The sequence below is a fragment of the Humulus lupulus genome, chromosome 7 (genome assembly GCF_963169125.1).
Source record: "Humulus lupulus chromosome 7, drHumLupu1.1, whole genome shotgun sequence".
NCBI classification, from domain to species: Eukaryota; Viridiplantae; Streptophyta; class Magnoliopsida; order Rosales; family Cannabaceae; genus Humulus; species Humulus lupulus.
In genome coordinates, this window is record NC_084799.1 from 183,986,124 (window position 1) to 184,058,212 (window position 72,089).

The 72,089-nt window shown below is 39.0% G+C and overlaps 2 protein-coding genes across 12 annotated transcripts; both read left to right on the forward strand.

Moving 5' to 3' along the window:
* Positions 1-10,514: 10,514 nt before the first annotated feature.
* Positions 10,515-11,417, forward strand: LOC133788919 (NDR1/HIN1-like protein 1). Its single transcript, XM_062226581.1, has one exon. The coding sequence runs from the start codon at positions 10,651-10,653 to the stop codon at positions 11,293-11,295; it is 645 nt and encodes a 214-aa protein (XP_062082565.1). The 5' UTR covers positions 10,515-10,650; the 3' UTR covers positions 11,296-11,417.
* Positions 11,418-11,628: 211 nt separating this feature from the next.
* Positions 11,629-20,060, forward strand: LOC133788917 (ubiquitin-like-specific protease 1). 11 transcript variants are annotated; one of them, XM_062226576.1, is made up of 11 exons: positions 11,629-12,325; positions 12,702-12,767; positions 16,783-17,070; positions 17,164-17,276; positions 17,360-17,843; positions 17,938-18,329; positions 18,603-18,946; positions 19,126-19,299; positions 19,384-19,488; positions 19,584-19,749; positions 19,822-20,060. In XM_062226576.1, exons 7-11 carry the CDS (start codon positions 18,627-18,629, stop codon positions 19,912-19,914), a joined length of 858 nt encoding a protein of 285 aa, XP_062082560.1. In that variant the 5' UTR covers positions 11,629-12,325; positions 12,702-12,767; positions 16,783-17,070; positions 17,164-17,276; positions 17,360-17,843; positions 17,938-18,329; positions 18,603-18,626; the 3' UTR covers positions 19,915-20,060. The 11 variants fall into 10 exon arrangements, 5 of the variants coding, with proteins under 5 accessions (XP_062082560.1, XP_062082559.1, XP_062082561.1 ...); XM_062226575.1 differs by having other exon boundaries at positions 12,705-12,767; XM_062226577.1 differs by having other exon boundaries at positions 12,705-12,767; positions 17,938-18,319.
* The last annotated feature ends 52,029 nt before the right edge of the window (positions 20,061-72,089 follow it).

The window sequence follows — 72,089 nt, forward strand, 5'->3', positions numbered from 1 at the left end:
CCGAACTGTGGAACACTTATGACACTCATTTGGCTGGAATGTATGGCGAGTACTAGGTTCCAGGAGCAATGGCATTTGGGAACAATGGAGCGGGGAAAGAGATTGGTCCTCTAAATGCCCTAATCTTGGCATCCTCCTAGTTGATGTACTCTTAGGCTCAACATATAAAGTCATCAAGCCTGTGGCATCCTTTTGCTGGAGGTCATCCCATAGTGGAGAACCTGCTCAAATGCTAGCTTGTAGTGCCATCAGCTATTGGCCATCATCGACTCTCTTGGTCCTAACTGCTTCTTCCTTAAAGTGTTTGATGTAGACTTTAAGGGTCTTAAGTGGTCCCTTCTATATGTTGGCCAAAGCATTGACCTCAAAATTCACCTTCCAAGCAGCTTTGAATTGTCTTCAAAGGAGGAGGAGAGTTGGTGCCAGGAATGATTGGATCCTGGCTTGTGCTTCTTGAACCACTCATCTGCTGGTCTCGTCAAAGTTAACGGGAAGACGTGGCATTTAGCCTCATCAGAGACGCGATGAACCGACATCAATCTGTTAAACTTCGAAAGATGGTCAGTGGGATCCTTTCCTCCGCTGTACGGTGAGATGTCTGACATCTTGAAGTCTCGAGGCAAATGGACTTCCACAATGTGAGAAGCACAAGGCTCCCCATCTTCATCCTCCGAGTCGGAGTCGTAGCCTTGTCTCCAGACCATTCTAAGCATTATTCTCTTCAAACTCTCCAACTTTTTCTCGGAGAGTGTCACAGTCTTGGTTGGCACTCTATGTCGGGTACTCTCTCCTCCGAGTATTAAGGTCATCTTGAAGGTCTGGCTGATTTCTTCTCCCGAGATAGTCCTCGGGAGCTGTCATACCCCTACGAGCATTCAAGTCATCTTGCAAGTCATATTGTGCTTGGTGGCAACCACCGTCCTTGGGTTATCCTACTTCTCTTTCCCCCCTCGAAGTCAACATACTCGTTTGGCAGAGACATTTCTCCTGTTGGCCTCGGTTGGCAAAGACATTTCTCATATTGGTCCCATTGGCTAGGGTTTCTTTGAGGTTGGCGAGGTGCTGGTGGGACACCACCTCTAGGCCTAATGCGGTCTGTCACAACGCGCCTAGGCAGAATACCATGGGCTTCGCGGACGCTAGGGGCCTTGCAGTGTCCTCGAGCCCCACACCCTTGGCTATTATTGGCCCGTCTCGGGGCTTGAATGGACTCAGAAGGCCAAAGAGTTCTCTTCTGCCTCTGTGTGGGATCTTCATCAACCTTGCATTTACCACGATCTTGTGGTGCATGTGGGGTTGCTCCAGCTGGGTGCTCAGGTGGCACGCTAGCTGGCGGATCTTGTGCCATGGAAATGGAGTGCTCGGAAGGCACACCAATTGGTTCGACAGGTGGACTCCAACTTATTGTGCAGGTGGCACGCTAGCTGGCTACCTAGGCAGTATCTCACCATGAGGGTCCACTTGCAGCCATTGGGGGGCCACAATAACCCTCATGGCTTCTGAATAATTTAGGATTCTAAAAAAAAAGGTTCAAACTGTCAATTGAACAATTGCTTTTTTTTCTTATACACGTGCAACTAACCATTTTGAACTCTAATTTTCGGCATTCTAAATTATTTAGAATATTTTGAAATTTGATGTGTTGCCTACTTTAACTGCAATATACATTATCATATAAAAAAAATTGAGTTATAATTTCTATATATACCGAAAACAGAAATGCCATTATCGATAAAAGCTAAATTGGCACCCCTACTATAGAATTTCCCAAAACTTAAGAATTACAATGACGAATTGGGATTTTTTTTTCCCATTTTTACTAGATAATAAATTATATTTTGAAAGGTAATTAAAAAAAAGTATGTAACGTATTAATATTTTTTTGATTAATATTATGGATTATTTATTCAAAAAAGCATCTGACAACTATTTAATTTCTTAAAAACTCAACTCATAACTTAATTGTTGAGTGTCTTTTTTGCTATCAACTATATAAATAAGAACTTAAAGAAATCCAAGAAAGAGACACAGGTTTTATATGGTTTAGGTTATAAAACAACCCTAGTTCACGAGGCTTTAGTAATAGTGTTCTTGAAGCTTGATATGTCAAGCTTAAATGGAGGTTTCTCAGGCAGCCTATATATTGCTCTTGGAACAAAAAGTAGGATCAAAAGTCCAAAAGCTAAAAGTCATTTACAATGGAAGTCGTCGCCCTATTTGTAGTGGATGGGGACAATTAATTCCCTTAATGGGATTTATTACAAACATTCCCAATCATTTGGGAGTTTAATGCTAATTAACACCTCCGAGTGAACTAATTAAGGTGGTAAGTATCGCACAGGGTCCAATTCGTAGGTTGCAGCCCACTACTTTACGGGAGACATGCCCCTGACATTGTTAGAACGCAGCAGCACACTTCCCATGTCACGCAACACATTGGGACATGCCAATTGTCAAGTGTACGGGTTCGACACCGCTACTCGAGGAGCCAAAAGCTATCAGACGGTCGCTTGTGGTACAAAGTTGTCGTAATTCACACCTGGAGGACTAACTAACCAAGAGGACGAGAGGACCGCGATATAGGTCCTTTGGACGTGGCCTAACTTGAAGACATCCACGCCTGGAAATGGATCACAACGTGCTGGGAGGAGTTTACATTCCAAGGAGCTCTAGGCGAGCTCCACAGGACTTCATTAGCTCCCGAGGAGCCTAACTACTTCTCTAATGACTGCCACATGTCCAATGATGAAATCACGGGCAACATTAATAAATAATTTAAACAAAAGGCAAAGCGTGTTTTATTATTATTATTATTCAAATTTGCATCCGAGAAAGTCGGTTCGAGAAACATGGTAACATAATTAAATTGATTCTTAGTTCAATTCCTCAAACTTATAATATGTTTTGATATAAATAGCTCTTATATTTAGTCTTATTAACTGATTGAATGAAACAAAGAATTTTGGACATAACTCTGTACCTAATCACTTAATTCAACATTCTAACTTTTTTTTCTTTTGAAAATAAAAAAAAATCAGCAATCATTAACAAAAATAATATATAAAATCTCATTATTTTTTAAATTTAAAAAAGAATAAATAGCGATTAAAATACTCAATAATTTTCAAAATTTTCCCTTTTATATCCAAACTTTTTTTGACAAAAAAATACATTAAGTTATACCAAAATGTAGCAATTGAATCTCAAAAAAAAAATTCACGGAAAAAATACCCTAAGTTGCCAAAATATAGCATTTAAAACTCAAATAATCAAAAAAAAAATCACTACAAGAAATGTGAATATTAGGGGCGGATGCATTAGAGGCGGACCTGAATCCGCCTCTAATAAGAGGGATATTAGCGGCGGACCCAGCAATTCGCCGCTAATAAAGTTTTTTAATTTTTTTAATTTTAAAAAAAGAAACATTAGTGGCAGAGGGTTTGCCACTAATAAAGAAGAGGGAAAGTGCGGGAATTTTCTCGGGCTTCTATTTGAATCCACACATTATTAGCGGCGGACTGTCAGCCACTAATACATAATAGCGGTGGGTCCCACACATTATTAGCGGTGGACTGCCCGTCGCTAATAATGTGTAATTATGACCATTTTTTTAATACCAGTGGATACCCATTATTAACGGCGGATCCCCGTCGCTAATAACCCCTATAAAAAAGATCCCAACACCCAATCCATCAGTTTTCCCATTTCTCCTCTCTTTCTATCTATCTTCTCCACCCATTGTTCCGCCCCGAGCCATTGTTCTCCACCTCAGCCACCATCCTCTGCCCACCCTCTTGAACCCAAGCCCCTCCACATCCAAGACACCCCACACCCAAGCCACACCCCCACGGCATGTGTATTAAAATTTTCATTATATTGTTTAATTTTTGTATAAATTTCTAACACATTCTATTTTTGTGTCCAAGGTCCACCGCCATCGCTCAACTGCCACTGCCACTGCTGCCCTCCGCTTCCATTTTTGTGTCGAAAGTATGTTTTTATGTGTATATTATTGTGTATTTGTTAGAAAATTTTAATTATGTGTTAGTAATTTTATATATGTTTGAGTTTTTAAATTTTAAAATAAAAAAATTAAAAGAATAGAAATTAGTTAGTTATAAATATTTCATGTTTTATTATAAATGTTCTGGGATTTTCTGAGTGCGGGATTTTAAAACTTTTGAAATGGTCGTACTAAACTGTTATGCTGCCAAATTTTTTGTGAAATTTAATTAAGTAAACTAGTTTTAGTTAATTAGTATTGTAATGAATATTATATGAGTTAGTTAATTAGTATTTTTATAATTAATTGAACATTATTAAAAAAAATTAATTAGTAGTTCATTAGAAATTAATTTATTTTCTCTATCCCGGTATGCGTATGATTAATGGTTGTTGGCGACGACCATCAATTATAGGGATATCAGCACAAAAATGATAGGTTTAAAATATTATTAATAAAATAATGGATGAAAAAGAATAAGTAATTATTAAAAAAATAAATTAGTCAAAAAGTTGAATAATAATTCATTTGTAAAATTATTATTATTACAAATTAAAAAAAAAATTATGAATAAATAATAAATTATTTTAAAAAAAATTATTATTTGTTTATTAAAGAACATTATCTAATATTAAATATTTATAAATTAGTTGAATATAGAAATTGATAATTTTATTTAATAAAAGTTTGAAAAATTAATAATAAATAATAAATTATTTTAAGAAAAAATTTTAATTTGCTGATTAAATAACATTTTCTAATATTTAATAATAATAAATTATTTGAAGAAATTGATAATTTTATTAAATAAAATTTTTAAAAATTTATAATAATTAATTAAATAAATAATAAATTATTTTAAGAATATTTATTAATTTATTTATTAAATAAAATTATCTCAAATGTCAGACGTCACATCCTAGGTGTAACGTCCCAAAATTACATAATAAGGCTTAGGGCCTTGATTGGGGGGCCAAGATGGAAATATATGGATATGCTTATTTGTTATATTTAATTGTAATTATGTGGATTATGTGATAATATGACTAGTTATACATGTTTAGAGATATTAAATATGCATGTGGGCCCGTTTCTTATTAGAAGGACAATCTTGGTAATTTGGCCCATTGTGAGCATAATTGTATATTTATGTGATATATGTGTGAGACCACATTATTATGTGGGTTTATTTGAGCTACATGGCACGAGACGATCCTAGGGAGCAAGTTAGCAGAAAAGTCACAACGGGACCCAATACCCGACTCTAGGCGAGTCGAGGGGTATTTTAGGTATTATGCATTTAATTAGGTAATGGAAATGAATAATTGGAGATATATTTGAAGTTAGCGAGCTTAGGATGGAATACTGGGGAATTTTACCATTTTGCCCTTGGGAACATTTTCGATACCCCGAGCCTCGGCATTAGCTTAAGTCATTTAACCCTAGGAAAGTAAAGACAAAAACACAAAACACTTCTCCAAACCGACCTACACTCTCTCACCTCACTCTCTTCCTCTCTAAGCTTTTCATAAGCTAATGTTTAAATATTTGAGAAGAATTTTGGCTAGAAACACAAGAATTGAAGGGTTGGGATTGGGATTTTAAGAGCTTGGGGTTAAGGGATCATCATTCACAGCTAAGGTAACAATCTAACCCTTGTGTTTAATTGATTTAACTAAGAATTTGTAGCTGTTTTGAAGTGTTCTTGAACTTTAAGCTTGAAGAATTGGCTTAGTGTTTTGATGAGTTTTAAGACTAGATTTTTGTTGGGTTTTGTTGCTCAGAAGATGTTCGAACTATTATGGTAATTGAACTATGGTTTTGTGGTGAATTTGGATTAGTTTGGATTGAAATTAACTGCTGAAAAGTGTGAATATTATTGGTTCGAGAGGCCAAGTCACGACCTTGTTCTTGAGGGGTCGCGACTCAACTTGAACCCAGGGCCTTAGGAGGCCTCTATCTGGGAGGCACGCCGCGACCCTATAGGGCAAGTTGCGGCCTGCGTCTCTTGACAAAAGGGGGAGGCTCTCTGATAGGAGGGGCGTATCGCGACCCTCAAGGCTAGGTCGTGGCCTGCCTGGGCATTTTTTGCCTTAGGAAGCTTTTTAAAATGGGAACCTTTTCCCTAGGGCTCGGGATCGATTCCACTACCTGGTTTAGTGGAACCCGAGGCCCCAGAGGCTAGGACTCGGTCCGGAAACCTTTATTTGCTCATTATTGATGGAATCCTATATTATGGTTGTGACTGGGTTCTCGCTTGGGGCTCGAAACCGGGATCGTGCTTGAGGGTCGTTCTTATTTACGCTTTACATGGACCTGAGGTAAGAAAACTGCACCCAACACATGTTATATGTGATTGGGGCTTGGCCCGACTGTTATCAATTATCATGACTAGGGATTGGGCCCCAAGGACATTTATATCTAAGCTAATGCTTCACATGTTGGTCAACACTTGCTTAAGTGTTCCATGATTGTTGTATAAATTATGTGATTGGGGCATGAGGCCCCGTTAAATAAGTATGATTGGTATCGTAAAAATAGTTATTTGATGGTGTTATGTGATTAACATGCATGCGTGCTTATTTGTTGAGATATGCCTATCCATATCTATTTCTGTATTAAGGTATGTATTCTTGGATTAGGGCTTGACTTATTAGTCAATGACGGCAATAGTGCGCTGCGCACTGGCTGAAAGGCTTAGGCCTAAACCATCAACGTATTATTATGTTGGTCGACCCTATGGTCGATGAAACATTAAAGCGCCAGGTACGCTAGACTAGCTCTACGGCTAATTACTCAAGGCTAAGGGCAAAGGCCCCAAGTGACTCTATGGTCACGTAGCTTGGGCATAGGGCCCCGGGACTGACTCTATGGTCAAATGTTTAGGGAAGCGGCCCCAAATTGGTCCAATGACCATTTGTTTGTAACTAAATAATTGTATGTGTAGGTTATTACTGATGGGCGTGCTAGATAAGTATCTTGAAGTTTATATTATCTTTTTATGCACATGTTGAGTTTTCTTGCTGAGCCTTGGCTCACGGGTGCTTTATGGTGTAGGTAAAGGAAAGGGAAAGCTTGATCAGCCATGAGTTTGAGAGCTTCAGTGGCGACATGTACATATTCGGTTGCTCGACCACAACGACGAAGGATATCTCAAAGGAACTAGGGTTATAGCCCTGTTTTTTCCGCTTAGGTCGGCTAAATGTAATTTTTGATGTATATATACATTTTCAAAAGTTTAGTTGTAATATTTTGGGATCCCATATCTGTATGGAACTTCTTAAATAAAAGTCAACATTTATTTTTACCAAAATTTTTAACCCTAACCATTGACATTAACCTTAGTTGCACATTTTAAACCAAATGACTTGGTTAGCAAGTCTGACACAATTTAAAGTATACAGTGTAATGGTCCTGGATTAGGAGAACGTTACACTAGGCATCGTGACTTTGGGGATTCATTGCAGCAGCAACAACAACCGCAGTAGCACGTATGGTCAGTTTGTGAGTTCGTCGCATCAGTAGCAGCAGAGGTATGGTCAGTTAGAGAGTTTATTGGATCAGTCTCCATCGGCACAGCCACAGACTCGACAATTTGTGGACTCGTTTGGATCATCTTCGCAACAATCTCCACAAGTTTATTACATTTCACCACTAGCACCACAGTTTGCTTCACCACCATTGTCGCGCTCAAATATTGGTGAAGATATTGACGTGAATGTTAATGAATATTTCTCGCCTGGTTGGCCTGATCCAACAATAATAATTTGTTTACGTTTTTTTAATTAAATTGAGACAATTGATATTTTATAATGTTTATTTTATGATTAGTTTATATGTAATTAAATTAATACAATTGATATTTTTATTATGTTAATTTTATGATTAGTATATATGTAATTTTGTTTGATGAATATTAATTGTGTTATTAATAATTAATTTTAATTTATGTTCAATTTTATTATCTTTAAATAATTATTATATATTTATTTATTATTAAATAAAGTCAAACGAATTATTTTATTTTAATATTTTTTTGAAAATAAATTATTAATTAATTACCGACGGATTAATAGGGGCGGGACCCGCTGATATTAAATTAGTCAAACACGATGTTGACTACTTTGTATAATGGCAGAGTCTGCCTCTAATAATTCGCCGATATTAATATATTAGAGCACTCCCAATAGATGCTCTACTCCATCCTTTAAAATACCTCCAAAAAACACACATTTTTCTATTTTACCTATAAGTTTTACATTATATCATACATCAGCATCTCTATATATTTCTCTACATCATTTAAATATTATATCTTTATACATATTTTATTAATTAAAGTAAAATAAAATAATTGAAAAAGAAAATAGAAATAGTAAATATATATACTAAATGGGAGAGAGAAAGCTTATAAAGAAAAATAATAATATTAAAATATTATATTAAGGAAATGTAAATGTAAATGTAGATTAATTGGAGTTTGTGCATACCCGTTATAAATATATGTATAAAGGAGCTGATGGAAGATGTTTTTGTGAGTTTTAGCTAAATATTATAGAGAAAGTGTATTACAAAATACACTACCAAAATATTTTTTTTTATATTACCTCAAACTTTTACATTATACCATATATCACCTTCTCTATTTTTTCTCTACATCATTTAAATATTATATTTTTTTAAGAAATAAAATAATTAAATATAATAGTATTACACTAATATATATATAAAAGTTTATAAAAAAATAATAAAATATTTATAACTTGATGAATAGTGTTTCACTACATATAGAGAAATATTATTCATTTCACTCATTGGAAGACTATTTAACAATTTATTCTATATATTATAAAGAATTAGACATTTTACCTCCTCCATTGAGAGTGCTCGTACCGACGGCGTGTCAGTCCGCCGGTAATAACTATAATTACCAACTATTTAATACCGGCGGATTATGACCAGCGAGGTTCCGCCGGTAATAACCATTACCAGCAGAATCCAATATTATTAGGCTCCACCGGTAATAACGTGTTTTGTTGTTGTGAATTAAAATTGAAAAAAATGATTATCCAAAATTAATTTTTAATTATTTGGGTTATTAAATGTTATATTTTAGAAAATTTTGAGATTTTTCTCGTAAAAAAATCTATTTTGGATATTAAAACACTACATTTTAACAACTTTAACTATTTTTCCCGTAAAAAAAAATTATGCATAAAAGTGTAATATTTTAAAAATATTCAATATTTTAGTTGCTAATTACTATTTAAAATATTGATAGGGAAAACAATTATTACATCAGAATTAGATAAAAAGAAGTTTATTTTTTTAATCTAAATATGGAAAGTATGAGTTGGATTATTTTTTGCAACAAGGATTCCTTCAAATATTAAATCATAAATTTCTACTTATGCATAAATATATACTTTCAGGTTCTAGCTAATTAAGTTATAACTCAAGACAAATTATGTTACTGGTTCAAAAATATCAAAATTAAAATATGTGGAAGTCAATACTCATTGATACCGTAGGACACCCTAGATGCCATATATCAATGCTGATATATTGCATCAATGATAAAGCTTGAAGGAAAGAACTTTATCACACTTCAAGTATGCGTAAGAAAAGTTTCGAAACACCTCACTCGATCAACAAAAGAGAAACATTTTATAAACACTATAGACTATAACCAAGATGATCAAAGAAGAGAATTACTAGTAAAGTAAGCAAAATATTGAAGCTAAAAATATATTCATAAAGCTAATATATTTTAATTGATTAAAATAATAAAAAAGAAAAGGAAAAAATAAAGAAGACGGACCCAAGTTTCTGAAGTGAGTGTCTGATGAGTTAGCCAGGACATTAGCATGGCAACATTTGCATATTCTTGTCCAAAGAAGAGAACTTGAATCTTCAGAGGTCCCACCATTTTGTCTATTTCCATAATCATCATCCTTTTTCCCTCAAAAGATAAGGTTTTCCACCGTACCAGATCCCGAATTTCCACCACCCAAACTCACCTCATTTTACCTCCATTCCAAGTTTCCTTTTTTATTTTCTATTCTGTCATTAAATAAAATTACACTCTATATACTATCAATTTCAACATTTTTTTTAAAAGTGACAACTAATAAATGAATAAAATTGTTTAACTTTATTGCATTTATGTAATGAGTATTTTCTTATTTCATGAAACGTAAGTGGAAGTAGACATCAGTGCTACACGTAATGCAAACATTTTGTTTTTTTTTTTAATTTATAAAACAAATATTTTGTTTAAATCATTCATAAATATAAATAAAGCGTTTTCTTAGCTAGGTTTCACATTTTTATTAATTTTAGATACGCTAATGTCTTTAGACATATTCTAAAATAAAAGCAACGAATATACATACAATACGAAATAAATTTAAATATATGTACATATATATATATATATATTAATAATACGCATTTATTATTCTATAGTACATACACACACACTTATATATATACATTTTTATCAAAGTCTTATCTTCTAACTTCACTATTTCTATAAATCCATACATTTCTTGTTTGAGCATTCCCATATTGATAGATTAAATCTACCAAAGTTGATATACACGCACCATCCCAAGCTAACCACTACACTAGCCATCACCGCCATTATGAGCGTAAAAGACTGCGGCAACCACCATGACGGGCGGAAAAAACTCATCCGCCGCCTCATCATGGCCATCGCCGGCCTAATAATCCTCCTCTCTCTCGTCGTCTTTCTCGTTTGGGCCATACTACACCCGGAAAAACCCGGTTTTATCCTCCAAGACGTGACCATCTACAACTTTACCACCACTACCGTCCCGCCCTATATCCTAACCACCGTTACTCAGCTTACCATATCCTCCAAAAACCCTAACGACCGAATCGGAATCTACTACCAAAAGCTTGACGTCTGCGTCACCTACCGAGCACAGCAGATAACGGTGGCGACACTCCTCCCACCAAGTTACCAAGGCCACCACGACGTCGCCGTTTGGTCGCCGTTAGTTTACGGAAACGCCGTCCCAATCTCGCCGTTTCTTCAACAGGTGCTCAGCCAGGATCTTAACGTTGGGTCAATGCTTGTTAACGTTAAGATTGGCGGAAGAGTGAAGTGGAAGGTGGGGACCTGGGTCTCCGGCCGGTACCGGTTGGACGTCAACTGTCCGGCTTATCTCCGATTCGGGAACCCCACCGGAGTCTACCCTGTGGGTCCCGCCGTCAAGCTTCAGTTGCTGCAGCGATGCCACGTGGAAACTGCTCTTGGTTCTTGAATCTCTCTAAGTTAATTAATTATTATAATTTTTCTTTGATTAATTCATGTTTGTTTATTTTCTTTTCTTTTTAAGAAAATAAGAGAGTAATAAATATACAGATTATTTTCTTGTTGATTTTATTTAGCTATGGAAGATTAGATCATTTTAATAAATTGTGTTATATATTATATGGCTACTGTTTCTGTCACGAGTACTGACTTTAATTATGTGTGTCAGTATAAATAATTGTGTGATTAAATATTGGTTGGTTCCGTACTAGAAATATAGGTTTTTACTTCGGTTTTTATAGTGAGCATACAAAAAAAGCGAAGTAAAAATCTTTTCAAACTCTTTTACTTCACTTTTCAAATTGGCGCTCTGAAAAAAATTACTTACTACTTCGTTTTTTTTAAAAATCGAAGTGAAAAATTCATAGTGGAGAGGGCCGTGTTTGTTTGCACAAACCCTTATATTATGTTTAGAGATAGTAAAAATGCAAAAAACTGGCAAAACCAAACGCAACCCTTGTGCACTTTTAACTTCGGTTTTTAGGTAAAAACCGAAGTAGAAAGTGCACCTTCCACTTCGGTTTTTACCTAAAAACCGAAGTTAAAAGTGCACAAGGCATATGACTTATGGACCTTTAACTTCGGTTTTTTGGTAAAAACTGAAGTGGAAAGTCCACTTTCTACTTCGGTTTTTACCAAAAACCGAAGTTAAAAGTGCTTTATAATCCCTTCCCTAGACCCGAACGGTCATCTTCTCAAACCTTCTCTACCCTCTGTGCAAAAAAAACCCCCCAAAACCTCCATTAACCACCGTGAGCCAACACCCATTTTGATTCTCCAAACCTTTTTTTTTTTTTTCTTTATTTCTTGCAACATTTCTACCCTATAAACCGAAATATAGTCCAAAAATCTTTTTTTTTTTTTTTTTAGAGAAAAAAAAGCATTTGCCCGTAGGTATTTTCTGCATTTGAAAGTGGTGTTTCTTGCTGGATTTTGACCGGATTTTTGTCATTGCAAGGGGATTTTGAGCTTCAAAACAGGTATAGATTACTAAAATGTGGTTTTGATGATAATTTTTTAATTTTCTATGTTTTTTTTTATTTTTTTTATTATTCCGAATTTAAAATTAATATAATTAATATTTTATTAATTTTTATAATTATTTGTTTATTTTGTTAGTTTAAATAATGTGATAAAAATTAGGTTTATTATAAATATATATATATATATATATGCATATTAGTTAATTTTAGAAATTTTGACAATAGATAATTTTTTTTTTTAAATATTTGAAAAAAAATAAATAGCTTGAAGATGATCAAAGTGTTGTTCATTAGTTTCATTAACTAGTTTGATTTTTTTTATTTATTGGTTTGATAATTAATTATGTAGTTTACTAATTATGTAATGTTTTAGTAGGGTCGTTGATTGAGTGGTGAACTTTGTTGTTCATTTCGGGTGCATTGAAGATTAATATTGAAGGTTAGTTATTTTTTTATTTATATTACTATAAGATTTATGTATAAAGATAAGACTAATGTAATCATGCATATTAGATTTAGTGAAAGTTATGTTTGAAATTAGTGAAGTAGGCTCTGGGAAATTTGCGTGCTGTGGTGATATAAGGATGGATTGATTTATACTTGATTATTTTGTTTGTTTGTGTTGTTGTTATAGGAAATTTTGAAATTGCGGTATGCTATAGAAACAGAGGATACTCTGCCGAATTTTTAAAAAAAATTATAAGACTAGAACATAATAATGATAGATTCATCTATGCTTGATTATTGTGTTTGTTTTAAATGGTTTTATAGGTAATTTTTAAATTACGGTATGCTATAGAAACAGAGGATACTCTGCCGAATTTTTAAAAAAATTTATAAGACTAGAACCGAATAATGATGGATTCATATATGCTTGATTATTGTGTTTGTTTGTATTGATTTTATAGGTAATTATGAAATTACGGTATGCTATAGAAACAGAGGATACTCTGTCGATTTTTTTAAAAAATTTATAAGACTAGAACCTAATATAAGTTTTTTTCTAACTTATTAGGAATTGAATATTGTTATTAGTATGGATAAATCATGGATGCTTGAGAGGAGAGAAACATCACAATTTCAAGATGGATTCAACAAACTTTTAGAGTTTTGCCTAAAGAATTGTAGTGATCCACAAAAAATTCGTTGTCCTTGTATCGATTGTGGTAATGGAGTAAAGGGGAATATTACCATGATAAAGGATCATGTATTTTGTTGGGGATTTGATATGAGTTATAGTAAATGGTATTGGCATGGAGAATTATTAAATGATGACCCATATCCATTAGGTAGGCGAGATGTAGATGATTTTGAGAGTAATGATTTTGATGATCATCCTATAGAATTGCTTGATGAAGCACAAGAAGAGTTTTTTCATAATCCAGAAAAATTTGATAGTATGGTTAGAGATGCAGACAGACAGTTGTTCAGTGGTTGCAATAAACTAAGATTACCCACAATGGTTAAATTTTATAACATAAAAGCAAAAAATGGAGTTAGTGATAAGTGTTTCAGTCAATTTTTAGTTGCTTTCAAGGAGATTTTGCCGCTAGAAAATTGTTTTCCGGAGTCTACATATGAAGTAAAGAAAACATTAAGTTTGATAGGGTTGAAGTATGAGAAGATTCATGCATGTCCGAATGATTGTATTTTATATCGTAAGGAGTATGCAGACATGGACGCTTGCCCAGAATGTGGTTTATCACGGTACAAACCTAACAAAAGTAAAGAGATTAGGAAACTTATTCCTCAGAAAGTGCTATGGTACTTACCTTTGATTTCGCGGCTAAAGCGATTATATCGAAGTGCAGAACACTCTAAGAACTTAATATGGCACGAGACTGGACGAGTGAAAGATGGTAAACTCCGGCATCCTGCAGATTCACAGGCCTGGAAGAAGGTAGATTATATCAATCCAGAATTCAAAAATGAACCAAGACATCTTTGTCTTGGTTTAGCTGCTGATGGAGTAAACCCGCATAGATCTCTTAGTAGTAGGCATAGTTCATGGCCTGTCTTCCTGGTTATGTACAATCTTCCTCCTTGGTTGGTGATGAAAAGGAAGTTCATGATGCTTTCATTAATGATTTCAGGCTCAAAACAACCAAGACATGATATCGATGTTTACTTGGCACCATTAATTGATGATTTGAAAGCGTTGTATTTAATGGTGTTGAGGCATATGATGGTTTTAAAAAAGAAGTGTTTAATTTGAAAGCAGTGTTGTTATGGACTGTTAATGATTTTCCAGCATATGGTAACCTATCAGGTTTAAGCACAAAAGGTTACCAAGCTTGTCCAATTTGTTGCACCAACACAAGGGCCCGTCGCTTGTCAAATGGACGCAAAATGTGTTATATGGGTCATAGACGATATTTGCATTTAAGTCATCCTGACAGAAATAAAAAAAAAACATTTGACGGTACTGTGGAACGAGACATTGCTCCTTTGCCATTGTCAGGTGAGCAAATTCTTAAGGAAGTAGAAAAAGTTGACTTTAGGTATGGGAAGAAGAATAAAAACAAAAAAGTCAATGGATGTTTTCAAAGAAAATCAATTTTCTTTCAACTTCCTTACTGGAAAGATTTACTCGTTAGACATTGCTTGGATGTCATGCACATAGAAAAAAATGTATGTGAAAGTATAATCGGTACATTACTTGATATCCCAGGTAAAACCAAAGATGGTTTGTCTAGTCGTTTAGATCTTGTTGAAATGGGTATAAGACACCGCTTGGCACCTGAAGAAAAAGGGGCTCGCACATATTTGCCTCCTGCTTGTTTTACATTGTCTAAAGAAGAGAAGCAAGTCGTATGTCAATCATTGGCAGGGATGAAAGTGCCTGATGGTTACTCATCGAATGTTCGAAACTTGGTGTCTATGGAAGATTTGAAGTTAATTGGAATGAAATCACATGATTGTCATATATTAATGCAACAATTACTTCCAATTGCCATTCGGTCAGTTTTACCAAAAAGAGTTAGAGATAGTGTGACAAGTGTGTGCATCTTCTTTAATCAACTATGCGGAAAAGAATTGGAAATGAAGAAGTTGAATGCATTGCATGATGAAATAGTTGAAACTTTATGCAAGCTTGAAAAATATTTTCCACCATCATTTTTTGACATCATGATACATTTGATGGTCCATTTAGTAAGAGAAGCCAAGTTGTGTGGGCCAGTTTGGGCGAGATGGATGTATCCATTTGAAAGGAATATGAAGGTGTTGAAAGGATATGTACGTAATCACCATCGCCCTGAAGCTTGTATGGTTGAGTGTTATTTAGCTGAAGAAGCTGTGGAATTTTGTTCAGAGTACATGGTTGGAATCGACACAATCGGAATTAGCAAACCACGGAATAACTCGGATGGAGTTGATAGAAGATTACGAGGGAAAGGAACAGTAGTGACCATATCTCGTGCAGAACTAGATCAAGCTCATTTAGTTGTGTTGGAAAACAATCCCGAAGTTCAACCATATATAACGTAAGTTATAGATTTAATAAACATTATGCTCATTTTTATGTATAATTGAAGTTTTAATATGTTGTACTTTGTATTGTAGTGAGCACATGGAGTTATTACAATCAATGATTCCCAACAAGGTTAAAAATAAACAGAAATGGATTATAGATGAGCATAATAAAACATTTAGTCGATGGTTGAAAAATATTATTCTAGCAAGGTTGGGAGAAGAAAACCATGGAGTGTCGACAGAGTTAAAACACATATCATTTGGACCAAGTGTTCATGTAATAAAGCACAATGCTTACATTGCTGGAGGAAAAATATTTCACACAAAGTCACGAGATGATGCTCGAATGGTTCAAAATAGTGGAGTAAGTATTGTGGCAGAAGCAGTGCATTTCGTTAGTGCAAAAGACAATAATCCAGTTGCTGGTACTATGGCATATTATGGGGTTGTTGAAGAAATATGGGAGCTTGATTATTCCTTATTTCAAATTCCTCTGCTCAAGTGTTCTTGGGTGGACAACAATGTTGGGGTTAGAATTGATGAACTTGGATTCACTTTGGTTGATTTAAGTAAGAAAGGTCACAAGAATGATCCTTTCATCATGGCTACCCAAGCAAAACAAGTGTTTTACATAACTGATCCTGTTGATGATAAATGGTCAGTTGTTTTACGAACCCCGAAAAGGCAGTTTATAGAAGATGAAAAAGACGAAGAAAACGATGATTTGTTCCATGACAATTTTATTGTTGGACAACCAATACATGAGCAAGTTGAGAAAATCCATGATTTCCATGAAGATGATGATGATGATGGGGAATACATTAGAAATGATATTAGAGACGGAATATGGGTAGATTGTGGATCAACCAAGAAAAGAAAAAAGAAAAGAAAATGTGTCCAGTGAGTAATGTATTCATTTTTATGTTAAATATGTATTTATTTATGTCATAATTGTAACGTTAATTCTTGTTTATGTGCAGATGACAATTTCTGAAGGGGAGAACACACCAAATAGGCGAGGCCCAACAAAGAAGAACAATATCAATAATAAAAAAGCTAAGGGAATAAAGAGAAATATTCAGTTTAATGATAAAGTTCAACCTATAGGGAAAGCATATAGTGAGATGCAATCGTACCTTGGATGTTGTATGTTGTAGAAAACTGAACTAGGTGTGGCAGATGTAGAACGGTACCAAGTATGGATAAGAGCACGAGAAAAGAGGAAGGTTCTTGTCACAGATTTGGACAAACAAATTGAAGCAAGAATTGTAAGTGGTTTCAAGCAAGTATTTTAAAGTAATTTAGGAATGATAAAATTCTTATAAGTCACTAATATAAGTGACCACTGGTTTGTTCCACAGAATGAGCTGAAAGAAAAAGTTAGTAGTGGAGAAATCATTGCAAAGGGTCGGAATGACATATTAACGCAAGCTTTAGGGACACCTAAGCACCCAGGGCGTGTTAGAGCACTTGGGTATGATATTATTTTTTATTTGTTGCATTTAACTTAATTCTATAATATTTTAGTTTTAAAATAAATTTGGTTGATTATTGTAGATAGTTTGCGAAGATTTCGTCCGTCTTTGGAAGAAAACCAAAAATAGCAACAGAAATGGCTGATGTTGTTAGTAAGAAAGATGCAGAAATTGCGAGGCTCAGAGCAGAACTTAAAGCTTTAGAGGAGGAAAAAGCTAAACAAGCAGGTGGGATAGATGATATGGATGAACACGACAATGATGACGAGCAGAGCGACGAAGAATACCACACACCATACATGCGGGATGACACACCGTACATGCAGGATGTGTTACTTTGTTCGGATAATATTCATAATGTGGTGGCAGAGGGTGTTATCATTGATGGGGTGGGTCCACTGACTATTCATGGTGTTCAACTGACAGACGAATACGCGAGGGTGCGAGTCACCAAAATGTTACAAGAGGATGCTAAAATCCCATGTTCTGTTGGGGAGATACACTATGTTCGAGATACTTATGACACATTCCTTCCTTGGCCAAAAGATTTAATTATGACTGACCAGGTATAAACGAATTCTTTAATTTGTTGAAGCTGCTGGATGCTTTGGAAAATTCAAAGCTGCTGCTCTCTATAACAGTTTAATTCCTCAACCTCAGGTGTGCCCCTACTATAAAGCTGTTTGGCACTCATTGAATGTTCCTAAGCACTGATTCATGCTGTGGCAAATAGTGAATTCCCAGCTTCTTACCAGGGACAATTTGGTTCGTTTTCATCTTGATTTGATCACTTTGGATTGCCCTGTCTGTGGTATCAGCCCAGAATCTCATGATCATCTGTTCTACAGATGCAGTTTATCTTCTCAAATTGTTGACCAGATTTTTGATTGGTTAGGAGTGGCTGCTTGGCCTAAAGATTTCAGAGGTTGGGTTAACTGGATGAGCATGAGGATGACCGGTTTGGTGCACTGCATCAGGGTCACTGTCCTGGCAGCTGTCAACTACTATATTTGGCTTAATAGGAATCAATGCCTGTTTGAAGGTTGTTCCAGGTTGAGTTTACATATTGTAAATGATATTAAAACTGTAGTGAAGTATAGATTTCATACTGTTATACATAGGAACCATAGTAGACTTGAGAGAAATTTGGTGATGAGATTGATTTTGTAATCAGTTTGTCAGATTTGTTGAGCTCCTTTTTAGAAGTTTGGAGTTTGTAGGTTGGATTTGTTCAGTTGATTAATGAAGTCTTCATTCTTCTTGATAAAAAAAAAAATATTTGTTGGTCCAGTATTTTAATATTATTTTTACTTGATGTTGCGTAGGGTCCTCTAAGAAAGAAACCTCCTATGTCAAAAAGTTCATCCAAGGATATGTCAAAACCTCCTATGACTAGCCCGCATCTGTCATCAGCTGGGTCTCACGTCAATCCAGAAAACACTCTGACCGAAGGCCAACCATTTGCCGATCACATCATGAATCGCATCCATGTTAGCCTTCAATTTATGGTGAGAGAATTTTGCAGAGTTAAGGGAATAAACTCAGTCGCCTCCATTCCAGTGGACCCAACATTCATGAATCGCGAGTCAATATTCCTAACTTCAGAGGATGTGGAACAAGTTTCTACCTTGCATATGATTGGAGGCTCAGCAATGATATTCGGATTAAGGTATCCCTTAAACTAATTCTTTGGAATGATAGGAATTTAGAATCAGTTATGACTACTGCTCTGTGATCTGTTGAAAATTTTCATAGACATTGAATGTTTACAGGTTTGGGAAGTCCTATTTATAGGGGAAACTCTGCCGAAAATTTTCAAAATATTTAACACTAAAGAAAATTTTGCAGATGCATTTGGGAGTCCCTATTTCCAAATCAGCGTGTCTATTACAAGTTTTATGACATTGAACGTCTTAGCATTAATAATGTTAACGATGTAGAGCGATCAACCATTGACTTGGCGAATTGGTTGATGACCATGGATAGAGTTGGTCAACTTTACTTTATACCTTGGAACATACGGTAAGAAATAGTTTAATTTTCTTATTTGATTAGTCATATATTAAAAATTTAATTATTTTACTTAACATACGCTTCTTATTTTAGGGAACATTGGATGTTGGTGATTGCTATGCCAAAAGGAAAAATCGTGTTCTTAGATCCATTGAAATCACACAAACATCCAGAAGAAATTGATTCAATGATAATGAGGTAAGTTTTAAATTTTTTAAAATATTTCTTAATATGCAACAAATATTACATGTTACTACATTTTAATAACGTTTGTTAATTTTCTTTTTAAATAGTGCATATTATAGAGCTTCTTCCAATGCATTACTCGGCAATCCCACAAAGATATTCAATGTTACATGTCCAAGACAACCACAAAGTCATGAATGTGGTTTTTATGTCTTGAAGTACATTAGAGATCTTGTACGGGCATCAAATGCAATGACTACCCTAAAAGAAAAAGTAAGTTCATTTTTTATAATTTATTTGCTATCGATAATCTATGAAATTAATTTATATTTATTAATTTTACAGTTTGGTGGGAAGACGCAATATTGTGAGATTGCAGACCTCTTGCCAATCCAACACGAATGGTTAGGCAAATTGATGACATACATTTATCAGTAAGCCTATTTTTGTTTAGTTGTAAGTTTTGTCTTTTGTAAATGTATTAATGTTAAGGCTAGTTATCTTACTTAAGTACTTGTATTTTATATGCTTATGTACAACATTTTTAATTAATAAAAGTTATCATATTTTCATTCAAAAAAAATTCTTAACCAATTTCAATTGTAAAAATATATATAATTGTAATATCATATAATTAAATTGTTGAAAAATAATTAGGCCAAAAAAAAAAATTAATTAGATCAATTAAATAAAATTAGGCCAAAATATATATATATATATATAAAAATAGAAACCATCCATTTAAAAATAATTAGAAACATATATTAAATAAAAAAGGCAGGCACTTTCTACTTCAGTTTTTAGGTAAAACCGAAGTAAAATGTGCACTTTCTACTTCGGTTTTACCTAAGAACCGAAGTAAAAAGTGCCCTTTTACTTCGGTTCTTAGATAAAACCGAAGTAGAAAGTACACCTTTTACTTCGGTTTTACCTAAAAACCGAAGTAGAAAGTGCCCAGGATGCTAGCGTATATACACTTTCTACTTCGGTTATTATGTAAAAACCGAAGCTGAAAGTGGGGATTCTACTTCGGTTTTTAGCTAGTTTTTACTTCGCTCCGAACTACTGCGGTTGCGAATTTTAGCGAAAACTGAAGTAAATCAAGCTTAAAAACCGAAGTAAAAACCCATTTTCCTTGTTGTGGTTGTATGTGTAATAATATGTTTTAATTTTTCCCAAAATTAGTTTTTTATTTATAAGACGGAATCGATCAGTTATGTGTTGATTTTGATTTCTTTTTTGGACGATGATAGTGTGGGGACATGAGTTTTACGCTTATTTGTAGGGTTATTGGTTTTTGTCTCCGGAGAATATGTAACTCAAATTTTATATGTGAACAACTTACTTTTTTTTTTTTAATTTTGAATAATTTAGGACATCAAAACAAGATTTTTAAAAGAGTATTATTATTTAACAACACCACATAAAGTGACATTTTATAATTAGTTAGCAATATTTAATAATATTTATTAAATTCAAATAGTTACAACTCGATATTAAATTACACAAATAACGATATACTATTTACTTATAGCATTGGACACCTTGAATTCGATTGCAGATTTCTTTTACCATGGAAGTAAATACTAACTAATTTATTTATATACTTTCAATTTTGGGTTGACATGCCAACGTGACAATATTGCAACAAGACTAGGTAAGTAGAAAATGTAAATTATGACATTAAATAATGATAATGACTTTCTAATACGAAAATGAGAGTTAGGCTTTCGAAAAGTAAAGAGTTGACCAAATTGGTCTATATCCGTGTCTTGGGGGACCATATTTTTGTTGGGACTTGGGAGAATATACATTAGTAACGTCACGTACTTAATTTCTTAACTATTAAAATAATATATATATTTTTTTTCCCTTGAGTGACCCGTAGTATTCTCTCTGCATGGTCCAAGGTGACCTTTGGTTTTCTTGGGTCTGAATCTTTCTGGTGTAGTTCATACAACAATGGGTAATCATGGTGAAGAGCTTGACAACATCATATCTATGGAAAATAGTCTTGCCGTGGACTCTGGGGAAAAGGAAGATGAAAGGGCCTTTCTGGCTTTGGAAGAAGAAGAGGAGGACTGGGGGGGAGGCTCAGTGGTAAATGTCGACATTATTTCTCAGTCCGTCATTGGGAGAGTCTTTGCAAAAAGGAGATGTGGAAGGAAGTTTTTGCAAACCATATTTAGTAGAAGATGGAGAGTGGAGTCGAACTGGAGGGTGAAGATTCTTAAACATGACCACTGTAGTACGTACGTGGGGTTCACTTTCGACTGCCAGGCTGATGCACAATGGGTAAGCAAAGAGGAGATATGGAGATATAATGGTGAATTCATGCTCGTTGCTGACTGGCCGAGCTCTGGGATATGGGAGGAGGCTGCCTTAAATGGGGTTCCATGTTGGGTCTGATGCTATGGATTCCCATTAAAGGCGCTGAATAGAGATAATGTTCTGAGGATTGGTAAGATGGCAGGGGATGTGTTGGAGTGTCCATGGTATTGTTCTGAAAGAATTTTTCTGAATGGATATGCCAGGATTAAAATACGTTTTCCTGTTGGTGTAAGTATTTTCTGTGGAAAGTTTATCCCAATAAATGGGAAAAAAGAATGGATTTACTTTCGATTTGAGGACTTGCCCCTGATATGTTTTGCTTGCGGGAGATGGGGACATGATGAAAAAGAATGCAAGAATGAGATTATCTATGTCAAAAATAGGATGGGTGCTTCGGTAAAATATTATGGGCACTGGCTTAAAAATGAACATGTGCTACAAAACTGTTTTGATAGCAAAATTTTCGAAAAAAGAGACAAGCATGTCACTGGGTTGATGGCAGGGGACAATTGTGGTCAAGTGGTGAGGAAGACTGGGGTTAATGTGCCTACCAGGGATCAAAATAATAACCAAGCAAGAGGGGGGTCTGATGCTGTCAATGGAGCGATTGGGGTGTCTGTGGAGTCTTCCCAACAGGTTATTAATGGTGATGGGGGCTCGGGCAAAGATGTTGATACGCAGGCTGAAGGTGCTTTTATCCAACACAGCCGCAAGGGTGAAAATGGGAGTGAAGGTAGAAATGCCAAAGGTGATGAGGTAATGTCTGACATTTTTTCTGAAACTTTAGTTGGCTGTCATGTTTCCAACAAGCAGAATGTGAAGGCTGGTTTTAGCATTATGGATGAAGCGTGTCAAATTAGTGGTAAGGAGAAGGTGATGACCAGTGTGAAAGGTGACAAAATTGAGGAAAGATCTAACAAGAAAAGACAAGATGGGGAATTTTATAATAATAGTGTGCCTGATTTGAGTGAGGTGAATGCCGCAATAAAGAAACGAAAACAGGCTGAGAGTGGAGTGGTGGGGCATACGCTTTTGTCCTCTAGTGGGACAACCTTTGTTAAAGAATTAGAAAATGTTGATGATAGGGCCAAGGGCACTCATGGGATAAATAACACTTTGCATTCGGCTTTTCTGGAGTTCTCTCCAGGAAGTAAGGAGGGTACTGAAACCAAGGTGGGAGGAAAGCAATATAACAGGAAGATAATCTCTATAAAAGGGCGTGCAAGAGATGCTACAAAAAAGGGGAAGAAAAATGCTCTCACAGGTGGAGTTTGGTGGATTCGGTGGAGAAGGAGAAGGGTATCTTTGGAGGTGGAGTTGAAGAGAGGAGTGGGTCTTTGGGGGGTGAGTCTTCTGAGCAATCGGATAAGTCATCTTCTTTATTATCTTCGATATTGGCGGGTCTTGTTGATCAAGACCGCCGGGAACAATGAAAATCATTAGCTGGAATGTCTAAGGAATTGGGAATACCTAGACATTCAATGCTCTTAAGTCCCTAGTTAGGGACCATTGTCCTGATGTTATGTTTTTGATGGAATCTAAGTTATCGAGATCTCAAGCAAAAAATTTAGTGGGAAGTATGAACTGGGTTAATTGGTGGGCGGTGGACCGGTGTGGCATGAGTGGTGGTCTTCTTCTTCTATGGAGGGAGGAGGTGAATCTAAAAGTTATTTCTTGGTCCAAGGGGCACATTCCGGCTTAGATTTCTGGAAAGGGTATGGTTCGGTGGCTCTTCTCTGGTTTTTATGGTAATCCTGATCACTCTAAGCGCTCTTTCTCCTGGGATCTCCTTAGAAGGATTAGGGGCATCGCTCGAGGGGCGTGGATGTGCATTGGTGATTTTAATGAAATCTGTTTCAATTTGGAAAAAGTGGGAGGCAATCAAAGGAATGGGATGGCTATGGAGAAATTCAGGGAGGCCTTAGATGAGTGTGGCCTTATTGATTTTGGAAATGTTGGCAATGAGATGACTTGGTGTGGTAGGGGTATTCTTGAGAGACTGGATCGAGCTTTATGCTGCAAGGATTGGTTTGATCTTTTCCCTTGTGCTAAGGTGGAGATTCTTAATTGGTTATGCTCTGACCATAGGCCTATCTTGGTTACTTTCTATGGTAGGGAGTCTGAGGATAAATGTGGCTTGGTTAGGAGGAATACGAGATTCCACTTCGAGGAGGCCTGGTGTGAAGATGATCAGTGCAAATCTGTGGTTTCTGGGTGTTGGGAGAGAAGTGGTCGGTGCTTTGATTCTCTTGGAATAAAGAACAAGATATTGAGGTGCGGTTTGTCTCTGAATTCCTGGAATAAAAAAAGAAAGAGGGAGTGGAACAAGGAGATGAGGGAGGCGAAAGGGGTGTTATCTTTCTTATCTAAAGCAAATGATCCTGATAAATGGAAAGACTTAAAGGAGGCTGAAGATAAGGTCAATTGTCTTATGGAAAAGGAAGAAATGTATTGGAGACAGAGAAGCCGGGCTCTTTGGTTAAAGAATGGTGATAGAAACTCAAATTTTTTTCACCATAAAGCCTCAGCTAGAAGGAAGAAGAATACTATCCTGGGGCTTCGTGATTCTTTGGGGTGCTGGCAGGATGAGGAGACTATTGTGGAGAAGCTGATTTGTGATTATTTTTCGAATTTGTTTACATCTTCGGGGGTCCGAAGGGAAGATATGAGTGGTGTTATTTCGTGTGTGGAGCCTAAGATCACTGAGAGTATCAATAGGTATCTTATTTCTGATTTTTCGGAGGAGGAAGTCATCGAGGCTATAAAAAATATGAATCCTACAAAGGCCCCTGGGACTGATGGGCTTCCCGCTCTGTTTTACCAGAAATTCTGGAATGAGGTTAATAAAGATGTGGTGAGTGTATGTCTCAATATTCTTAATGGAGGTGGTTCTCTTGATTGTCTGAATGATACTTTAATCGCTTTGATCCCTAAGGTGGAGAGGCCGGAACGAATTGAGCAATTTCGACCTATCAGTCTTTGCAACGTTATCTACAAAGTGGTTTCCAAATGTATGGTGGATAGGATGAGATGCTGTTTGGGTGAGACTATTTTTGAAGCCCAGAGTGCTTTTGTCCCTGGGTGTGTAATCCAAGATAATGCCATTATTGGTTTTGAAGCCCTCCATTGTCTTCGAAAAGGATACTATGGGAATGGTTCCAAACTAGCTCTTAAACTGGATATGGCAAAGGCATATGATAGGGTGGAGTGGAATTTTATTGAGGCAATAATGCTTAAATTGGGATACTGTAGGAGTTGGGTGGATAAAGTGATGAGATGTGTGAGGTCTATCACTTTTTCAGTTCTCCTCAATGGTAACATTAAGGGTCATATCAAGCCTTCGAGGGGTCTTCGACAAGGGGACCCTCTTTCCCCCTTTCTGTTCTTGTTCTGTGCAGAACCTTTCTCCTCTCTCATAAGGAAGGAGGAGCGTAATGGCCTTATCAATGGGGTGTGTTTTGGCAGGGATAAGGTGGCGGTGACCCATCTCTTTTTTGCTGATGATAGCTTGGTCTTTCTTGAAGTTGATGGACATCAATGTAGCATTTTCAAAAGCATTCTGGAATCATACTCGTTGGCGTCGGGGCAAGTTATTAATTTTGATAAATCTGACGTTTGTTTTGGGAAAGCAGTGGATGTGGATGTAAAGAAGGAGCTTGCTGGTTTACTTCAGGTCAATATGGTTAATATGCATGGCAAGTATCTAGGCCTCCCTTCTTTTGTTGGGAGAAACAAAAGGGAAGTTTTTGATTGTATCAGGGAGCGTGTTTGGAAGAGGTTACAAGGCTGGAAGAGGCCTCTATTTTCGAATGCGGGGAAAGAGGTTCTTATAAAAGCAATTATTCAAGCCATCCCTACATATGTGATGAGTTGCTTTAAGATTCCTAAGAAAATTATTGATAGTCTTCATGGCATGGTGGCTAGATTCTGGTGGGGGTCTACGGAGAAAAAGAGGAAAATACACTGGTGCAAGTGGGATGTTCTGTGTAAGTCTAAAGAGATGGGTGGTTTGGGGTTCAGGAATCTGAACTTGTTTAACCAGGCCATGCTAGCAAAACAGGTTTGGCGGTTCTTGCGTAATCCTAACTCCTTGTGTTCTAGAGTTCTGAAGGCCTGTTACTTCCCAAACAATTCTATTTTGGAGGCTAATTGTGGGGCCCGTGCATCTTGTGTGTGGAGAAGCCTCATTTGGGGGAAATCAATTTTACAACATGGAACAAGATGGAGGATTGGAGATGGGAGTCAAGTTAATGTTCTAAAGGATCCTTGGATTCCTAGGCCACGTTCTTTTAAGATCTTTGACCAAACTTTTGTTCCTACTGAGACTCATGTCATTGATCTTAAACTTTTAAATGGGGATTGGGATGAGGTTATGGTTAAGTGCCTGTTTAGTAAGGAGGATGCAGATTTGATATTGGGTTTGCCTTGTTCTGATGTTAGTCTGGAGGATAAAATTATGTGGCACTATACAAAGAATGGTGAGTATAGTGTCAAGAGTGGCTATCGCATTGCCCTGAGTTGTTGTGACACACCTGAAAATTCAGACCTTATGAATTCTAAATCACTTTGGAATATTATCTGGAAGTTGAGAGTTGCCCACAAAATCAAACACTTTTTTTGGAAGCTAAGTCACTCTTGGCTTCCCACTAACTTCTCTTTGTTTTGCAGGAAAATAAATTGTGAGAAAGCTTGCTTTAGATGTACTTCAGGTGTTGTTGAAGATGTTGGCCATGCTATATGGAGATGTAAGGCCAGTACAAAGTTTTGGAAAGCTACTAGTTTCTGGACTGATATTAAAAATTGCAAAGAAGTGGATCCTGGTTTGATTATTTCATCTATGCATTCGGTATTGAGCAAGGAAAACTTCGAGCTTTTTGCTGTTGTCTCTTGGCAATTATGGTTTATCAAAAACAAAGCTAGATTGGGGGATGGGGAACCAAAATCGTGGGATGTCATTGAATGGTGCTCGGCTTACTGGAGGAATTTTGGGTTGGCTAATTCGAAACCCAGTTCCTCTTCAAAGAACAAATCTGAAATTAAATGGCACTCACCAGATCTGAACTGGATCAAAGTTAATGTAGATGCAGGTTTTTCAAAGGAGGAAGGGGCATGGTTTTATGCTGCGATCGCCAGAGATGGGCAAGGGAACCCCCTTAGGTTCAGGTCAATTCGCATTTCAAGGGATTTGACGTCGTTGGTGGCGGAACTGGAGGCAATTCGGGAAGGAATGAAGCTTGGTTTGATGCTGGAGGGGAGGAATTTTGGGGTTGAATCAGATTGTCTAAACGCTGTGCGTTCTCTCTCCGCCCCGACCTCTGGCTGCTGCAATTGGGACGGGCTCACTGCCTCTATCTCTGCGTTGGCCCTTAATCCTCGTTTCAGGGGTTGGAGTTTTGTTTGTCGTGAGGCCAACAAATTGGCTCACCTTTTAGCCAAGCCGAACCATTATTCTGGTTCTAGTGCTGCTGGGATGAGGGCTCTGCCCTGTGATGCATGGTCTGTAGCAATTGCAGATATGCCAATCCTGTTGTAACTCTCTTTGTTTATTTTTGCTGGTTTTGGTTATGGAAGTCTGTTATTTCAAAAAATAAATAAATAAGTAAATATATGCTATTAGACACTAGATATAAATTGATTATTTCAGAGGACGTGTTCTCGGGTGAACTACAACAAATTACGAAATCACGTTCTTTGGCATGCGAATTAATTTGCAAACACCAAGTACGAGGTACATGATTAGAAAAATGTTTGAACTAGTGTTCTATTTTTTTTCTTTTTCTTTATTTGATAGTAAGCATTACATATACTATTTAATGAGGGAAATTTAGGCTATTGGCATGTAGACTCCTTTGTTTAAGGAGATCTAGGAACTATATTTTACTTTACGAAATATACAAAACTTATTGTTTAATATTTCTAATATTTAAACATAAATGAAACAATGTGTCTCATTAATGAGAAGATCTTAGTTTAGTTTTGCATAAGCATATAACTAATTGGGTTATCTCTTCTTTTAGAGTTGTTGTCCGTTTATTCACCAAGTGACACATGGCATGCATTAGGATTAATTAGGTCAACGCGGAAGCTGGCTAAGCTTCTTGGAGCTTGCGTGGAGCTCAACAGAAGGAAAGACTTGCTTTTTTATTGACCATTCACCGCCTCCGGAGAAGTATGTCTTCGAGAAAGGCAACTTCCCGAGAACCACATTCAAAATGTCCTCTCAAGATCTTCTCCTCCATTAAGTCTATCAGGCCTACGAGATCCATCCTCTAGGCTTGGAGTAGGGTGCCAAGTGTCAAGCGCGAGGACCTTGGACCACAAGCAGTTGTCTGACATTTTACTGTTGTGAAAGTGGTAGTGTCAACTCTGTACAAGCGACGAGTAGGATGTCTCACGATGCCGTCTGACATGGGAAAACGTACAGCAACCCCCTAACACTGTCAGGTACGTTGTAACGCCCTGGCTACCCCAGAACAGTTACGGAGAACGGTGAACCGGAAATTTGACTCGCTACCCGAGTCCTTTGGCTAAAAACGTGATCTAAGTGTTATTATCAGGTTAAGGTGGAAACCCAGTAAAAGGAAAGGGTACATTTCATTAAGTAAATAAACTGCTCATGAGCCTTTTAAAATGTTTACAAGTAGTTCGTATTACAAAAGATTCGCTACAGTTTCAAATTTACAAACTCCGCCGGCCTAAGCGGCAAAAATAGGGTAAACCCCCTAGTCCCTCTGAGAACTCCTCGACCGTGGCGGTCAAGAGGCCCTGTATGTACATCATATCGCCCAAGCGCTCCACTCAAGGCTAGCCAAGCTTTTCCTTTCCTTTACCTGCACCACGTAGCACCCATGAGCCAAGGCCCAGCAAGAAAACACAATAAGATACGGTATAATATCAACAACGATCATAATAATCATCCAGGACTATCAGTCCAACAAATAGGTGACAATAGCCAAAAGTCACAGTAATGAGCATCGCTCCCTCTAGCCATGTGACGATAGGGTCACCAGGGCTTAATCGATAAGTGTTTCATTCATAAGTTTGTTTAGGACAGGTGCATGGTGATTGGTCACCAACATAACCTTCCTCACGACTCTAGAGTCGAAACTATGGACAACGTCCCTTATCCACGTGACAAACGGTCACCAGGGTCATATACCTTGGCTATAGTCATCTGGTCGTAGACCAGGCAAGCGCTTATAAGTTTCTTCGACCTTAGGTCGGTCTCGCATTAATGCCATAGAGCCACTCAATGCGTGATCATCGACTTTAGAGTCGGTCCCTGACTAGTCAGTGTCTTAAACAGGTGATTAGCAATCATTAGCATTTGATATGCAATCCACGTTCACATATAACGAACAACATGCCTCAATATCAAACCATGCATGTCATATACCTGTACAGGGTGCAACTGTGTCCATACACTGTTTTCTTACCTCAAGTTCGAGCGAGAAGTATGATAAAGACGACCCCTGAGAACGATCGGTCTTTTAGTTCCTTAGCGGTTACCTAATCACAACCAATTATAACCTCCATTAATGAGAATCCACAATAATAGGGTCTTAACCTAAGCACCATCCTCGGGACCTCGAAACATGCCCACACGGTGAGTAGAATCGATCCCGGGCCTTAAGGATTGAAACCCCAAGTCAAAAACCCTTAAAAACACTCAAAACGGGGTTTGGAAGGAACAGGGTAGCGCTACAGCGCTCAACCCCTAGCGTTACAACGCTAAACACAGAACCGCCCAAGTGCCAGAAACCCTCCTGAGGAGCGCTATAGCGCCCTAGGGTGGGCGCTGTAGCGCTACCTCCAGCCCAAAACTTCCCTGAACCGACCTTCTTCATCTCCTTCGATTCTAACTCGATTCCCAAGCTTCCAAAGCCTATTCTTGATGCCAAATGAACCCAAAAACCATCCCAACACATCCCAAACATCACAAGCATGGGAACCCTAGCCAAAACTCCCAACAAAACCCATGAATTCACCCTAAACATTTCAGCTGCAAAACAAAACTAAAAGAGAGCAAACCAGAAAAACTATGGTTAGAAACTTACCCAAAGCTTGGCTTACGAAGCTCTTCAATAGTGGAACACACTCCCAAACTCCCAAGGCTTGCTTCCCAAGCTAGAATCCTCAAAGTTGGCTCAAAAACCACAAAGAACAGAGAGAAAAAGAAGGTACGGGAGAACTCTCAAAGATACTCTGTTTTTCCATCACCTTTTTCAGCTAAGTAAGGTTATATCTATCCTAGGGGTGAAATGACCATTTTACCCCTAGGTCAATTAATGGTTTCTAAAGACTCCCAAGGGCATTTTTGGTACTTTCCTCCTAACTCGTTAATCATAATTAACGCTCTCCAATTCCCGTTATTCTCAATAATCTCAAACACCATTAATTCACATCCCGTTACCCCTTTATCTCCCGGTAACGCTCTAACCATCAAAATCACCCCGAGACTCAAACCAAGTCCCGACACTTAAACCTGTTGTGACTAAACCGCTAATCAATAACTACGATCGTCTCATGTCGAACAGCTCGAACAAACCCACATCATAATGTGGTCTCACATATATCATCAACATGCATACAATTAACATTATATTATAACATAATTCTCATAAACATGCATAAACACGTTAAATGGAAAAATTAAACAATTATGGCCCTCCCGGCCTAAAAATCCAGCCGTTAAACCACATTAGGGAATCCGGGGCATTACATACGTGCTAGCCCAAAAAGTAGTGGGTTGAAACCACGTAATTGGGCCCACTGTGATACGCATGGGCCCCCCTATTGGTTTATGACAATGTGATTGATAGTGTTGCGGAAGCATGAGATAGTATTTCAATGTGATAACACTACTACAAAAAAGATCATTTGCGTCAGTTTCTAACTACCACGGTTGAGGTTTTGCGTCAGTTTTAAATGTGACGCGGAATCCTATGACCCGAACCAGGCTGGCATTTGCGTCAGTGAGGAACCATCACAAATATGGCATGCGTGGCAATTAGGCACTCACACAAATGCTAGGCGTTTATGTCAGTGGAGAACTGTCACAAATCTGGCATTTTGTGGCAGTTCCCCACTGACGCAAAAGCATGTTTGTGTCAGTGCCTAACTGTCACAAATGCCAGATTTGTGACAGTTCTCCAATGACACAAATGCTAGCCTGGTTTGCGTCAGTGGGGAACTGCCACAAATATTAAAAAATGAGTTTTTTGCTTCAGTTGGGAACTGTCACATAAAGTACTAACGAGGGAAATTACAAATGTTTATACCAATTTCCCTGGCCTATTTTGAAAGAAAAAAACAGCAGCAAAAATAGAAAAACAGCAGTATATGTGACAATTCCCAACTGACGCAAAAAACTCATTTTTTAACATTTGTGGCAGTTCCCCACTGACGCAAACCAGGCTAGCATTTGTGTCATTGCCTAACTGTCACAAATACCAGATTTGTACCAGTTCTCCAATGACACAAATGTTAGCCTGGTTTGCGTTAGTGGGGAACTGTCACAAATGTTAAAAAAATGAGTTTTTTGCGTCAGTTGGGAACTGTCACATAAAGTACTAACCAGGGAAATTGCAAATGTTTATACCAATTTCCCTGGCCTATTTTGAAAGAAAAAAAACAGCAGTAGAAACAGAAAAATAGCAGCATAAATAGAAAAACAGCAGCATAAATTTTTTAAATATTTATGTAAAGTTAACATTTGTGATCAAATCTACAAAAATAATTCAGATTTCAAAGTTGATCTATGTATATAGGTATAACTCTAGTGTTCTAAATTTATAAGTATTAAACACTTAAACTAAAATTTCCTCACCAACTTTCGCATTTGCTAACTAAGATTTCAAAGCCGAATATGTTGTCGTATTCATAAACTAATTATAAAATATTAAAAATAATAAGTTAGAAATCATCCCTACAAAACAATGAGCAATAGTTTAAATTAAAATTATTAAAAGATAAAACAATACCTCATTTTTCAAGTAGGTCTTTCGTCTAGGCTGTGAAATAAACTTTCTAGCAAACTTCATAATGTAAAAGCCACACTCAGTTGACCCAGATTGGTTTCGACACTATTACAAAATAGTTATATAAATGTAAGTATTATATTAGCAAGTGATTATAATAAAAATATGTCAAAAACTTTAATACGATAAGTAATATAATTTACTTACTGTTTACCCAAAAATAGATCCTGATGACGTGGCAAGATTTACTTCCACGTGGCTAGCGCGTGGCAGTTTTGAGTAAAGGATTCCTGTTCGACTATCGACTAGATAATTATTGCTTTATCAAGTCTCGTGTTTAGGTGTGACCAGTCTGGTCATATACTTTCATTTACTCATTTTGGAATACGCAATCTTGTAATAATTACATTTATTATATTTCATTTTATTACCTTGATACGATGATCTTAATTGTAATTAAGGCCCATCGGCCCATGTAACCTCCTTGAGCCTATAAATAGGAATGAGAGGGCTCAAGGAAGGGACTTTTGAATCTTTAACCTGAGTATTCATAGAAGAGAGAATAGTGTGATTATCCACCGAAAGTTGTAATACTCCCAAGGCTTGTGAAACTCAAGAACCCTAGTTCTTTGATCACAATTTTGGGATTCAATATCAATAAGAACACTAAGTGGACGTAGGTCACTACCATCCAATTGGGGTCGAACCACTATAAATCACTTGTGTCATTTTCTTTCCTTTTTATTCTCTTCTTGATTTCTTTTGTTCTTTGTCATTTATTTGACTCCGTGTCGTTGGCCAAATCAAGGGTCAACATTTTGGTGCTTTCATTGAGAGCTTATTCAAAAAACTTCAAGAAGATCAAATGGCTAAGACATCAGAGAGCTGGACAGAAATTGACTACTAGCGTTGCATCCACTCAGCCTCCTCCTATAAATGTGGCTGAAAATGAGCCACATTTGGATTTTGAGGAGGAGGAAATGGACTCAGAAACGTTGAGGACAACACTAAGTGTGTTGCAGGACGAGTTGGCCAATCTAAGGGCCAATCAAAAGAATGTGGCGGAGACCCTGGCTTAACAACAGAGGGAGATTAAGCGTCAGGGTCAGGAGCTGAATGAGCGGCAGGCAGATATGGGTCGTCGGCAGAGAGATGCCACGGTCGCTCTCGAAGCAGCCATTCAGTTGGTCCGAGAACAAGTTGCGCCGGCCTCTCAATCAGATCAGCCACCAAATGTACCACCACAGCTGGCCCCAAATTCGAGTCCTCCACTCCAGCAAACAAGCCCTCAAAGGCCGGAGCAACTGCCTGTTGCTCAGGAGGATGTCCCAATTTAGGACCTTAAGCAACAACCACCCTCTCAAGATGGTTGCGGCAATCCCCAGCGCCTAAGGCAGAACAAGGCCGGGCAGCCTCCCAAAAGCCCTAGACGCCCAGGGGCAATGAGCCAAATCCACTGAGTAGGGGGCAGCGTCCTTCTGCTAACAGAAGACACAACAAGATAGGCTCTGCGGTCAGGGCCCCCCCACGGAATAATAATGCACGGGGCCCATCGACCAACGCAGGCCTCCCCCCGACACTCAGGAGATGCCAGCTAGAGGAGGAAACAGCGTGACCAGCTGGTCGTGCCATAGTCGGTCACAGTTTAGGGATGGCCATGACTATAATGAGGCCGATTCCGGCAGAAGGAATGCTGGTCGAGGGCGTGAGGAAAGAGGTGGAGACAGAATCCCCCCACCGAGAGAAAATAGGCCTGCGAGGCATAACGCTGGGGGGCAGCCCAGACAGCATAACGTCTTTGATCGGCTGGGCGCTAGCGAACAAATCCGTAGAGATGATGACCTGAGGGACGTGCTCAACGACAGGCGAGAGAGGCACGATGAGTATGATCCTCCAGAACCAGTCGCCCCAGCGATCCCAGATGTTGTTCAGGCTCAAATTGATGCTTTGAATCAGGCGGTACAACAGCTGGTAGGGAGCTGAACATTCCACATTGAGTACAATCGGAGGAGAGCCACTCTGTTTGTACAGAGGATTGTTGTGGCAAAAACCCCCAGCAAGTTCAAGATCCCAGTGTTGTCGAACTTCGATGGTTACGGGGACCCAGTATCTCATGTAAACAAATTTGAGATATAGATGGATATTCAGAAGGTGTCGGACGATGCCCGCTGCAGGATCTTCCATGCCATCCTATCCGACATTGCTCAGGAGTGGTTCTTTAAGTTTCCTCCTTCTAGTATAGTATCATGGGAAATGTTCGTAAAGGACTTTTACGGAAAATTCTACGCGGGTCACGTACACCCCACTGAAGCCAACCGGCTGGCTGAGATACGCCAAAAGGAGGGAGAACCCTTAAAGGAATACGTCCAGCGTTTCATGCGAGCAGTGGCTGGAGCCAAAATAGTGGGCGATGAGGGAAAGATGATGTCCCTAACTGCTGGGGTTAGGCGCCATTCTCCCATGTGGAACAGCCTAAGAAAGAATGGGGTAAAAAGTACCCAGGAGTTTCTTGATCGAGCTGATCGATACATCTAGCTCGAGGACACAATTGCCAACGAGGGGAAATCGCCCACGAAAGACAAGGGACCAAAGGAAGATCCTGCCAAAGGCGCCAATGGGTCGGATAAACCCAATGGAAACGGCAAAGCCAACGAGAACGAAAATGGTAAGAATGGTGGAAAAAGGGCGAACAATGAGCCATCAGCGTCTGAAAATAAACGCCCCAAAGGCAATAGATACGAGCTGAGATTCACCGACTATACGACCCTTGTCGAGAGTAGAGCAGAGGTCTACCAGGTGACCAATGCCAACGTCCCTTATAAGCAACCAACACCTATAAGGAAGGATATCTCAAAGAGAGATACAACAAAATTCTGTCATTTTCACAACGACTACAAACATGACACCAATGAGTGTAACCAGTTGAAGGATGAGATTGAGTTCCTTATCAGATAGGGACACCTAAGGAGGTATGTATGAGCCACAGAAGGGTCTCAGTGAGAGGCTCAATGAGGCAATGATTAGGTGCCTGCACACCAATGCTCGCCACCTTTACAGCCAGCTCCTGTGGTAGGAATGTTACTCACAATCTGTGGCGACCCACACCTTGCAGAAGATAGTGGGAAGGTAAGGGAGCGATACGCTCGGACCTTACGCCACCACCAGGACATTGAGATGATGGGTTTGGAGGATCGAGCACCTAAAAAGCTCAAACAGAGGAGGATTTTATTACCTTCTCTGAAGACGATGCCCAGCATGTCTGATTCCCACATTTAGATCCGCTGGTCGTGGACGTCCAGATTTCCAATATGATGGTTAAGAGGGTGTTGGTTGACATAGGGAGCTTAGTCAACATCTTGTATAAGTCTTCACTGAAGAGGATGAAGTTGTCCGTCAAGCACCTGGAGCCGTGCAACCAAACCATATATGGTTTTCTTGGCGAAAGGCTCGCACCAATAGGGTCGATTAGGCTCCCCGTTACAACAGGAACTACGCCCGTAAATAGGACATTACTCACTACTTTCATAGTAGTTGATTGTCCTTTTGCGTATAATGCTGTAATTGGGAGGTCTATTTTGGTCAAACTGCGAGCTGTAACCTCAGTTTGGCATCTTGCCATGAAATTCCCAACTGACGCAGGGATAGGATGTGTATTGGGAAACCAATGGGAAGCGAGGGAGTGATACAACGCCTTGATATCTATGGAAAAGAAAGGTCGATTGAGGGAAACCACTGGAAAAGAGTCACAAATGGCCAATGAAGCGCAAGCCCAATCAGGTGATTGTGTCACCAAATAGGGTGTTGTCCAAAGTGAGGATAGAGATTTGGATCCTCACTTTGGGGATTGTGATGAAGAAGTAGGACCCATCGAGGATCTCAAAGAGGTCCAACTAGATGAAGAAGATCCGACCAGGGTTGTGAAAGTCGGTAAAAACTTAGAGACAACAATAAAACAAAAACTGGTGGAATTTTTTAAGAGGAACCAGGAAGTCTTTGCCTGGTTGCATAAAGACATGGTTGGAATAGACCCGACAGTTATCAGCCATGTCCTAAATATTGATAAAAGCTGTCCACCAGTGCAACAAAAAAGAAGGCTGCTCGACAAAGACAGATCAAAAGCTCTGAAGGAAGAAGTTGAGAAGCTAAAGGAGAACAGATCCATCAGGGTAGTGTTTTATCCATCGCGGGTCTCTAATCCCGTACTAGTTCCAAAGCCGAATGGTAAGTGGAGAATGTGCGTGGATTTCACAGACTTAATAAAGCATGCCCTAAAGATTGCTTCCCACTCCCTAGGATCGACCAGCTGGTTGACGCAACTACAGGACACAAGATCCTGTCATTCATTGATGCATACTCCAGGTACAATCAAATCAGTATGCACCCACCTAATGAGGATCATACTAGCTTTCGGACCGATACAGGGCTTTACTGTTACAAAGTAATGCCCTTCGGTTTGAAAAATGTGGGTGCGACTTACCAGCGACTAGTCAATCACATGTTCAAGGACCTGATCAATACAAATATGGAAGTATATTTTGATGACATGCTGGTTAAGTCGGAAAAGGTAGAAGGACACATAAGGGACTTGCAAGAGTGCTTCAACGTCTTGAATAAATATCAGATGAATCTGAATCCCCTTAAGTGTTCCTTCGGAGTTGGATCAGGGAAGTTCTTGGGATTTATAGTAAACTCACGAGGAATTGAAGCTAATCCTGAGAAGATCAAGGCCCTGGTCAATATGAAATCGCCAATGAAGATCAAAGATGTTCAAAGTTTAACCGGAAGAATCGCTGCTCTAAGTAGATTTATCTCCAAATCGACAGACAAGTGCATCCTGTTTTTTAATCTACTTAGAGGAAATAAGAAATTCGAGTGGACAGAGGAGTGCGAGCAGGCTTTTCAAGCTTCAAAGTATCATATGTCGTAGCCACCGATTCTATTTAATCCGGTCGAAAAATAAACTCTGTTCATCTACTTGGCGATCACAGAATATGCTGCTAGTGCTGTTCTAGTAAGAGAGGAAGAAAATGTGCAGAAATCTTGTTACTATGTAAGAAAAACGCTAATTGGGGTAAAGCTGCGGTATCCACCCATTAAAAAATTAGCCTACTGCTTGATTTTAGCCACCAGAAAGCTACGGTCGTACTTCTAAGCTCATTCCATTAAAATTTTAACTGACCAGCCTCTACGGCAAGTTTTGCAGAAGCCAAAAACTACAGGACGATTATTGAAATGGGCGGTTGAACTTGGGAAGTTTGAAATCTCTTACTTACCACAAGCAGGGGTAAAAGGACAAGCTCTGGCCGACTTCGTCGCAGAGCTCACTGGGCTTCCAAACAGTGAACAGACAGAGGAGCTTGAACCTCAAAGCGCTGGAGCCAGAGTGATTTTGGTGATGCCTGAAGGACATCAATTCCACTGCGCAATAAGATTCGACTTCACCGCGTCCAACAATGAAGCAGAGTATGAAGCACTGCTCACCGGGTTACGATTAGCCAGAGACATGAACATAAAGTTGCTTGAAATATATAGTGACTCCCAGTTGGTGGTTAATCAAATTACTGGAGAATATCAAGCTTGAGGTCTAAAGATGGTTGCTTACTTGAATAAAGCAAAGGATTTGTTGGCACAGCTTGAAAGGTATACTCTCCAGCAAGTACCTCGCGACCAGAACTCAAATGCTAACCAAACTAGCAAGCGCGAAGGATGCCGACACGCTGAATATAGTACCCATTGAACGGCTGCCCGTGCCAAGCATCAGTGCAGAAGAAACTTCTCTGGTAATTCAGACATCAGATACTTGGATGACACCTTTCATAGAGTACCTGGTGCATGGAGTGTTGCCTACGAATGGAAACAAAGCAAGGACCCTCCATAGGCAAGCTTCTTGGTTTATCCTGGTCAATGAAATTCTATATCGAAGAGGGTACTCAATGCTACTCCTAAGGTGTGTCTCAAAGGAAAAGGCATCAAAATTGATGCGAGAGGTCCATGAAGGTTTCTGCGGAGATCATGCTGGGGGCAAAGTTTATCAAAAAAGATCCTAAGGCAACGATACTTCTGGCCAACAATGAATGAAGAATCGATGAAATTTGTTCGAAAATGCGACAAGTGCCAGAGATTCCCCAAGATTTCGCGAGCAGCCCCTAATGAGCTAAGGCATATGCAAAGCCCATGGCCATTCGCAGTATGGGGAATAGACCCCATTGGATCTTTGCCCACGGGAAAAAGCAGCATCAAATACGCCGTGGTGGCTGTCGATTACTTCACAAAGTTGGCCGAAGCTGAGCCACTTACAACCATAACGACCAAGAAAGTGTTGGACTTTGTGGTAAAAAACATAGTATGTCACTATGGATTACCAAGAAAAATTGTCTCAGACAATGGCACACAGTTTGATAGTGATCTTTTCACAAATTTTCGCGAGCAGCATGGAATTAGCAAAAGCTTTTCTTCAGTTGCTCACCCGCAGGCAAACGGGCAAGTCGAAGTTGTCAATATAACACTGAAAGATACTCTCGAAGAAAAGGCTTGAAGAAGCGAAGGGGGCATGGCCAGAGCAATTGCCTGAAGTCCTCTGGTCGTACAGAACATCCCATCGAACTGCAACATGCCATACTCCATTCTCCTTGGCCTATGGGTACGAAGCTATGTTGCCTGTTGAATTAGATACACCATCGCATCGGAGGATGGCATATGATTAAGGCTCTAATAACCAGTTGTTAATGGAATCTTTAGATTTGGTTGATGAAAAGCACGAGCAAGCCCAAGTCCGAGTAGAAGCTTACCAGTAAAAGGTCGCCTGGTATTTCAACTCTAAAATACGTGAAAGAAAATTTAATGTAGGAGATCTAGTATTAAGAAGAGTTTTTCTTAACACCCGCGATCAAGCCGCTGGGGTACTCAGACCTAACTGGGAAGGACCGTACCAAATCGAAGAAGTCCTTCATCGAGGCACTTACAAACTTGTCTGCTTAAATGGAGATCTCATTCCTTGCTATTGGAATGGAGAACACCTACGTAAGTACTATCAATAAACATTTTTTCTTAAAGAATTGGCTTGTATTAATTTTACTTTTTACAAGTTTATGAACAAGGGTTAGTCATTTTTTAGACTGATCACTTATAAGTGTAAGATCATTTTAGTGATCACTCGTACAGACACGATTTGTCCATTTATTACGAGTATTTTCTCATTACGTGTGTTGTTTTGCTATATTACCGTTTTAACTTTTCTACTACGAGCAGAAATGTTCGAGCAGGTCCTAGTCAAGGCAAGTGACCGAGGACCTAAAGCTCCTCAATCACTTGGGGGCATATAAGGTATCTAGTAAGCAAAGCATATCAAAAGTATGTAAACACACGAGAAAAATAAGTGAAAGCACGCTAGGGTACTTAGAGTATTTTTCAAAAAAATTGTTATTTTGTTAAATCAAACCAACGTACTATGCTAAGTTCGTTCATGCGAACATATGTTATAATAAAAATGAAAATATTATAATATCAAAAATGAATCCCTTTACTCCGCGAGCAGTTACTGCTCGGACGTAAATGTCTATTAAAAGAAAAGTTGCCCGTGCAACAATAAAAATATAAATTGTCTTTACTAACAGGATAAAATTAAAGAAAAACAAAAATACTACGAGACATGAGGGTCTTGAGGATTTTCCTGGTCGACGATGGTTCCAACTTCATTTTCCGCACCTTCAATTCCTGTGGCTAGAGAGATTTCTGGGGAGGCAGGAATGTTGGTTCTCTCTTCTTCCTCCAGGCGAGCAGTGCACCGGGCTATTTCAGTTCATCTTATGCACTCAGAAAGATAATTGAAGTTGGCCCCACGATTGTGCTTCTAGAACTTATTAAAGCAATAGAAGGTGGCTCCCCTATACCTCTCCAAGTTGCTGGCATTAGTCTCCTCGAGCTTCTTGACACGCCCCTCCAACTCCTTAGTCTCATTTATGTTGGCGATCAGCTCAGCCTCAAGATGTTTGGCCTCTTGATATTTAAGTTTAGCACACTCCCTAAACTTCTCTTTGTCTTCATTGGGTTTGGTCCAGGCAGTCTGAAACTGTTGAAACTCTTCAGCCAGCTTGGAGTTTTGCTCGAGCAGTTCAGTGTTTTTCCCGAGCAGTTCAGTGTTTTTCCCCTCAAGCACCTTGACCTCCTCGGTATTCTTAGCGTTGGATTCTTTTGTCTGGGTGATCAAAGCCCCCGTACGGCGCCATCCGGTAGTCATAGTCAGCATTCCCTGCGATCAGATAAGGAGATGAGATGATGACAGAAAGTGACAAAGTAAAATAAATAAAACTCAGCAATAGAAAGCAACTTACACTGGCTATCTCGTTCAGTGCTCGATTTATTATCTGATTGGCCTCCATGGAGTCTATACCGATGATGGCCTCTCGGCTTCATTTGTGCTTTGAGAGTTTGTATATTCTCTCTTTGGTCGAGTTAACCAAAGTGCTTGTCAGGACATCTCTAGGTTGACCGTGAGGTGTCTGGTCGGCAGGTGCTGAAGGGGTAGGATTCTGGTCGGCTAGTGCAGGGGGAGACGACTGATCGAGTGGAGACGGAGGGGCGTTGTTTCTTTTGAAGGAGCGACTGCTGGAGGATCCTCATTCCGGGCGTTTTTGGTTGAGGGAGCCTGGCTGCTCTCTCCACGTGTCGCTTGCTCCCCTTCATCTTGCCCAAAGGAGCAACAAGTGTGCTGTAGTGGTCAAACATATCTCCAGATGACATATTTGCAAGTAAGGAAACATTGCGAGTAGTTAGACGATATGTATAGATGGAGTTGAAAATGAGAACAGGGAAATTATAAGTAAAGTACTCGAGCTGTAACTATTGGTCGCTACATTACTTACCGAACTACTGCTACACTCACTCACTGCCTGGAAGAAATCTGAATTTAAATTGGGTGTGTACTTAAAGTTGTTGTCCCCATCAAATAAATGACAGGGAATGGGCAAACTGCCTAAGAGTGAGAAGACAGTACCATTCTCATCTGAAAACTCTTCGATGGGTCCAAGGTGTTCGGAAACCTTCTTTTTTCCCTTTCCTGAATGGGTGGGGGGAGCATCTGCTCACGGGGTGCTGGAGGGTTCTATAATTGTCACCCCAGTTGTCCTCCTCCTTGGAGGTTGTAACACGTCTTAGTGCTTCTCGGGAACTTCTCCACCAGTGGCACTCCTCGCCGTTGACTCCTTCACATCCTGATGAAGTGCCAGAAGACCGACCAGCCTTAGGTTGGCTTCAGTGACCAGCTCTTTGATGCTTTTCTCTATGTCAGTCATGCTGGGCAGAGATGCCGCTCGTATCTCCATCTCTGGTGTAGGAGCTGGTCGTTGCCATGGACCTGAAGAATGCTAATTTTCTAAGGAGGATGCATATAAAATAAAAATAAATAAACGACTAGAGAATAAAGAAGTTACCTCCTTAGGTAAAGGCTAGGATGTTGGCAACCAGATCAGTAGTTAAAAAGTACTCCTGGAAGTACTTTCCTACATTGGACTTGTAGGCAGTCTCACTCAGGAAGATGCAAGTTGATTCCTAGTGACATAGATGAAAAAACCCCGTGTTGTCTTGGTTGGGGATGGATTTGAGATCGAACAGGCAGTTGATCTCATGAGGCGTATGGACATGCGACATTTTATGGCTACATAGGATATAGAGAGCGGAAAGCATTCTATACCCGTTTGGAGTTATTTGGAAAGGAGCAACCCCGAAATAATTGGCAACTCCCTGGAAAAAAGGATGAAGAGGCAAGATTACTCCTGCCTCAATATGGTATCTCGACCAGGCGCTGAAGGCGCCACCAGGCAGGTTTGCCCGCTAGTCGTTGGTGGGTTTGAATAAAGTTACCCGAGAAAGTCCATACTTCCTTAGGTAATTATTTAGCATCCTAGAAGTGATTTGGCTAGGAGGAGCAACATACCATTCGATGTCTGGTCGAAGGACGTCCCGGGGTTGGGCCTGTGTTTGGATTTCGGGATGAGTGTTTTCGGCTCGACCACTGGTCGAAGGAATTTTAGCCCGAGGAGCAGGCTGATTTACAGAAGGTTTGGTTGGTTTCTTTTTCTAGGTGGTGGATTTTACTCTACCCATGTGTTATCCCAAAAAATTGGAGATCGATGATGTGGCAATAGAGGTGACAAGTGGCAGTACATGGTCCGTAAAAGACACATTAATAAGTCAATAAATATATTGGCTCCTCAGAGTTGTGATAAAGTGATCTAGCTTAGGAGTAGCCGAGTAGGCTATTGAAGAATTTTGACTGGCTTGAGAAGTGTCGTGATAGACCATAGATGTGCCATGTTAGACCAGAGATGTGTCATGTTAGACCAGAGATGCCATGTTAGACCAGAGAAATGTCATGCTAGACCAGAGAAATGTCATGCTAGACCAGAGATGTGCCATGTTAGACCAGAGATGTGTCATGTTAGACCAGCTAAGTGGTCCTACCAGCCAAGTGCATGTCCTACCAGCTAAGTGCATGACTGCCCAGTCATAGAGTATACTGGCGTGCACATAGAGTATAATGGCGTGCACATAAGGTATACTGGCGTGCACTTCAACAGTATACTGGCGTGCACATAGAGTATACTGGCATGCACATAAGGTATACTGGCGTGCACTTCAACACAGGCAATCTACCCAGTGAAGGTGTGTTCGACCAGATTGAAGGTGATATGGATCAACTAGATAGAGCATGACTACGTCAAGATTCCCATAAATGGCCTCAACAAGAATCGGTCTTGGCATACGCAGGAATCTCTCATTCTTCCCACAAATTTGGTGTTCTGTTACATTTTGAATATTTTTGTAATTTAAATATAATAAATATAATGGAATATCCCGATTCTAGGGGATATCAGATGTATGATGCTAAGCCTATAAATATATGGCTGATGGGATCAGAAAGGGACTTTTGGAAATTTTGGGTCTGAATTTTCTAGAGAGAGAAAGTTCTTGTATCTGAAAGAATTCTTGTATTCTTTTAATCTGTACTGAAGAAACTCAGTTGGCTCAGTTCATCTGATCTTGAGTACAGATCTATAATCACAACTCTAAGTGGATTAGGCTATTACCAACACATTGGGGCTGAACCACTATAAAAATTGCGTGTGTTATTTACTTTCTTTATAAAACCGTCTGTGTCGTTTAATTTCTCTTGAAGGTTTTATCGTTTTTGACGTTCTCACGTCATTGGCCAAAAACACGGTCAACACCATGTTTGATGGACTGGTCGAAGGTCTATTGGATGGGGTACGGGAAAAAGGAATCTCCAGAATGAGTAACGACGACTGTTCTTTGTCCACAAGCAGCTGGGCGAGCAAGTCGTCATCGATTGGCCTCTCACCTCCCCACGAATCTTGCATGAAAATCTGTGAACAAAGAAGGGGGATGAGAATCTACGGCCCAAAGAGCCAAGAGGTGTAAAGAGTTGGAATAATTTTGCTCGTGTATAAAAGTTAAGCTTTTATACGACCAGCAGCATTCTAACAGAAACACTAAATCCTATGCGAACAGTTTGAAAAATGGATTAAAAAGCAGAAGTAAAAAGTTTTTTCAGGAGAAACTTTTTCGACTCTGAAGGGGTGGGAAAAACCTTGTTTTTCTACTTTCCTAAAAATATAATTTTTACTTTGATTTTACGCCCTAAATTCATGATCCTAACTACCAAACTGATCCTTAACCCCTGCAAAGTATTATTTCAAGCTCAAATCTACTTGCCCTTTTTACCCCGAAACAAATTTTTCAAGAACAGTCGAAAAACATTCAAGAACTCAGAAACTCTAAATCTAAAATGGGGACAAAACAGTTATTGCATGGCATCTCAACAACTCAAAAGTTCAAGAAACTTACTTGTATAGAGGATGGAGTAAATTTCTGTGATCCTAAGTCAATTTGTCTAGGCAAGAACTTCGTGAATCGTCAAAGGTCGTCTGAGCTTCTGAAGATATTACGCCTTGTTCTTCGGTGTTCTTGAGGATAAAAGTAAAATGTAAAAAGTGAAAAATGATTTTGAGGGATTATTTATATTAGTCGAGGAGCAGTTACCGAGGTAATCATGAGGGGCAATTTTCCAAGGCATAGATAAGTGCAGTGGCTGCCAGACAACTTTTGGGAAACTGAAAAGACATGATTAGTTGCCTTTTTTCGAGAAGGCATGGATGACTCTGACAGATTTGATGGGGGATACGAAAGGTTGGTCACCTAAGTTTACTTTATGCTAGTCGCAGTAAAATAAACTTTGGGGCAAATGTTTACCCAAAAGTGGCTCCTAATGAAGTGGCAAGATTTTCTTCCACGTGGCTGGCACGTGGCAGTTTTGAGTAAAGGATTCATGTTCGACTATCGACTAGATAATTATTGCTTTATCAAGTCTCGCGTTTAGGTGTGACTAGTCTGGTCGCATACTTTCATTTTCTCCTTGTAATAATTACATTTATTATATTTCCTTTTATTACCTTGATACGCTGATCTTAATTATAATTAAGGCCCATCGACCCATGTAACCTCCTTGAGCCTATAAATAGGAATGAGAGGGCTCAAGGAAGGGACTTTTGAATCTTTAACCTGAGTATTCATAGAAGAGAGCATAGTGTGATTATCCACTGAAAGTTGTAATACTCCCAAGGCTTGTGAAACTCAAGAACCCTAGTTCTTTGATCACAATTTTGGGATTCAATATCAATAAGAACACTAAGTGGACGTAGGTCATTACCATACAATTGGGGCCGAACCACTATAAATCACTTGTGTCATTTTCTTTCCATTTGATTCTCTTCCTTAATTCTTTTGTTCTTTGTCGTTTATTTGACTCCGTGTCGTTGGTCAAATCAAGGGTCAACACTTAACTTAGGAACACAAACTTTTAGTTTAATGGACTCTTTTTGTCTTTGGTGTGTATCATATTAATCCAATGCCCTGCTCAAAATATTAATATTTACCCAGATATGAGTTTCAAGTGAAATCATAAATTAATTAAGTAATATGTATAACTTACATAATGAATATCTCCTTATTTTTTCGGACAAAAATGTGAGTTTATAGAATCCAAAAAAGCTAGCGAATATAAAGAAAACCATATGTCGAAAAAAAAATTGGGCAACATTTCCCATATTTATATCACATTTCCCAAATGTAAAACGTGCCCATATACAACACATGATATACACAAAAGTATTCAACAAATCAATGAAACATGCATAATACTCATATTACTAAATCTAAAAAAAATGGGCAGCATTTCCTCTATTTCTATCACATTTCCCAAATTTAAATGAACATATATTCCTTACATAAACACAACAAACCAATTAATCAATCAAACATGTGTAATTCCAGCCTTATATCACCGCAGCACACAGATCCAAAACCTATCTCCACTATTTTATAAGTCCTACATTCCACTAAGTTCAATATCTTAATTATATATTAAGGTTAAAAATATTACCTGCAATATAAAATCCTCCAAAGCTTGATCTCACCAACAAAGTTGTCAACAAAAAATTATTCAAATATACCAATGTTGACGGTGAAATCTCGTCAACGATATAAGGTTAGAAAACTAAGACTGTATTGCCAAAGGTGTCTTAGAGGAAGATGGAGACAACTTGAAAGAGTAAATATGCAGAACTACTATGGAGTCAAAATTGTATATTACTTAACAGCCTTAGCATACAATCAATTTTCCAACCCCTTTTCTGGAGGGGTGATGATCTATTTATACTGGAGCACTAATGAATCCCCATACATTGTGGTCCCAGGGGATAAGATTGTACATAGTTATATTGTCAGGGTGGTGACACAGGTCGTGGTGGAGCAGAAGGTTATGGTGTTGGCCTGGTACATAGTCAGAGGTATGCATGTAGTGCTTCCACTCTCTGTACAAACCCGTACCTCCACTACTTGTAGGACACATATATCAGAGTCATGCCTTTGCCCTTTTTCCAGGGTTGTACATCCCATGCTTGTACATTCATCTCATGCCTAGTGGTCTCGCTTACCTAAATATCTTCTCTAGGTTTCTTCATATTTTAGTAAGTGTCGAACCATACTTCTTTTATCCCGACCCAATTTCCATGTATGAGACCTTGAAATAGGCATGTACGAGGCTAGGGGATGGGTCTCCCAAGGCGAGACCCTTGGTGCCCAGGCGAGTACCCATGCATGACTTGGGCATTCATGAGGCTCGGGGATGGGTCTCACAAGGCGAGACCCTTGGAGCCTAGGCGAGTACCCATGTGTGACTTGGGCACTCACGAGGCTCGGGGATGGGTCTCCCAAGGCGAGACCCTTGGAGCCTAGGCGAGTACCCATGTGTGACTTGGGCACTCACGAGGGTCGGGGATGGGTCTCACCAGGCAAGACCCTTGGTGCCTAGGCGGGTGCTGACACGGGACGATTTCATACGCACGGTGGGCAGCCTCGCATAGCGAGGCCCTAGGAGTCTCGGCAGGCGCACGCACACGATGGGCAGCCTCGCATAGCGAGGCCCTAGGGGTCTCGGGAGGCGCGCGCACACGATGTGCAGCCTCGCATAGCGAGGCCCTAGGGGTCTCGGCAGGCACGCGCACACGATGGACAGCCTCGCATAGTGAGGCCCTAGGGGTCTCGGCAGGTGCGCACGCACGATGGGCAGCCTCGCATAGCGAGGCACATGGGTCCTTGGCAGACGCGAGTGCATGGTTGGCAGCCTCGCATAGCGAAGCACTTGGGTCCTTGGTAGACGCGCGCGCATGGTGGGCAGCCTCGCATAGCGAGGCACTTGTGTCCTTGGCAGACGCACGCGCATGATGGGCAGCCTCGCATAGCGAGGCACTTGGGTCTTTTTGGGAACCTTCGCTAAGGCCTCCTATGAGACATGGGTCTCGTGTGGGGCAAGACTTCAGGTTGCTTGGTTTGCCCGAGGCTAATGAGGGCAACCCTCACTTTTTCTCTTGAGAGTTGACTATGGCTCTGGTCAATTTTTGGAATTCACACTTGCCCCCCAGTCTATAAGGGAGTCTTTAGGCATCCTTGTAGACTCATCATAGAGCTACACTTACTATGCGCTGGTGATATTCCTGTGCGATTTCTTTTAAACTGAGTTTTTGGCAGTGAGAGGTTCCCTTTGGAACCCCTCTTCTGAGTCATGTCTGTTGGTGCACCTTGAACACTTGTAAGGATATGTTGACCCTTTAGGTTCTCGCTATCCTTTTATATATTTTTGCGTGCAATTATTATTTTGTTGCGAGAAGCTTCCTTCTCGTCATTAGGCATAGTACTATTTTTGCAAGCGTCTTCTTTGAGACCCTTTTTGCAAGCGTCTTCGTTGAGACCCTTTTTTGGCAAGCGCCTTCTTTGAGACCCTTTTTGCAAGCATCTACTTTGAGACCCTTTTTGCGAGCGTCTATGTTGAGACCCTTTTTGCAAGCGTCTACTTTGAGACCCTTTTACGATTTTTGAGGTGATCTCCCCTCGTGTCGAGACTTTTATGGCTAGGTGGTCTTCGTCCAATTTTAAACTTGGTCAGCGACCCCTCTAGCATGACATCCCCTTTTATATGGACTCTTCAGACGTATCGGTAGTAGGGCGACTGGAGGAAGGTTCGCTTTCTTCAACATGCGAGTCCTTATGGCCCTCTTCCACCCGTATGTACTTCTGTGCTCTTTCGAAGAAATCATCTAAATTTGAAACTTCTCTTTTGAGCATGCTACCCCATAACTTGCTTCCTGGACGAACTTCGGCTGTAATAGCCATCTTGCGCTCCACTTTGGTTAAACTCCCCACCTTTGTTGCTTCCATATTGAACCTATGGATATAGTTCTTTAAACTTTCATTTTCACCTTGCTTTATGTTAGTGAGGCTGGTAATTGGCATAACGTAATCACAGACCGCATGGTGCTGCTGAAGAAATTCACCAGAGAATTGCTGCCATGATTTCATTGTTCCTGGCCTTAACCTTTTGAACCACTTGTATGCAACACCTTTAAGTGTAACAACAAAGAAATGACATTTTTCTATATTGTTGACCCCTCTTAACCTCATCAAGTTATTAAAGTAATCTAAGTGATACTTTGGGTCTGTAGTACCCTCGTATAGAGTCATGTGAGGCTCTCTGAGGTTGGCAGCGATTTGCTCAGCCTGGATCTCCCTTGTGAAGGGTGAATCACGGTCAAATTCTTCATCATCTCTGTGCCCCCCCAGGTGGGGTGATAATCTTGCCACGAGGGTGCTGCATTTTGATGTCTAGTTCCCTCCTCTTTTTGCACAAGGAGTCTTGCGGTTTCTCAGGCTGATCCCTTGCCTTGGTTGTGTTCCTTGGGAGAGCCATGGGGGGTGCGTTTCTTACTTCTGACCTCTTCCCATGGAGCTCTTCTCTTAGGCCAGGGAGCACCTCTTTTGAGGTGACCTCTGCTTCGTTCTTACGACCATCGTCTTCCCTTCACCTTTGCTCCCGGGGGATTTCGTCGGCCTAGGTCCCTCATGGTACTTTGTTTTGGGAGTTTTACTGCTGGAGAGTCGGGTTCTCCCATCATCTGCGGGGACAGTATTTCCCCCTTTTTCACGCTCTTTCTCTTTACGCTTAGGAGGGGGTATGCTTGACTTTCCTTGCAGGAGGTCGTTTAAGACTTCCTGCATGTTCTCTATCGTGGTTTCTAGCCTTCGAGTCTTTTTATGCAACTCGCAAATCTCATCCTTGTAGAAGCGAGCCCTTGAGCTGGAACTTACCGAGTATACTCGGGGACTCTTGCCTGGCCTGTGCGTCGAGGGACCCGAGTCTTGGTAGCTTGAGCATGGTGCCACTGAGGACTGGGGATGTGGGCACTCTGGCGGCTTTGAGTAACCTCCGTCGGGCTGGACAGCCGGGGAAGATGCTTCTTTCTCCTCCCCTAGGGGAGGACATTCCCCTGGCCTATCTCCATGCCCAGGCAGAGGAGGGTCTTTCCTGGAAGCCCCCATTCGTTCTCCGTTCAGGTGAACCTCAACGTCTTGTAGCTGTCGCAAGCGTTGTGAATGCCTTGGCATCTCTCTTTTCTGGAAGTGATGAAACAACGTTGGCTTGATGCTTGTTCTTCCCATAGACGACGCCAAACTGTTGATGGTGAAATCTCGTCAATGATATAAGGTTAGAAAACTAAGACTGTATTGCCAAAGGTATCTTAGAAGAAGATGGAGACAACTTGAAAGAGTAAATATGCAGAACTACTATGGAGTCGAAATTGTATATTACTTAACAGCCTTAGCATACAATCAATTTTCCAATCCATTTTGTAACGCCCTGGATAGTCAAGACCGTTACACTGTGTGTTTACAAAGTGCCAAACTTGCTAATCAAGTCATTTAATTAAAACTGTGTTACTAAAACTATAAAGGAACTAGGGTTTAAAATGGTTTGGTCTCAAAAGCCACATTTTCATTAAGAAACATTATTTGTTTACACGGGATCCCAAAAATATAAGTTTAAAGTTCGTTTACAAAAGTTATAAGATTCAGATACAATAACAATCCATACTAAGGCGAAACAAGCGGTTAGGTAATCCTTGTCCTGATCCACTCCTCGACCATGATGATCGAACGGCTGGCCATGCACATTCCACCTCAGAGCTCTCCATCTCAGGCTTGGTCTAGCTTTCCTTTGCCTTTACCTGCACCACGTAGCACCTGTGAGCTAAGGCCCAGCAAGAAAACACAACAACAGAGCATAAGCAATCAACAGACAAATCCATAACCCACATTGCATCAAAAATTCTCAAACGTGTAATCATTCAGCATGACCAAGTATTCAACATACTAAGCATATCAATTCACATCACATATCACTGCACAAATGATAACTAGGGCTAGCGCTCTCAGGCTGCTCCCTCCGTTATCCCACTGACTCCGAGCTAAGTGAATATTCTCGGCTACCAGTGGCCAAGCCGCGCCCTGTGCGCAAATACTGTGTACGGCACTCTTAGGCCGCTTTACATGTCCCATGGCGTAATACCATTATTGACACGATACAAGTCTCGGGAGCACTTAGTCCCATCACAAACATGTAATCGGGTGCAGTTTTCTTACCTTTCAATTCTCTAGCTTTGATCCCTCGACTCCTTGAGCACGATCCCCCTCGAACCCTAGCGCTCACCTAAACATAATCATGGGCCAAAGTCATTATCAATCCTCAAGTTCAAAACCTAGCCTTGAGGCCAATCCCGAGCCCCCGGGAAGTCCTAGTTCCACCAAACAAGGTGGTGGAAACAAACCCCAAACCCCAGGTCAAAAGCCCTTGCAAATAACCCTAAAATCCCCTTCAGAAGGCAGGGTAGCGCTACAGCGCTTATGGGAGGGCGCTACAGCGCTACAAACAGAAGCAAAAATCCCTTCAGCATCATGGCCTAGCGCTACAGCGCCCAAAGGCTAGCGCTGTAGCGCTAGTCACAGGCAGTCCAGCTCCAATTTTCCTCTTCTGCGATTTTCTCGAACCAACCCCAACCAAACCTCTTCCAACTCCTTCCCAAACTCAAAAACAACCCTATGACCATACTCCACTCATCCCAAGCATCCCAAATACCTAGAACTCAAGCACATGCATCCACAAACTCAGAATTCACCATAGCCACTCCTAAGCTCTAAAACTCAGTAAAAACAAGATGAACAACAAAATTAGAGTTTAGAATTTATACCTTTGATAGGATTTCGACCACAAGCTGTCTCTAGACCTCCTTGGCTTGCTTCTCCTTAACCTTTGCCCTGAATTTGCCCAAAGTTCCCCATCAAACTCAACTTATACACCACAATTCAGAAACCAAACCAGCAACTGAAGAGATTACAGAGCCTTACCTCAAGTGATGGCTTAACCTTGCTAAACCCTTGTCAAATCCTCAACCTTAGCTCAGTAACCTTGTGGCTTAATTAAACTAGCTTTCCTCTGAATTTACTCTAGAAATCCTCAAGAAATTGGTGAAGGAAGCTTGAACCGACTCAGAAAACTCCCTCTGTTTTCTCTCTTTCTTTTCCTTCCTTTTTCTTCTTTTTTAGACTTCTATAATATTCTACAAATTACACTAACATAAAACCTCAGTAATACCCATCTTTAAAAGCCAAATGACCTTAATGCCCTCCCTATTAATTCTAATCCTTTAATCCACTTAGGGCATTTTAGTCATTTCACCCAATTCCCGCTAACTCCTCAAGTGTCTCTAATATTTCCTGCTTAATTCCCGATACTTAATTAACCACCAATAATATTCCTCAATGTCAAAATAGACTCCAGTATACTCGCTAAATTCCCATTTATACCCCTAAGCTCACCCCGAGCCGGGTACAAATCCCCGCCATGACTTTTCCGCTACTTTGCTCACTAGGATCGTCTCGAGTCATAGATCTCAGATATATCCACATAATAATGTGGTCTCGACAATTATCACATATATCAATACAGTTATGCCCATAATGGCCAAAATTACGATTATGCCCTTCTAGCCTAATCAGGGCCTACATGCATACTAATACACATAATCATGCACCTCAAATACTCAAATAATCATATAACATGCTTTAACTCATAATCATGCATCTTAATAATTAAAATCACACATAACTCCCTTTATACCCTTCAGGCACACTAATCAAGGCCCCTAAGCCTTATTAGCGAATTTGGGTCGTTACACCTTTTCTGGAGGGGTGATGATCTATTTATACTGGAGCTCTAATGACTCCCCATACATTGTGGTCCCAAGGGATAAGATTGTACATAGTTACATTGTCAGGGTAGTGGCACAGGTCGTGGTGGAGCAGAAGGTTATGGTGTCGGCCTGGTACATAGTCAGAGGTATGCATGTAGTGCTTCCACTCTCTATACAAACCCGTACCTCCACTACTTGTAGGACACAGATGTCAGAGTCATGCCTTTGCCCTTTTTCAAGGTTGTACATCCCGTGCTTGTACATTCATCTCATGCCTAGTGGTCCCGCTTACCTAAATATCTTCTCTAGGTTTCTTCATATTTTAGTGAGTGTCGAACCGTACTTCTTTTATCCCGACCCTATTTCCATGTATGAGACCTTGAAATAGGCATGTACGAGGCTAAGAGATGGGTCTCCCAAGGCGAGACCCTTGGTGCCCAGGCGAGTACCCATGCATGACTTTGGAATTCACGAGGCTCGGGGATGGGTCTCACAAGGTGAGACCCTTGGAGCCTAGGCGAGTACCCACGTATGACTTGGGCACTCATGAGGCTCGAGGATGGGTCTCACAAGGCGAGACCCTTGGAGCCTAGGCGAGTACTCATGTATGACTTGGGCACTCACGAGGCTTTGGGATGGGTCTCCCAAGGCGAGACCCTTAGAGCCTAGGCGAGTACCCATGTGTGACTTGGGAACTCACGAGGCTCGGGGATGGGTCTCCAGAGGCGAGACCCTTGGAGCCTAGGCGAGTACCCATGTGTGACTTGGGCACTCACGAGGGTTGGGGATGGGTCTCACCAAGTGAGACCCTTCGTGCCTAGGCGGGTGCTGATACGGGATGGTTGCATACGCACGGTGGGCAGCCTCACATAGCGAGGACCTAAGAGTCTTGGCAGGCGCGCGCACACGATGGGCAGCCTCGCATAGCGAGGCCCTAGGGGTCTCGACAGGCGCGCGCACATGATGGGCAGCCTCGCATAGCGAGGCACTTGGGTCCTTGGCAGACGCGCGAGCATGGTTGGCAGCCTCGCATAGCGAGGCACTTGGGTCCTTGGCAGACACGCGCGCATCGTGGCCAGCCTCGCATAGCGAGGCACTTGGGTCCTTGGCAGACGTGCGCACATTGTGGGCAGCCTCTTATAGCGAAGCACTTGGGTCCTTGGCAGACGCGCGCGCATGGTGGGCAACCTCTTATAGCGAGGCACTTAGGTCTTTCTGGGAACCTTCGCTAAGGCCTCCTATGAGACATGGGTATCGTGTGGGGCAAGACTTCAGGTTGCTTGGTTTGCCCGAGGCTAATGAGGGTAACCCTCACTTTTTCTCTTGAGAGTTGACTATGGCTCTGGTCAATTTTTGGCATTCACAACCAATAGACAACAAAAAACAATAATAAAAAGTTAACAAAATATAAAGAAAATGTACTAAAGTTATATTCTAACTAAATAAATACTACACCAAAATACTCATTTTGTGTCAGTCAAACCGAGAATAAGTATTTGTGGTAGTTGAGCACTACCACAAATGTAGGGGCATTTGCATCAGTGATAACGCTGACGCTGTTAATTGGCAAAGGTTGTGGCAATGGCAACCTGACGTCGTTAACGCATTGTTTGCATCAGTGGGTAACTGATGCTAATGGCGTGTTTGCGTCAGTGGGGCACTGACACAAATGGTTAAGCGAAATCAGTTGCCCACTGACGCAAACGGTCCGCCCAGTAATAAATCCCAGCCATCTCAAGCCCCTCATTCTCCCAAATTCGAAAACTTAGGTTTTCTCCCAACAACCAGCAGTGCCTCCAACTTCTTTGACCCATTTTTGTAGTTTTTTTTTCCATTTTTTTTAATTTTAAGGTTAAATTGATGAATATAATATGTTTATCAACCTTATACATATTTTTTGTATAGATTTTTTATTTTGAAGATTATTGTTTGAAAAACCAAAACCCAAAAACCCTCCTCTTGATTTTTTTCTCTGATTGGGTTTGCAGGGGTCATGTGGGTGGTTGGGGTCGCCGGGGTTGTGGGGGGTGGCTGGGGTCGTGGGGGTTGAGAGGTGGCCAGCAGGGGACTAGGTACAGTGGGCTAGGGTCGCATGAGGTCGCATAGGGTGGGTGGGGTCAAGGTACACGGGGTTGGGGTTCATAGCATTTTTTTTAATGTAGCATTTGCGTCAGTGCCCAACTACCACAAACGTGGCATTTGTGGCAATGCCCAGTGCCCAACTGATGCAAATGTTAGGCTGGTTTGCGTTATGAGATTACGCAAAAAATCAATTGTGGCAGTTAGGAACTGTCACATATATCCTTTTTTGTAGCAATGAAACAATAAAGTGGAACTTAAAGAAAACACGTAATATGTTATATATACTCATTCAAATACTTAAAACCAAAATTAAATAAATTGTTTTTTGAAAAAGTTAACAAAGCATAAAGAAAAATATATTATAAATATCCTAACTAAATAAATATTGAAATAGAACTTAAAGAAAACAAACAATTTAATATATATACATATTTAAACAATTAAACCCAAAATTTAAAAAGTGAACAAAATATAAAGAAAATTTTACTAAAAATATTCAAACTAAATAATTAATGAAATGGAACTTATACAAAAATATACATTGATATATACTCATTTACATAATTAAATTAAATTTTAAGCAAATTGAAAAAATTAACAAAAAATAAAGTAATTATAATAAAAAAATAAAATATTAAAATGCAAAGTTTAAACCTAAAACAATTACATCATCATTAATATAAAACTATCCAAAACTTTAAAAAAAAATTGAAATATAGCCAATTTATTAAAAAAAAATCACAAAAATTAAATTTAATTCATAAAAATTAATAAAATTGCCCTTACTTATGGTAATTGAGTAATGTGGGTTCTTGAAGTAGCAAACCCCCAAAACCTATGAAAATTAATGGGTTTCCAAACAATAATCTTCAAGAATACAAAATCTATACAAAAAAGTAATAAAAAAAATTATGTAAAAGGTTCATAAACATATATATAAATATATATCATCATTTTCACATTAACATTGGAAAAAAAAAACCCCGCCCAAATGGTCAAAAACCGTGGAGGCGCTGTTGGGTTTAAGAGAGAAAACGTTCTCTCTTTTTTTTCTGCAGTTTTTAGGTTTATGGCAATATGGGACAAAGGGCACGCTGATATAAACTAACGGGCCATTTGTGTCAGTGGCGGGTCGTTACCATCAGTGGCCCACTGACGCAAATGGCCAGTTAAACAACGTCCACTACTACAAAAAAGGCTTTTCTCTGCGGTTTTTTTACTCAATACACTGCAGTTTTCGAGAGTATTGAAAAGCGCAGTGTATTCGACCGCAGAGAAAAGTGGTATGCCAACCGTTTCTCTGCGGTTGTAGTAAGCCAACTGCAGAGAAAGATGTACTTTTCTCCGCGGTTTTTTTAAAACAACCGCTGAGAAAGAAAGACTTTTCTCCGCGGTTTTATTGAAAAAACCGCAGAGAAAAGTAGTGTAATTTTTCAAAACTTTGACGAAGCATAACTTTGTGCTCAGTACTCCGTTTTTGGTATTTTTTTTAACTTTGGTATTTTTTTCAAGATCTATCTAGCTGCATACAAAAGAAACCTGAAAAAAAAATCAGGTTTTGTCACCGAAAAATCTGAAGAAAAAAAATTCAGCAACCAAATTAATGATTTATGAAAAACCTCTCAAAATTTTGATTTCTATTTGTCTATTTCACACAAAACAAACTCTAAAAATAATGATGAAAAAAAAACAAAAAACTATACAAACAATGATATATAGATCATTACCTATTTTGAAGCTCAAGAACACAATGTATGCCCAAAAATACAGTGAAAATGGACAATTTTTCGACCAAATCCTAACCATTTTTACTACCAAAAATCTGAAAATAGACAAATATTAAGCATCAACTTCAGTTTTTAACTAAGATTTAGCTAAAAAAGATGAAAAAAAATAGTAAGATTAAGGTTGAAAGACATATCGCCGCTGTTGAAGAAGTTTTTCGCGAAATGAAGTAGGTTTACGAACCTTGTGGGGAAGAATGAGTTTATATATAGGTCTGGAACCTTTTCTCCGCGGTTTTATTGAAAAAACCACAGATTATTTGGATAGATCTTGAAAAAATATCGAAGTTAAAAAAAAAAATCAAAACGGACAACCGAGCACAAAGTTATGCTTGGTAAAAGTTTTGAAAAATTACACTACTTTTCTCTGCGGTTTTTTCAATAAAACCGCGGAGAAAATTAGTGCAACTTTTCTCTGCGTTTTTTTTAAGAAAACCGCAGAGAAAAAGTTTTCACTTCCCACTTTTCCTACTTTACATTGCATTTTAAAAAAAAATCGCAGTAACAAAGTTCCTAAGTGTCCTTCAATCCTTTTCTCTGCGCTTTTTATTTTAGATTGAAAAAAAAACGCAGAGAAACCCTATATTTGTAGTAGTGGTCATGGTGGCATTGACACAAACACCCTCGTTTAACGACGTCAATATACGTACTAATGCAAATTCCATTCTATTTATGGCAATGTCCAACTGCTACAAATGCTAATTCTCAATCAACGACATCAGTCAAAGTAGTGTAATAACAATTATTAAAGCATAACAACGAATCACTCTGGGAACCATAACTAGAATGAGATCTTTCTTATGCGACATTAATTTGAATAAAAAGAAAAATACAAATACATTTTCGTAGATGTAGAACACATGTAGATCGAATGGCATCTTAGCCTCCTAACCCACTAGAAAGAATTGAATCCTGTGTGTTTTTCATTGATAATCTTTACAATATATACAAAGATAAATGCCTTTATTTAGGCGTGATTCTAGGCTTTAAATATGCCAAGCATATCATGAAGATCAATTACATCAATGACAAAGATATTTGCTAGTATTATATGCGGCTAAATAAAAGATATATACAAGGAATGAATTGTTTGCATAATCTAATACACCCCCGTAGTCGAAACGGTTGGTGGTCGTATGTTGAGAATATCCCGAAAATCATCAAAAATTTGTAGCGTAAGTCCTTTAGTGAATATGTCAGCAATTTGGTATTTTGAAGGGACATGTAGAACTCGAACTTGCCCACGAGAAACTTTCTCATGTACGAAGTGAATATCCATTTCAATGTGCTTAGTGCGTTGATGTTGAATCGGTTTGCTGGAAAGATAAACCACACTAACGTTGTCATAATAGACTAAGGTGGCTTTTGTGACTGGCCAATGAAGCTCTAAAAGTAAATTCTGAATCCAGCAAGATTTAGACACGACAGTCGCCACCCCACGGTACTCAGCCTCTGCACTAGAGCGAGAAAGAGTAGGTTGACGTTTCCCCGACCAGGATATTAAATTATTACCAAGATAAACGCAATAACCAAAAGTGGACCGCCTGTTGTCAGGATAACCAGCCCAATTGGCATTGGTGTAAGATATAAGATTGCTCACAGGAGAAGGATAAATGTGTAGACCAAACTCAAGTGTACTCTGAATATATCAAATAATTCTCTTCAATGCTGACATGTGTTGAGTGCACAAATCATGCACGAATAGACAAACTTGCTGAACAGCATAGGAAATATCTGGTCCCGTAAAAGTTAAGTACTACAAAGCACCAGCAAGACTACGATACTCAGTTGGGTCATGATAAGGATTTCCTAAAAAGAGATACTAAGTTTGGCTTTGGTGTCAATAGGTGTAGGAGATGGCTTGCAGAAAGACATACCAGCTCGCTCAATAATTTGTTTTGCATATTTTTGCTGAGAGAGGAAAAGACCTCCTGAATTTCGAGTAACTGAAATGCCCGAAAAATAACTTAGAGGAACTAAGTACTTCATAGCAAATTCAAACTTAAGCTTAGACATTATTGATTGTCGAAGAGCATCTGAGGACGCAGAAAGAATAATGTCATTTACATAGAGAAGAATGTAAGCATTTATATCGTTGCCATGATTAAGCATTCAAGTATTGAACTTTCATAGTAGTTGATTATCCTCCAACGTACAATGTTATCCTGGGCCGACCAGCCCTGGTGGAGTTTGGAGCATCACCTCCATAAGGTATTTGTGCATGAAATTCCTTACTGACGCAGGAGTCGGAGTGGTCTAAAGAGACAAAAAGGAAGCCAAACAGTGTTACAATGTCTCGGTGCGGCTTCCAAACCAACCCACTATCATGATAATCATCGAAGAATTTCCTGGATTGGAGGCCCCTATTTCTGGAGATAAGGTCCTCGAAATCGACCAAGATGGGGGAGATCTTAATCCTTGACTAGGTAAGGAGCGTACTGTCGTCGAGCTAGGGGAGGAACTAGAAGAAATAACTTTAGATGAAGCCGACCCCTCAAGAGTGATGAGAATCGGTAGAGATTTAGGTCAAAAATTTGCGAGGACCTTAACACTTTCCTTCGCTAGAACAAAGATGTTTTTGTGTGGTCCCATGTCGACATGGTGGGCATTAGCCCTCATGTGATCAGCCATACACTCAACATTGAAGAAAATTCCTCTCCAATACAACAGAAGAGGAGGTTCATAAATAAATAGATGTTTGAGGCCTTGAAGGACGAGGTTCAAAAGCTATTGGCTAACAACTTCATCTACGAAGCCCTATGCCCTGTTTAGGTGGAAAATCCAACGCTAGTAAAAAAGTAAAATGGGACATCGAGGATCTGTATAGGCTTCATAGATGGCAACAATACATGTCCTAAAGATTGTTTCTATTAGATATGCATATTACAAGATCTTTATCTTTTTCATGTAATTTAAATATTATCAAAGAAACATGTAATTTCCTAGAACATGCTCATATGAAATTGATACAAAACAGAGTAAAGTATAGAAACTTACATATACACAGCGAAACTGAAACAACTCCTTCCTTCAATCTCTCTTACCCTTATTCCTATCTAAAACAGAGTATTATCAAGAGATTGAACTAGATCAATAACACAGTCTTCCTCACCAAGCCTTTAATCAACTTAGAACTAGTGTGGGCTGGTTCTCAACACATGAGAAAGAGATCTAGAATAGAATAAGAAGAGAGTGAGTGGCCAAGAAAGGATTAGATCGTCTAGGTTTTCACTTACCCAATGAATCAACTAAGACTAACTTATGAAAATCCTAGACATCATATTCCTTATATAGGAAACTTAATGAGCTTTATTTAAATATTAATTAATTAATAATAATAAACAAAAAATAAAAGTCTTGGGCTCCCATAAATTGACTTGGGCTCAATCTCTTTGTTTTGAATTTAAATCCCCATTGGGCCTAAAATAAAATCTTTTTACTTATTTATCTTTTAATTAATTAATTAAATTGTTATTCAAATTAACTAATTATAATTTGAAACTTGATTTAATATTATTTATTTATATTGACACCAATTTATCAACATTAATAAATTTTCCCAAAGATTCTCTTTTATTCTCTAAATCTCATATATGTGTAAAATTTTCCAAAATTGACCTAGTTAACTTTAAAAATTCTAATTGATAATTAAATCAATTAATTGAGATGTTCTAGATGAATTACTAAAAGGTGATGTGGAGACCATGGATCCATGAAATCAGGCTCCAATAAGTTATCGTGAGTTTATTTACGAATAATTTCATTACCTTATTAATTCCTCGTGACTCCACTATAGACTCTAAATTAAACTCTTGAATTCATAGAATGTATTTTCCAAACCACAAATACATTATCCATTGTTATAACCATTATAGTTATTCAATCATCTATCTTTGACTTACTAACGAGCTGGGTGTAAATTAACATTTACCCATCGTCAGTATTTTATCCTTAACTCCTATTAAGTTCCTTATGAATTATATTTTCGTGAACTTAATCACAAAAATGAGATCTTAATCATTTAAACTTTTGAACAAAGCAATTAAGAAAATCATATTTTCACTTCTCAGACATAAGTTATAGATTTCATATCTATGAATAATACTCCCACTCAATTATACTACTAAATCTCCAAGATGTAAGTATGGGCTAGACCATAGGGTAAGCTAGTAACGAACAAGTCAAAAGACTTAAATAATATAATTAGCAGAATATTATCACTCAGAATTAAGAAAGAATTGACATATGGTTGACATTGTGACATTGATTTGATTTGATAAAAATGATACATATATATCTATCAACAATAAATATATGTCCAAGTCCGATGTAACCAAATCCATCCGATCTTATCTACTTGGTCAGTGCCTTGGACAAGACATCATACTCTGAATGTGTAAGTAGATCATATCGTAGATTTCCTAATCAGTAAAAATGCAATGAAATAATTTAATCTTAGGACTCGTTCTTTTGAACATATAATTATAACTATAATCCATTGTACCCTAGTAAGTATAATTATAACTATCCATATATTCGGATGTTATGATTGTTTGTATTAATTGAATAAACATGTAATAAAACCAGCGAATAATGCAATTGAATAAACAAAATGATTTCTACTTCTTTTATTGATACATAAGAAATATGGCTTTATAAAGGGCATAAAACACAACAGTTTCCCCTACAACATATCGAACAGCTAGTAGATGCCATGCCAGGACATGAACAGTTGAATTTCATGGACGCTTACTCGGGCTACAACCATATTGCTATGCATATCGTTCACCAAGAGCATACAAGTTTTTTTTATAGATAAATGAGTATAATGTTATAAGATAATTCCCTTCGGGTTGAAGAATGCAGGCGCCACCTATCAAAGATAGGTCAATATGATGTCCAAAGACCAGCTAAGGCGGAACATGGAAGTATATGTCGAGGACATGTTGGTAAAATTGAAGTCTTCGAGAGGCCACGTCGAGGACCTAAGGGAAGCCTTTACTATATTGTGAAGGTTCAACATGAAGCTCAATCCCTACAAGTGCAATTTCGGAGTAGCCTCTGGGAATTTTTTGTGTTTCATTGTAAGCTCCTGAGGTATAGAGGCAAAGCCCAAAAATATCAAGGACCTCATCGACATGTCGTCCCCTCGGAAGTGCAAAGACACCGAGAGCCTAAAAAGAAGAATAGTGTCCCTAGGTTGCTTCGTGTCTAATGCAACAAATAAATGCTTACAATTCTTTAACATACTCTAAGGAGCCCTGCAGTTAAAGTTGATCGAAGAATATGAGAAAACCTTCCAAGAACTTAAAACCCACATGTCAGGGCTGGCAGAGGGTTCTGACCCTGATCATCATCCTTAGCCTGGATCTCGGCGCCGGCTAGTTAATCTAATCGCCTTGGAGGCATAACTCTCCAAGTCTATCTGCAATCAACTACTCGGTTATTCAAGAAATGATAACAGTACCCAGATCCACCACACGGTCCCAAGACCAAACAAATAAGCATACACATGCAATAACAATGCAAATAAGCACTTCAATAGCATTCACATATAGCAGTCATGTTAATAAGCATGTCTTTTCACATTCATGCTCAAACATAGTGCTAATAAGCACGTTCTTAGTATCCAAAAGAAAATAACAATGCTAATAAACATTTCTCTAGCATTCAGAAGGATTAATAGTGATATTAAGCCTTTCTTTAACATTCATAAGTAACAGCAGTGCTGATAAGCAAATCTTTTAATATTCACGTAGAAGTCAGGGACCAGGCCCCATCAGTATAGCTCATGCTTCCTATTAAAGCATGCAAATAAGGCATATATATTTCAATTAAAAATTAAGCACATAACCATATTCACAATTACAAAACCGTGAGTTAAGCTTATCTTTAGAGGTGAGTGTACATGCTTAGCCATTCGTCAGGAACCTTAAACCTTGGAAGCTCTGATACTAAGTTGTAACATCCTACTAATCCAAGACCGTTACACTGTATTTTAAAATAATGCTTAACCCAAACATGTGATTAAAGTTAACTAATGGATTAGGTATTAAAAGTTATGTGCATGAGATCCCAAAAATATTTAAACAAAAAATGAATATAATAAAGGTCGTCCTAAGAGAAAAAATCAGGGCTTAATCCTTACTTCCTCTATAGCAATCCCGGTCATGGCGGTTGAGCAGACTGCATATGTACACGCCGCCCCTGAAGCTCTCCAACTCATGGTTGGTCCAGCTTCTCTTTACATTGACCTACACCATGTAGCACTCGTGAGCCAAGGCTCAACAAGAAAACATAAATAAATAGATACAGATAATCAATAGCTCATAAATATCATGCTTAGCCGTAAGAAACATACTCAAGCAGGCATTTAACCCAATTATTCGACCATAGAGTCAGACGAGTGCATACCGTACTTCATTTATTCAAGCGGCTTCAGAGCCAAACAAGTGCATAATGCACTTCCAAAGTGGCCTAGCAATAACGACATGCATTCTACATGCTTATGTCGACCACGACTTATAAGTCAAGCTTTTCAATCAAGTAAGGCATAACACAATCATTCACATTTAAACAGATAGTCAAAGGCATGATTATAATCATGTTAATAACTAGGGATCAAGCCCTATTCACAACCCAGGTGTAGTTTTCTTACCTCAAGTCCTGAGCAATGAAATGAGACAACCCCCAGCGGGATTCTTTTCTCCCAAGCCTTGCAGTAACCTAGTCACAACCATCAACGGTACTCCCATTACGAGCTAAATCCAAATATTGAATCTGGGACCAACTTCGTTCTCTTGAACCTCAAATTTCACCAAACTGGTGGTGGAAACGTCCCCCGAGCCACCAAGTTCTTCCCAAGCCCTAAAAGTAACCACAAGCTTAAGTAGTTATAGGACAGGGGTACCCAAACTCCCTTTGCATAGCGTAGGGGTGCCAAAAACAAGGGCAGAGGCGTCAAACAAGTCAGAGGCTCCCCCAAACTCTCCCTTGCATGACGCAGGGGCGTCCAAACAAAGTGAAAGGGCGCTACGTTGCTAAACTAGAACTCTAGGTTACGTTTTTAGTAACTTTTCCGACCCAAACTTGCCCCAATCCGACCTTAGCCCTTATAACGTCCTACTAAACAAGGATTGTTACACTGTGTGTTTAAAATTGTGCTTAACTCGTTAAGTGAGTCATTTGGACTAAAACGTGTAGTTAGGGTTAGTTAAGAATTTGGTATAAGAGTTTTTTTGGTCAACAATTGTTACTTTTCACTAAAAGGTTTTGTACATACACGGGATCCCAAAAATCAAATTTCGAGACTGATACACATGAAAACAAGAAAGATACAAAACAGCCGACCTAAGCGACAAAACCATTAAATCCTAGCTCTCCCAAAAGAAGTCTCGATCATGGTGGCCGAGCACGATGCCTATGTGCATGCTGGCCCCGAAGCTGTCCAACTCATTGCTGGTCCAGCTTCTCCTTGCTCTTATCTGCACCATGTAGTACCCGTGAGCCATGATCCAGCAAGCAAACTCAATCAAACATACAGACAATCAACAAATTACAACTATAAACAATTTTCTTAGTAATTATAAAACACGTTCAACAATATTTAATTTATTTATGCGACCATAGGGCCACCCAAGTGTGTACCGTACTTGTTTCATTCAGACAATTATAGAGCTGGATAGGCATAACTCATGCTCTAGTCTCTTTACAAGCAGCCACAGGGACGTACTAGTGTGTACCACACTTCGGTGAAATAGTCTACTTTGACAATGTTTTTCTTCGGCTTGCGTCCAATCAAATTGATCTCCCATACTAGAAAAGGCCATGAACTCATCTTTATTGTGAACTCGCTTGGGGTAGCTCATAGGTAGTTGGCGAAGCGCTAAGATTAATCACATTTTTTGTCAAATTGGGTCACATATTAATCCATGGTAGGCCAATAGAAGTCTTGTTGTAGAGTTTCTTTTGTTAGCAATTGCCCCTGCGTGGTTGCCACATTTTCCCTTGTGTATCTCCAACAATATTATTTCTCCACATGTTGCTTCCAGACACAAAGGTATGGTAAACTCTCTTTTATATAGCTTCTTATATACTAGCACATATATGGTGGCTTGGTACATAAGCTTTCTCGCTTATCTTTTTTCCTGTTACAACTCTCATTGCAACAAGTAGCTTTTGATTGCCATTATCTAGGGATGGTTCCCATCCATCACCATTGTCGTGGCCTCTTTAATGCTTCACATAGTTAGGATTCCATAAGGATTGATTTGAGCATCTCCTAGTCATGATTTAAAGCCAATATGGCAAGGGCATCTAGAATGATGTTTTCTCCCTTATGGCTTGGTAATGTTGTATTTGCCTAACCTACCTAAGTGTTCCTTCAAATTTCCTAGGTAAGCCTCCATCTTTGTCCCATGAGCTTGGTACCTACCTTTGACCTAATACACCATGAGCTGCCAGTTGCTAAATATTTTAAGGTTCCTCCCAACTCTTTTGCGAGTCTTAGTTCTGCGAGCATGGCTTTATACTTCACTTTGTTATTCAACGCCTTGAAACCAAACCTTAGAGCACATTAAGCTTTTTTTTCCTTCTAAGTTAATCAATACTAACCCCATGCTTGAATTTTTTTCGTTTGACGCCCCATCTAAGTATATGTTCCAACTAGCCTTCCTCGGAATCATCTCGTTTGATTACCCCACAAATTCTACTACAAAATTAATGAGCACTTGACCCTTAATGGTTGTCTGAGGAACATAAGCGATGTTAAACTTGCTCAAGTCAATGGACAATTTTAGCATGCGTCTAAAGGTTTTTGGTTTACTAGAATGAGTGATTTTTTAGGACTTCGATGTTGCAGGCATGAAACTAAGGCCTAAGCTTCCTTGAAGACTAGTGTGTTTTCTAGTTTCTCCATCTTGGGGTATCTATCTTCCGCCACCGTGAGACCCCACTAATGTAATTGATAACTCTATTAAAATAGAGTTATTTATCTTTAATTGTGTCTTAAATTGGTGTTTTTCTCAAGCTTTTTTATTTTATTTTAGTAACTTTAAATTAGTTTTTTAAATATTTATCATAGTATTTTTATATTAATTTTTATATTTTTTAATTAAATTTATCTTGTTTCCTATTATGTAATTAATTTTGTCTTAACTTTGTGTGCTTTAATATTTGTAAGGGGTTAAATACAAATTGTAGAGTTAAAATGGGTCAAAATGAAAGAAAATTATAGCAGCCATTTGTTTTAATGTGGTGGTACGTGCCTCATTAGAATTTTCATGCACTTTTACCCTCAACAAATCAAAATGTGTCACATTGCAACTTGTTTTTAGCTTTGTTTCAAGTCAAACCACATGTTGCCACATGTTCAGGTTTTGTATAACTCATCACATGTGCAATCTCTCTTTACCTATTTGATTATTTCGTAAATATTATAAACAATATATTATTAGTTTATTTTCATAAAATATCACTATTTCTTATAAATAATAATGAAACTCAATTATATTATTTCTAATAAAGTTTGGGAATTTTTGGAGTTATAGTGTTCAAATTATAAATTTCTAAACTTGTTTACTTAGAACCTAAAATTTAGAAAGTTTACACAAAGGAAAAAAAATGGGAATTTGCCCAATGAGTCCTCTTTCTCTTCTAAGAGGGCTCAACTTTTTCTTTCCTACGAGCTTGAGGCACAATGGGTGCTCCAACTCCAACTGAGTTCATAAGTGACACGCTAGCTGGCGGATCTTTCACCATGTCAATGGGGTGTTGGGTAGGCACGCCCATTGGTGGAGCAAGTGGCACTGTGGCTGGGTGTGTGGATTGCACAATAGTTGGATACTTAGGTAGTACATCTCCATGAGAGCCTACTTGTAGCCCTTGAGCCGCCAAAGTTGCCCTCATGGCGTTAACTACCTCTTGTAAGGCAACGATATTCCCCTCGTAGTCCTCTATTTTCTCCTGTTGGGAGGCTATTTGGCCCTTGAGGGCCACCACTTCTAGTGGCTCCTCCGTGTAAAATGAATGAGAGTATCTGCTCTCACAGTAGTCTCCTCTGCCCTCACCATCATATCCATCATCTTTGTCGTAGCCATCGTCATGGGCAACCTCTTGGTTAACTGGTGGAGGTGGTCGACTGGGCTCTCCTCCCTCAGAGACGATGAGAGGTTGGAATTTCTCAGTGGCATTCCGTCTGGTATTCACCATGCCTAAATCTTCGAAGCTTTCTTCAAGATTTTAATGAAAGCACCAAAATGTTGACTGTCTTTTTCACTATCATCTAATTAAATAAAAGCTTAAAGAAAATGTAAGAAGAATACGAGGATTTTATGTGGTTTAGATTATTAATTAACCATAGTCTATGAGTCACTTGTATTAGGATTTATGAAGTTTGAGGGTTTCAAACTTCAATGGAGTTCAGGCAGCGTTTTAGCAATTCTCTGAATACAATAGTCTGGAATCAATCCATAATCATTTACAAAGTGTGCCCTAGCCTTATTTATAGATGGTGGAGGACAATTAACTCCCTCAATGGGGATTTAATACAAAAATTCTCCCTTAATAGGATCTTAACAACTAATAAATACACATTCCCATAGTTAAGGAACTGGTGGGCCAAGGCGTATCTCACGGGGCCCATTTACAAGTTTACAACCCACAACTTTTTGGGGTAACACGTCTGTGACAATGTCAGAGGGTAGCTGCACATTTTTCCATGTTATACGGCATCGTGAGACATCCTACTTGTCGCTTGTACAGACTCGACACCACAACTTGGGTAACAATAACATGTTAGAAAGCTACTTGTGGTCCAAGGTCACTACGCTTGACACCTATCACTACATTCCAGGCCCCGAGGATGGTTCTTTGTTTGCCCCAAAATCCCTAATGAGGTTTAATGGTTGGATTAGTAGGTCGAGAGGGCCATAATTGATTTATTATGACATTAAATGATTATGTGCATGATTATGTGAGTTATATTATTATATGATGCTAAATGCATTCATGTGGGTCGACATTTCCTTATAAGGGCATTTTGGTAATTTGGCCCGTTAAGGGCATATTTGTATATTTTGGTGCATGTTTGTCATTTTTGGATGAGATCCCATTATTATGTTTATATGTTCGAGCTATTCGACATGAGACCATCTTAGGATGCAAGTTAGCAGTTTTGTCATAACAGGGTCAATTATTGGGATATTGGATAATGAGAATGATTATTTGATGATATATTGGGAGTTAGTGAGATTAGGAGGGAATTCTGAGAGTTTTGACTATTTTGCCCCCGGTGATGTTTTTGGGACCCCGAGCATTAGGATTTACTTGAGATTACTTAAGCTTGAAGTAACATGTCAGAAGGAAAAACTACATTCAAACACCTTTTCTCTTTTTCCCGTTATTCCTTTTGACCGTTCATCGCATTTTTGAAGGAAACTTGAGTTTTAGGACTTGGAATCAAGCGAGGATCGTGGCATAGCAATTCTAGAAAAGATTAGAAGCTTTTTAACCAAATGATTTAGCTCAAAACAACTTAATCAAAGGTAATCCAAGCTTTAAGTTTTGAGTTTTTTAGTTTCTAAGCACTGATTTGGATTTTATGTGTTGATGAGTTTTTGATTTGTTTGAGCCTCGGGATTTGATGATTTTTTATCACTGAGATGTTTGGGAGCTTTGATTTTTGGATTTTGAGATGTTTGAGTAGGTTTTCAGAAGGGTTTAAAAGAGGGAAAATGAGGTTTTGGCTGGGTTTCCAGGTGGGGCCGCGGCCCTGTTCTTGGGCTCCGCGACCCAAGCTTAGTGTAGGTGAGCGGTAGTGCTGAAGGGCCATGGGGCTGCGGTGCTTGGGAGGCTGGCCGCGGCGCTTGGTGCAGGGGCTTGAGGCTGGCGCCTCTGTGTAGGCTGGGGGCCGCGACGCAGGTCTTGGTCCGGGAAACTTTTATTACTCAATTTATTGATGGAATTCCATGCTTAATTATGACTAGGTAATCGCTAAGGGATCAAAGGACCGATCGTTCTCAAGGGTCATTTTTTTATTATTCACGCTCGAATCAGAGGTAAGAAAAATGCACCCCATATGTGACATGCATGGTTATTATTGAGGTATGTTGAGTGTTTAAATGTGGACATTGATTGCATATCAAATGCTTATCAATATTGCTTACTTGTGAATGGCACTAACTTATTAGTCAAAATCAGCAATGGTATCAGTAGTAACTATGAAGATGTGACTTACTAGTCAAGTTCGGGAATAGTACTGAGCACTGGTCGTATGGTATTGGCATAAGAGTCAAGAACGATTTTAGCGTGTTTAACGCAAGCTGATAAAGATTAGATCTAATCGACATGAGCATTAATGTCGGACCGACCCCAAGTTCGATGAAAACTAAAAGCTTGTCCAGTTCCATGACTAGTCACTCAGAGCAGGGGCCAGAAGGCCCAGGTGACTGCATCATCATATGGCTAAGGGTACGGAACCCACACTAGTGACTCCATGGTCACTCATTTGGTTTACATAAGTGACTCGCTCATCAATCACTCATCTGGTTTAAGCTAGTGACTCGGTCACTCATTTGGGAAGGGTGCGGAACCCACTTTAGTAACTTACACATCTGTTACTCATCTGTTTAGGGCTATAAGTCCTGTATGATTATCATGATCATCATTTGATAATATATACATGCAGAAAGACATGAATATGAGACAAAGACGTTGGCAGGAGTTAGTAACAGATTATGATTGTGAGATTTTGTATCATCCAGGAAAGGCCAACGTGGTAGCTGATGCTTTAAGCCGGAAGGGTCCAGGACAGATTTATAGTGCGAGGTTGATAGCTAGAGAGTTAGCAGATATTATGACCAGAGCTGGTATAGAGTTGCTGGTGGGCCAATTGGCCAATAATACGCTACAGTCTACACTGTTGGAAAGAATCAAGGAAGGTCAATTGGGTGATCCACAACTGATCAAGATCAGAGAGGATGTTTTGGCTGTAGTATCCAGAGATTATACAGTTTCTAATTTGGACTTGTTGAGGTACAAGGGTCGGATATGTGTTCTGATAGACATTGTTATGAGGCGAAAGATTTTGGATGAATCTCATACTACACCTTACTCTTTGCATCCAAGCACCACAAAGATGTATCAGGATGTGAGATCGTTGTATTGGTGGCCCGGGATGAAGAAGGATGTAGTGGAATATGTAGCTAAGTGCTTGACGTGTCAACAGGTCAAGGCTGAGCATCAGAGGCCGGCAGGGTTGTTGCAGCCTCTGGATATCCCAGAGTAGAAATAGGAGGACAACACGATTGATTTCGTGGTGGGGTTACCCAAAAATATTGGTCAACATGATTCTATTTGGGTTATTGTGGATCGCTACACCAAGTCAGCTCACTTCTTGTTAGTGAGGACTACATATACAGTTGACCAGTATGGAGATCTCTATGTGAGAGAGATCGTGCGCCTCCATGGACCACCAAGGTCGATCGTGTTATATCGAGACCCCACTTTTACTTCCAAGTTCTGGGGGATTTTACAGAAGGCCATGGGAACACAGTTGAAGTTCAGTACTGCTTATCATCCTCAGACAGATGGGCAATCTGAAAGGATGATTCAGATATTAGAGGACATGTTGCGAGGATGTGTGCTGGACTTTGGTGGATCCTGGAGTAAGTATCTACCTTTAATAGAGTTTTCCTACAATAATAGTTATCAGTCTACCATTGGTGTTGCACCTTATGAGATGCTGTATGGTCGGAAATGCAGATCTCCCATTCATTGGGATGAGACAGGAGAAAGGAGATACTTGGGTCCTGAGGCAGTTCAGAGGACCATTGAGAAGATTAGAGCTCGGATGCTTGCTTCTCAGAGTAGATAGAAAAGTTATGCAAATCCCAAGCTCAGAAACGTGGAGTTCCAAGTGGAAGACTATGTCTTCCTTAGAGTCTCGCCATGGAAAGAGGTGAAAGATTTGGAAAGAAGACCAAGCTGAGCCCTAGATTTGAAGGTCCATTTGAGATCCTGGAAAGGATTGGTCAGGTGGCTTACAGGTTGGTCTTACCACCGGCATTGTCAGCCGTGCATAACGAATTTCATGTTTCAGCTCTTCGGAGGTATGTATCAGATGTAACTCGTGTTTTGAGCTATGAAGATTTGGAGCTTGAGGCAAATCTCTCCTATGAGGAACAGCCAGTTCAGATACTTGACAAAAAGGACAAGGTCCTCAAGAATAAGATGATACCTTTGGTTAAGGTATTGTGGAGGAACAACAAGGGCAAGGAAACGAATGGGAGTTGGAGTTAGATATGTAGAATCAGTATCCCAAGCTGTTCAGGTAAATTTCGAAGACGAAATTTCTGTAAGGAGGGGATAGATGTAATGCCCCAAAATCCCTAATGAGGTTTAATGGTTGGATTAGTAGGCCGAGAGGGCCATAATTGATTTATTATGACATTAAATGATTATGTGCATGATTATGTGAGTTATATTATTATATGATGTTAAATGCATGCATGTGGGTCGACATTTCATTATAAGGGCATTTTGGTAATTTGGCCCGTTGAGGGCATATTTGTATATTTTGGTGCATGTTTGTCATTTTTGGATGAGATCCCATTATTATGTTTATATGTTCGAGCTATTCGATATGAGACCATCTTAGGATGCAAGTTAGCGGTTTTGTCATAACAGGGTCAATTATTGGGATATTGGATAATGAGAATTATTATTTAATGATATTGTTGGGGTTTTATGCCCTAATTAAAACTCAAATTCTTTGTAATCTCATTTTATTATCAATAAAAGAATAGAAATCATTTTTTGACTTGGTTAATCACTTTGCTCACATGTTTTATTTTCATGATTATTTGTTTAATATAAACTTCTATTAAATCCCGAGCATATAGCTAATCTTATTTATAGTGACGTAATCACAGTGAAATATAAATATGAGTATATGTTCAAAATAAGTTAGTCCTAAGATTAGTCAGTGCACCGGATTTACACTGACTTGCCAATTTACGATATGATCTACTTACACATTACAGTGTTATGTTCTTTCCAGAATATTAGCAAAGTAGATAAGATCGGATGTATTTGTTACATCGGACTGGACCGATATTGACAGTTGACAAGATAAGTAAACATACCGCTATTATCTATTCTAGTCATATCATATAGTTGACCATAGGTCAATTCAATCTCAATTCTGAGTGGTTAGTATTCTAACTGATTGTATCATTTGAGTTCTTTGACTTGTTCGTTACCAGCTTAACCTACGGACTAGCCCGTACTTACATCTTGGGAACTCGGTAGTATAATTAAGTGAGAGTGTTAATCATAGATATGAACATCTATAGCTTCTGATGAAGAAGTGAAACGATGGTTTCCTTTTAGTTTGGTTCAAGGTGATAAATGATAGAGATCTCATTTCAGTAATTAAATTAGTATACTGAAATATCATTTACAAGGAACTAAGTGTTTTAAGGATAAAATACAATGAGAGGTAAAACGGTATTTTAGTCCTATCTCATTGTAGATCATCTATAGAAGATTGAGTGACAATTATGGTTGTAACAATGGATAATTAATAGCGTATCTATATTTGTTATAGAGCGTTCTATGAATTCAAGAGTGCAATTCCGAGTCTATAGTGGAGTCACGAGGAATTAATAAGTTAGTAAATTTATTTGTTAGATTCATGATAGCTTATTGGAGCTTGGTTTCATAGGCCCATGGTCCCCATTGTACCTTGGATAAAATCATCTAGATATTCTCAATTAATTGATTTAATCATCAATTAGAATTATCAAAGTTGACCAGGTCAATTTTGGATAGTTTCACAGAGTTGTGTAATTTTGAGAAGAAAAGAGAGATTATGGCAGATTTATTAATTAAGATAAATTGGTATCTAAATTTATAAATAAGTTTAAATCAAGGTTCAAATTATAAATAATTAATTTGATAAAGGATTTAAATAATTATTTAATTAATTAAATCAATAGAAAATAATACAGGCCTTGATTTTAAGTCCAATGGGCTTATAATCAAATGGGAAATTTCACGGGCCTATAGCCCATGATAATTTCGACATAGGGCTTCAAAATTGCTATTATTTATTGATTTTTTAATTAAAGTAAATGGCCTGATTGATTCTATAAAAGGAGTGCTTAGAGAGAAGTCATCAGTTAAGATTTCTGAGAAGTTTGATAAGTCACAAGTCAGATTTTCTGATAGTTTTATATTCTCTCTTAACACAAGTCCTTTTCTAAGCCCCTTTGTTATTTTCTCTTCTTTTCTCTATATCTATCTCATGTGTTGAGAATTTCCCGCACTAGTCTAGGTGGTTCTAAGGATACATTGGAAGATTGTGAAGAGAATAGAAGATCGGTTCAGTTTCTTGATAATACTCTGCGACAGAGAGGATACAAGAGTTAGAGAAACTGAAGGAAGGACTCTTTAATTCCGCTGCGTATACTATAAGTATTCTATTCTTTGTTTCTCTTTGAATTCAATTTTAGAAACATGTTTTAGGCTATCTCGTATTAATTTGTTTAATATTAGATATACATGAAAATAAAAAAAGATCCTGTATAAGCTTTTTCCAACAACTGGTATCAGAGCCTTTGGTAATCTTTATTTTCATGCATGAACATGTTTAAAATTGGATTATTTGATATGTTTGAATAATTGAATGGTTTTCATGTTTTTATGAACATATTGATTTTATGTGAATTTTAGCAATTTTTAGGTTATTTTGTTGTGTGTTTCTATGCTATTAATTTTTA

Coding starts and splice junctions, on each gene's coding strand:
- LOC133788917 (XM_062226576.1), top strand. CDS start 18,627: ATGTCAAAAAGTTCATCCAAGGATATGTCAAAACCTCCTATGACTAGC. Junction 19,489..19,583: donor ATTGATTCAATGATAATGAG/GTAAGTTTTAAA, acceptor CTTTTTAAATAG/TGCATATTATAGAGCTTCTT. Junction 19,750..19,821: donor TGACTACCCTAAAAGAAAAA/GTAAGTTCATTT, acceptor TTAATTTTACAG/TTTGGTGGGAAGACGCAATA.
- LOC133788919 (XM_062226581.1), top strand. CDS start 10,651: ATGAGCGTAAAAGACTGCGGCAACCACCATGACGGGCGGAAAAAACTC.